The 54,634-nt window shown below is 48.3% G+C and overlaps 6 protein-coding genes across 8 annotated transcripts; 2 read left to right on the forward strand and 4 right to left on the reverse strand.

The window, feature by feature from the left end:
- Positions 1-200: 200 nt before the first annotated feature.
- LOC128407354 (uncharacterized) lies at positions 201-11,421 on the forward strand. The gene is made up of 7 exons (XM_053375601.1): positions 201-1,048; positions 2,294-2,377; positions 4,802-4,890; positions 7,221-7,406; positions 8,499-8,636; positions 9,094-9,286; positions 9,935-11,421. Exons 1-7 carry the CDS (start codon positions 274-276, stop codon positions 10,240-10,242), a joined length of 1,773 nt encoding a protein of 590 aa, XP_053231576.1. The 5' UTR covers positions 201-273; the 3' UTR covers positions 10,243-11,421.
- Positions 11,422-11,439: 18 nt separating this feature from the next.
- Positions 11,440-19,410, reverse strand: TMEM235 (transmembrane protein 235). Its single transcript, XM_053375602.1, has 4 exons — positions 18,923-19,410; positions 15,484-15,564; positions 13,518-13,655; positions 11,440-11,672 (listed from the first exon to the last, which is right to left on the reverse strand). Exons 1-4 carry the CDS (start codon positions 19,140-19,142, stop codon positions 11,440-11,442), a joined length of 672 nt encoding a protein of 223 aa, XP_053231577.1. The 5' UTR covers positions 19,143-19,410.
- Positions 19,411-21,813: 2,403 nt separating this feature from the next.
- On the reverse strand, positions 21,814-26,919 carry BIRC5 (baculoviral IAP repeat containing 5). Its single transcript, XM_053375605.1, has 4 exons — positions 26,760-26,919; positions 25,332-25,441; positions 23,138-23,255; positions 21,814-22,634 (listed from the first exon to the last, which is right to left on the reverse strand). Exons 1-4 carry the CDS (start codon positions 26,886-26,888, stop codon positions 22,551-22,553), a joined length of 441 nt encoding a protein of 146 aa, XP_053231580.1. The 5' UTR covers positions 26,889-26,919; the 3' UTR covers positions 21,814-22,550.
- Positions 26,920-28,942: 2,023 nt separating this feature from the next.
- AFMID (arylformamidase) lies at positions 28,943-36,561 on the reverse strand. 2 transcript variants are annotated; one of them, XM_053375603.1, is made up of 11 exons: positions 36,174-36,561; positions 33,886-33,976; positions 33,223-33,327; positions 33,007-33,055; positions 32,806-32,891; positions 32,648-32,720; positions 32,360-32,457; positions 32,137-32,215; positions 31,342-31,474; positions 30,734-30,838; positions 28,943-29,802 (listed from the first exon to the last, which is right to left on the reverse strand). In XM_053375603.1, the coding sequence occupies exons 1-11, from the start codon at positions 36,201-36,203 to the stop codon at positions 29,773-29,775; spliced, it is 879 nt and encodes a 292-aa protein (XP_053231578.1). In that variant the 5' UTR covers positions 36,204-36,561; the 3' UTR covers positions 28,943-29,772. The 2 variants fall into 2 exon arrangements, with proteins under 2 accessions (XP_053231578.1, XP_053231579.1); XM_053375604.1 differs by having other exon boundaries at positions 33,886-34,052; positions 36,174-36,560.
- Positions 36,562-40,940: 4,379 nt separating this feature from the next.
- TK1 (thymidine kinase 1) lies at positions 40,941-46,772 on the forward strand. Its single transcript, XM_053375608.1, has 7 exons — positions 40,941-41,105; positions 41,650-41,681; positions 42,464-42,577; positions 42,883-42,976; positions 45,130-45,219; positions 45,302-45,421; positions 45,556-46,772. Exons 1-7 carry the CDS (start codon positions 41,040-41,042, stop codon positions 45,742-45,744), a joined length of 705 nt encoding a protein of 234 aa, XP_053231583.1. The 5' UTR covers positions 40,941-41,039; the 3' UTR covers positions 45,745-46,772.
- A 1,269-nt stretch (positions 46,773-48,041) lies between these two features.
- SYNGR2 (synaptogyrin 2) lies at positions 48,042-53,329 on the reverse strand. Of its 2 annotated transcripts, none has more exons than XM_053375607.1 (4): positions 53,156-53,329; positions 50,426-50,663; positions 48,815-48,954; positions 48,042-48,487 (listed from the first exon to the last, which is right to left on the reverse strand). In XM_053375607.1, the coding sequence occupies exons 1-4, from the start codon at positions 53,252-53,254 to the stop codon at positions 48,287-48,289; spliced, it is 678 nt and encodes a 225-aa protein (XP_053231582.1). In that variant the 5' UTR covers positions 53,255-53,329; the 3' UTR covers positions 48,042-48,286. The 2 variants fall into 2 exon arrangements, with proteins under 2 accessions (XP_053231582.1, XP_053231581.1); XM_053375606.1 differs by lacking the exon at positions 53,156-53,329 and adding an exon at positions 52,687-52,881.
- Positions 53,330-54,634: the final 1,305 nt, after the last annotated feature.

Genomic DNA, 54,634 nt, shown 5'->3' on the forward strand with positions numbered 1-54,634 from the left:
CCCATCCCGCACACGCTGTCATGCCATTTCTAAACCGGACTATAACTCCCACCGGGACTATAACTCCCCAAACGCCACGCGAACGGGGCAGAGAAAGATCCCGTCGCACTTGCTGTATTCCGCACCGGGACTACAACTCCCAAAACGCTGTGGGAACAGGGCAGAGCGAAATCCCGGCGCCCGAAGCATGCTGGGAGTTGTAGTCTGGCTCCTTAGGGGAAGAGCGTGCAGCTTTGGACTCTGCCCAGTTGGTGCTGGGCGGAAGAAGCGGCGATGTCGCTGGTGTCGGCGCTGCAGACCGGGGGAGAAATGGTCAGGCGCGGAGGTCGTGCCCTCCTCTGCAATGAGCTCCATGCCCGCATCTGCTCCTGCTGGGCTCCCGCTACTCCGCCTGCCACCAGCCAAGGCGGGGAAGCCTATGCACCGAGCAGCTGCAAGGCTGGATGCCCTGGGTTCAGCAGCGACTCCTGCCAGCCCATTGGCTGGTGCAGGCAGCCAGGGGCTATTCTGTCTCGGTTTTCTCGCAGGCGGTGGGGCGTGGGCACCACCCTGGTGCCCTCGGGGCACGGTTACCGCTGCCGGATATCGAAAGCCTGCATGCATCAACTCAGACCGTGCCAGGGACTTGGTGCTTGCCTGGCCCTCCCACGCTGTTGGTACCAGGGTGTTGACACCTTTCTGAGCCAAAAGGGTCCGTGTCAGACCTTTTGCAGCAGCTTAGCCCACCCAAGCTCTACTCGCCAGTCTCGTAGTGCCAGCCTCAGGTCACCTTGGCTTATGAAGATCCTGTTAAGGACATACAGCCAGTCAGTCACTGGGCAACCTTGTGCCAGTCTACCTTGGTGGCCCAAGCAGCCGGCTTCTTCCCTTGTCCCTGCTCCAAGAGTGGGCAAGCATAGTTACCATGCCAGTCGCCCAGCAGGGACTGAGTGCCACGTGGTGGATCTGCGCAGTGACACTGTGACTCAGCCGAGCCCCGAGATGAGGCAAGCTATGGCCCAGGCAGAGGTGGGGGATGATGACTACGGGGAGGACCCCACGGTCAATGGTGAGTCTGGGTGAAAGGGGGTGTCCCCAGGGCAGTAAGGCTCTGCAAAGGGATCCATGCTGCCACAGGCTGGGGTGCAGCTGTGCCTAATGCTGTGAAGCAAGGCTGCTCATTTTCAAGACTCAGCTGTAAAAGCAATGGCACTGTGAACGTCAGATATTTATTTTTGTTGTTTATTCTTCTTATTAAATTGGTATACTGCCCTTCATGGGACGCAGGTGGCGTTGTGGGTTAAAGGTCGGCAGTTCGAATCAGAAGGTCGGCAGTTCGAATCCCCGCGACAGGGTGAGCTCCCGTTGCTCGGTCCCTGCTCCTGCCAACCTAGCAGTTCAAAAGCACGTCAAAGTGCAAGTAGATAAATAGGTACCGCTCCGGCGGGAAGGTAAACGGCATTTCTGTGCGCTGCTCTGGTTCACCAGAAGCGGCTTAGTCATGCTGGCCACATGACCCGGAAACTCTACACTGGCTCCCTCGGCCAATAAAGCGAGATGAGCGCCGCAACCCCAGAGTCGGCCACGACTGAACCTAATGGTCAGGGGTCCCTTTACCTTTACCTTTATACTGCCCTTCATCCAAAGATCACAGGGCGATTCGCAACATAAAAATACAATACCTTCCAGGGAAAATGTTGCATTTGGAGGGGAGCAGATGGAAAGAGCCGCCCTGAATATTTTATGGAAAGACAGGCTCTACACCTGGATTTTGTTTATTGTCATATAATATATAGTTTCCTGTGGCTTTAAGGGCCAATGTTGGCTGCTGGGTGTCTGTCTCCATGAAGAATTAATCTAAGCTCCATGGGTGATTTTAATGTGCCTAGTCTGCAAATGCTTGTGCCATAATAAAATGGTTAGCCTTTGAAGTGTCACAAGTCATTTTGCTGTTGTTTTTAAGAGACTACCCCTCTGGAAATTGCCCCAAACTTGTCTGAAGGGAGCTTGTTCATGGGAATAATATTCAGTCCACTTACGTTTTGCTTATATTACTGGCTGAAATATTTGGGGGATGTATGTAAAATAAACCCATTGCCAAAATGTGATGCTGATCATTGTTTGTGTGTGTGTGTGTGTGTGTGTGTGTATAAAGCCAAGAGAGGCTTCAGCAACCTGGAGTAGGAGGTGTTAAAACTCAAATATCCTGATTCTGTGAACAGTTGTGAACTTCTGACATCACACCCACCCCATGCAGTATCTGAAACTCGAGGGTGGCTTCTTCTTGTCCTTGTGTTCTTATTTCCCCCTTCAGAACTGCAGAGAGTAGTGGCTAATCTCCTTGGAATGGAAGGGGCCTTGTTTGTTCCCACAGCCACCATGGCGAACCTCATTGCTGGTAAGTCTCATAAGAAGCAATCGGAGCTGATTCCCCTTGCAGCCCCTCGTACCACCTTCCATCCTATTCTGGAAGGTCCCCCAAGGCTTTGAAGTTGATTGGGTGGGGGCAGTACTGTGGTGATCCCCCTCTTCTCCCATTGGCAGATGCCTCCACTGGATCACAGCCCTTATTTACACCAGGCATATAAATACATATGTGATCTGCCTATAACTTTAATGCCCTCTGTTTTATTATTATGTAATTAAACAACAGAGCTTGCCGATCAGAAGGTCGCGGTTCAAATCCCCATGACAGGGTGAGCTCCCGTTGCTCACTCCTGCCCACCTAGCAGTTCGAAAGCATGAAGTGCAAGTAGATAAATAGGTACCGCTCCGGTGGGAAGGTAAACGGTGTTTCCGTGTGCTGCTCTGGTTCGCCAGAAGCGGCTTAGTCATGCTGGCCACATGACCCAGAAGCTGTACGCCGGCTCCCTCAGCCAATAAAGTGAGATGAGCGCCGCAACCCCAGAGTCGGTCACGACTGGACCTAATGGTCAGGGGTCCCTTTACCTTTACCTAAGTCTCCTTGTAAGGGCTATGCCCTAAGACTCAGTCATTAAAAAAAACCACAAATAGCCCCACCTACCCCTGAATGAAGCTATCAGGAGAGAGAGTTTCATTTTGGGAATTATTCTAGTTCTGTTTTTATTATTTCAGTTATTATTTATAAAATCAGTGGCAGGGACTTTGTGGCCCTCTAAATGTCGCAAGACTCCCAGTGTGGCTTAACGGTTAGAGTATTGGACTATGACCTGGGAGACCAGGGTTCAAATCCTCACTCAGTCATGGATCTCACTAGGTGGCCTTGGGCCAGTCACCTTCTCTTAGCCTAACCTACCTCTCACGGTTGTTGTTAGGATGAAATAGGGAGGAGAACCACGTAAACCACCTTGAACCCATGGGTCAGGGATGATGGGAGTTGTAGTTCAACACCTTCTGGAGGGTCAGAGGGTTACCAGCATTGGTAACCAACAATGCCAACAATGTACAAGAAAAATATACACCCTCAACCCCCTGCCTAAGAGGCTTTCTCTAGCCTTAGAATTACTAGGCAAGACATTTTTGACTGTGAGATGAGAGCTCCTAACCGCTGCACTCTTAAAAGGTGCTGGAGAGATTGGAATAAGCATTACTGACTGCTTCAGCTCAGGGATCTCCTAGGAGTGATGAAAGCAGCGGCGAAGCAGGCAGCCTGGTTAGCTCAGTTGGTTAGAGGATGGTGCTGATAGTTGCTAAGGTTGCAGGTTCGAGCCTCATATGGGACAGCTGCATATTCCTGAATTGTAAGGGGTTGAACTAGATGTCCCTGAAGGTCCCTTCCAACTCTGTTGTTGTTGTTTAGTTGTTTAGTCGTATCTGACTCTTCGTGACCCCATGGACCAGAGCACGCCAGGAACTCCTGTCTTCCACTGCCTCCCGCAGTTTAGTCAAACTCATGCTGGTAGCTTCGAGAACACTGTCCAACCATCTCGTCCTCTGTCGTCCCCTTCTTCTTGTGCCCTCCATCTTTCCCAACATCAGGGTCTTTTCCAGGGAGTCTTCTCTTTTCATGAGGCGGCCAAAGTATTGGAGCCTCAGCTTCAGGACCTGTCCTTCCAGTGAGCACTCAGGGCTGATTTCCTTCAGAATGGAGAGGTTTGATCTTCTTGCAGTCCATGTTACTATCAAGAGTCTCCTCCAGCACCATAATTCAAAAGCATCAATTCTTCGGTGATCAGCCTTCTTTATGGTCCAGCTCTCACTTCCATACATCACTACTGGGAAAACCATAGCTTTAACAACACGGACCTTTGTTGGCAAGGTGATGTCTCTGCTTTTTAAGATGCTGTCTAGGTTTGTCATTGCTTTTCTCCCAAGAAGCAGGCATCTTTTAATTTCGTGTCTGCTGTCACCATCTGCAGTGATCATGGAGCCCAAGAAAGTACAACTCTACATTATATACCATATTTTTCGCCCTATTGGACGCACTTTTTCCCCTCCAAAAATGAGGGGGAAATGTGTGTGCGTCCTATGGGGCGAATGCAGGCTTTCGCTGAAGCCTGGAGAGCGAGAGGGGTCGGTGCGCACCGGCCACTCTCGCTCTCCAGGCTTCAGGAAGCTATCCGCAAGCCTTGGGAGCCCTCCCAAGGCTTGCGGATAGCAGCCTGTTCTGGGGGCTGGGGTCGGGGGAAGCTCGGGCTTTCCCCCCTTTATTTCCCCCCCAAAAAAACTAGGTGCGCCCTATGGGCCGGTGCACCCTATAGGGCGAAAAATACGGTAGTTGTGGAAAGGATCACTATGACAGATTCATCCTCATTTTCTCTTGCCATCTGACTTAGTTCTGTGTTTCCCCTATCCCCACTATGGACCCCCCAGTTCTCACCCTTGTCCTCTCTTACCATAGTCATGTGCCACTGTCGCAGGCGAGGGGCGCAGCTCCTGCTTGGGAGGGAGTCCCACATCCATGTGTTTGAGCACGGAGGGTATGCACAGGTAAGTGATGCTGGGAGGGGACCCGGAAGCGCCGGCCATCACCGAAGATCATTGTGTCTCTTTCTACCCATATTCCATCTCAAAAACGAGGAACCAGAGACATGGCAAAGGTCATGTACTTACAGCTGCCAAGGCAAATGTGGCCACAGTCTCGCAAAGGGGCCGTGAGGACGCAGCTGTCCAGGTCTTTACTCAAACCTTGGCCAGAGGAGTGAGAAGCCTGGTGATGTGCTTCCCTCTAGTGGCCATTAGCACAAGATGCCTCCTCTTCTCCTTGGATAGTAACAGTTCCCGACTTCATGCACAAGTGTCTCTGTGCTCAGCTCAAAATAACATTGTGTGAAGATTGTTCCATTACTAAAGGACCAAATAGGAAATTGTCTTCCCCTTTCGTTCTAATGATTTGCCTTGTTACCTCCTATGATGTTTTGGTTTTTTTAGCTGACCCCCCAGAATGCTTGCATGTTATGCCTGCAAATACCTTCTCAGAACAGTCTTTTCCACTAAGCTTTTGAAATGAACTCACTGATCCACTTTTGAGAATTGGAGATTATAAGCACCCGGTGTCTTATTCTTAGAGCCCTGGATTTTCTCTGCTGGTAATTTAGAAGGAGCTGGAACCCTGGGCACAGGAGATTAAGCTAGGTGATGTTGATTCCTTCTAGGTATGGGATATTTATTGACTCCTCATGCCTCGCCCCCCACCGACAGATGCTTTAGTGATTTGTCCCTTTGTTATACTTTGCAACGCTTCCATTGCTGCAATGCCAGTGCATGGGTTTTGAATTCAATTGATCCAACCAAGGGATTTTCCCCTTGTGAGTAGAAAGCTATTTGCGGTCCTTGCATGAATCAGTATTTACAGGAAGCTGCCTTGTGGATTCTAACACTTTCTGCATTATCAGCAGGTTGCCCCATTTTCTGTTCTTCCATATGCTTAGCACGGATTGCTGTGTGTCTCTGGCACTCAGATCCTGAATCAGTGGTCCCAATGACCGCAGCAGGACTAAAATATATTTAATGCATTTTAGAACCTAGACGCAAGACTAACATGCTATGACTTCTGCCTTTAGATATGAGCACAACACAAAATCTGCAAAGCAACATTTTGGGTTGAGGTTGCTTGCACCTCCAAAACTACTACTTCTGTGTATTAATCCATTTAAATAAGCCCAAGCTCCAGTCCTCCTAACTTTCCAAAAGACATATTGGCAGCAATTGCCTCTGCCTCCTATCAGCTCCCCCCATGTCTCCTGCCCACCTAGGCAGCCCAAACACAACCTCTCTGCCTTATAGTGCAAGGCTAGGCTTGATTGCTCTGAATTAAGCCCCACCTTGTTCAATGGGGATATAATTGCAGCTTTCGTTTTTGCTTGATCAGGAAGCATCAGGATTTTTCTTGACCAATCAGTTCGCCTTCTCAAAGGTTCTGAAGTGTCTGTTCCCTACTGTGATAAGAATTTTAAGGTCTTAGATATATAATAAATGTTCATAAATGAACCAGCCAAGCACATACATAGATCAGCACAGGAAGATCAACCTGAAACCATTTCTGATTCCCAAACTGACCAAATGTTTTGTCTGCAAGGTCAAAGGAAAATGGAAAAGCCTCCCCATTTACTTTTCCTTCACAAATCCTGTCTTAAGGGTATGTCTGTGTTTGAATAGGGTGAGCCTGTGACCTGGCTCAGGAACTAAGTATTTATCATTACAAAAGACTGGCAAGGCTCCCCAGGGTATCCAATCAAGTGAACATTAACAGGTAACCTGTCAGATGAGATAAACAACACACTCAGATTTCTGCTGTAGACTGCTTTTTCTGTGATGTATGTATGATGTATGGAGGGGTGGTCGAGCTCCAGGGTAGGGAATTTAAACTGTCTATATAAGGGCAGGCACACTTTTGTTCTGGATTCCTCCTCCCTTCGTGCATGTGAGGGGAGCACCCTGTTGCAACAGATCAATAAAGATCAGGCTTACTAGCTGCTTTGCATCTCAATATTCTCTGGTTGGCCTCTATTATTTTCTCCTACCAATAGGGAACCTACGTAAGGACTCTGTATGGGCTCTTGGATACCCCATAAGGGTTAAGGGCAGATTTTTGTTTACAACACTACAAGACCAGATGGCTTCACTATCACAAACAGCCAGGGAGGTTGCATATGTGCTTGTGCCTTTCCATAAAGAACTTGGTTTTCAACAAAACTGGGTACCACATGTTTATTCACCATAAACAGCATCAGAGTTAATGTAAAAGCTTTTATCAGCATGAGGCATTTACCATGTACAGGCTTTGCCTGAGGCCACCCACCCACTTTGTTCTCACCCAGGTGGCGGGAGTCCATTCAGAGGCATTGCAGGACGTGCCCAACGGGATCATCAATCTGGATGAACTGGAGCAGAAGATCCAGCGGGCCCACCAAAGCCAGTACCACCCCCGCCCTGAGCTCATTTGCCTCGAGAACACGCACAGCTCGGCCGGGGGGAGGGTGCTGCCCCTTAAGTACCTGCAAGAGGTGAGTACCATGAGTCATTCATCCAGTCTTAACCCAACTGACTGGGAGAGCCTGGATAGCTCAGCAGGTTAGAGCGTGGTGCTGATCATGCCAAGGTTGCAGGTTCAGTCCCCATATGGGACAGCTGCGTATTCCTGCATTGCAGGGGGCTGGAGACGAGACGATCCTCAGGGTCCCTTTCAACCTTACGATTCTATGACTCTTTCAGAAAATCCTTTTCGTTGTGGTGGGTATTGTGAGCAATAGCGGCTGTGGTAGCATGAATAACATTTTATTCATTCAAGTACTTTCAGCGTTTGTATTTATTTATCAATATTTTAAATAGTTGTGTTTATTTATACAATAAATAAAACTTTTTTTAAAATGTTGCAGTGTATCTCGACTCCACCCAAAATGCATGCATGTGTAGTGGAGGGTGGAGGGTTTTTTCCCCACCCCCACTTTTCACCTTAATCCACACTTCCAGTATGTTTCCTATTGGCTTCCCCACCCTTATCTCGTTCCCTTCTCCCACCCCTACTGTCACCCTTAAGCTGGCACATCTACATTTGGTAAAGCCCTGGAAATTCATAGGTCCTTGTAAGGCCATTTTGGGAGGTTTTAGTCATACCTCTATACTTAGGGAGGGTATCTCTAGATATGTATCGACCCTATTTTAGCGGGGGGGGGGGGCTCCTTGCTTTAAAAAAACTCTTTGTAACCGCCAGGCACTGCGCCACCCAAGTTTGTTATTACAGGAAGCGATGATGATAAAGGCAGACCCCCAGCTTAGCACCCCTTGGCTGGGCTCAAGGACACTGAGCAATCTCCTCTGATCATAGGAGCCTGCCTGATACCAGCAGTAACCCCAGTAACCTGCAATGCCCCTAAGAAAGGCCACCAGCTCTGGGACGTCTTCCCCTCTGCCTGTCGCAAGCCAGGCTTCCTCAACCTCAGCCCTCCAGATGCTTTGAGACTACAATTCCCATCATCCCTGACAACTGGTCCTGCTAGCTAGGGATCATGGGAGTTGTAGGCCAAAAAAAACATCTGGAGGGCCGAGGTTGAGGAAGCCCACTTTAAGCTGTTGGTTGAGCTCCATTCTCTACACAGGTGCACCAGGTAGCTCAGCGATACGGGCTGCAGATTCACATGGATGGCGCCAGGGTGCTTAACGCCGCTGTGGCCTTGGGAGTGCCGCCGGCTCATATCTCGCAGCACTGCAACTCCATCTCCCTGTGCCTCTCGAAGGTAGGTGGTTTCTGCTGTGACTCTGAACAGGGTGGATTTTGGGGAAGAGTGCAAGTGCAGTACCTGCGAGGCTCACCTAACCGTGGGGACTTAGGAAGCTGAGCCAGACCGCTGCTCCATCCAGCTCAGTATTGCCTACACTGACTGGCAGCGGCTCCCCAGGATTCCAAAAAGGGGTCCCTCCCAGCCCTTACCTGGGGACTGAGCCTGAGACCATCCACATGCAAAGCAGAACTGCAGTCCTTCCCTGGCAACGTGTTTGAAACCTCTGCGATCTGTCCTTGGATTTGCAGCAGAACTTTGCAGCAGGATTCTAACAAAGCTAGATAGAGGCTAGTGGAAGGGGCTGTGCAAGAGCTTCTCCACGCAGAGTCCCTAGATGGGGGGCCAAGAGGTTTGGGATTCTCCGCAGCCTCCACACTGGCTAACCCCATCTTTTCTCTTTTCGATGACACAGGGTGTGGGAGCACCAGCCGGGGCAGTTCTGGCTGGAAGCGGAGAGCTGATCGCCGAAGCCTGGCGTGTGCGGAAGCTCCTCGGAGGCGGGATGCGCCAGGCAGGGGTCCTGGCAGCCGCTGGCCTGGTTGGGTTGAGCCGTGTGGAGGAGACGCTGAAGAGGGATCATCACAATGCCAGACACTTCGCCCAAGGTGCCTGTTCTGTGAGGCCGAGGGAGGGATTGATAGCGCCTAACCTCTGCTGGGGGGATGCGGGATTAAATCACAGAGCCTAGGACTTGCCGATCAGAAGGTCGGTGGTTCGAATCCCCGCTACGGGGTGAGCTCCCGTCGCTCGGTCCCTGCTCCTGCCAACCTAGCACGTCAAAGGGCAAGTAGATAAATAGGTACCGCTCCGGCGGGAAGGTAAATGACGTTTCCGTGCACTGCTCTGGTTCGCCAGAAGCGGCTTAGTCATGCTGGCCACATGACCCGGAAGCTGTCTGCGGACAAACGCTGGCTCCCTCATCCAATAAAGCGAGATGAGCGCCGCAACCCCAGAGTCGTCTGCGACCGGACCTAATGGTCAGGAGTACCTTTACCTTTAACCTCTGCTGGGCCATCGAGGCTCACCACCCCTTCACTGACACAGGGTGCCCCCTTGAGCCAAGGCTCGGAGGGTATATTTCTCCAGCTCCTCCTATGCTAGGGTCAGCTTTCAGTTCAGATTTCAGCTGGCCAGCCCTCCCTGTTAGTGGGTGAGGATCTCTCCCAATTCCCTATCCACCCACCCATTTATCCTGTCGTTCGATAACTTATCCCCACTCGCCATTTTAAACCTCAGGTGTTTTCCCGTTACAGGTGCCTTTGCCCTGGGCTCGCCTCTCTGCTCCGTAAACCCTGCCACCGTGGAGACCAACATCGTCATGGCAACTGTCTCGGCTCCCGGGCTGACCCCTGCCAAGCTGTGTGAGCTGATGGAGGCCGTGAGTGAGGAGGAGGTGGCCGCCACAGGCCAAGCAGTTAGCGTGAGGCTTTTCCCGTGGGGCGAGCGTCGCCTGCGCGCTGTCTGGCACTGCGACGTCTCCCTCCGAGACACGCAGCTGGCTGAGGGCAAGTGGCGCTTTGTCCTGGGCAAATGGGAGCAGCAAAGTGCCGGCGTACCCTGAAGCCAGTCTGGCGGGCCGGAAGCCAAGTTGGCACGCAGGACGTCAGTCTGAAACAAGCCAGGGCGTGCCGAGAAGTTAAGCCTGTGATTGGTCAGCCCTGGCCTAGCTAAAGACGTGGTTCACGTGGCTCCAGCCCTGTCTGGCTCTACAGAGGAGAGAAGCAGGCTTCGGCTTCCCAAGCCACCTGCTATGGGGGAACAGCAGTGGGAGAGCCTGCCCGTTTCCAGGATTCTGTTGCCAGACCAATGGAGCTGCGTCACTTCATGGTCTTGCAGGAAACAGGCCCAACATGGCTTCCACACACACCCCACAGCCTTTGTGCATTCTGAGGGAATGGGGAAGGAGCTTTGTTTCCCAGGGATGCTCTGTTCCTGTTCTGTTCAGGCTAAGGGATACCTGCCAGCTACGACCTGTAGCTTTAAGAAAAGGAGCTTTTTTATTTTTCCTCCTCCCTCCCATTCCCTTTTTCCTTGTGTGCCACGTCTTTTCGATTATAACCCTGAAGGCAAGGGCTGCCTTACAACTGATTTCTGTAAGCTGCTCTGGGAGCATTGTTCCAGCTGTAGGAGAAGGGTAGAAAGCGTTTGACTAAATAAATGGCATCACTTCCTACCAGAGCCCTTTTTAATTCAAGAGGCCCCAGATGCATCAAGGAGGACAAGCAGTTTGGCATGCTTGGAAGGGAAGGAGCATCAGCTACGCATACCAAGAAACAGGGAGAAGGAGCCGTGGATCCTTCAGTTGTTGAGTTAGGACAGGGATGGGGAGCTAGTCCAGATGTTGCTGGACTACAACTCCCATCACCCCAGGCCCACTGGCCATGCTGACTGGGGCTGATGGAAACTGGAGTCCAGAAACATCTGGGTGGGTCACACAGGCCTCCTACCCTTGGGAACAAGGCCCTAGCTGTTTCTCTTCCTCAGCTCTGCTTGCACACCAAGAGTTGAGTAATGAACCCAGCATGTAAGGATGGCAAGCGCTGCACCTTATCGATGGGGGTCCCTCGCCCCTTCCACATGCATCCCTCAGCCTGGCACACCCACAAGCAGATCTTCGTAACACCTTGCGGTCCATGCAGGTTACGTGTTGTGGCTGCACGACAAGAGGGGTATCAGCAGCGGTGGAATTTTCACCCCAAGAAGGCCAATCGAGCAGAGTCGGGTTATGTCACAGCCCTGGCAATGCCAGGCCTCTGCATCAGATGAGCACTGCACAGGCATCCGGCTTCAGGTGGAGCCCCCGAGCGGCCAGGAGAAGCAGGATCCCGGCCAACCCCTCGGTGCCAAAGGAAAGCCAGGCAAGGGCCAGGGACCAGCCAAAGGCGATGCGGACGTGCTCGAAGCGCTGCTGGTCAAACATGCGCACTGTCTCGGCGAAGGCTGCGCTGGAGTAGCAGATGTAGGTGCTGGTTCCCGACAGGGTCAGCAGTGCTGGGGGGAGGGGGAAAGGGGATGGGTCAGTGCCAGTCCTGTAGCAGACACTGCCCCTGACCAGGGCTCATGCCATGCTGCTCCTAACTGTGATAACTCAAAGGAGCATCCCAGTACGTTTCCGAGCACAATTCAAAGTGTTGGTACTGACCTTTAAAGCCCTAAACAGCCTCGGTCCAGTATACCTGAAGGAGCGTCTCCACCTCCATCGTTCTGCTCAGACACTGAGGTCCAGTGCCGAGGGCCTTCTGGCAGTTCCCTTGCTGTGAGAAGCCAAGTTACAGGGAACCAGGCAGAGGGCCTTCTCGGTAGCGGCACCCTCCCACCAGATGTCAAAGAGAAAAATAGCTACCAAACTTTTAGAAGACATCTTAAGGCAGCCCTGTTTAGGGAAGCTTTTAATGTTTAATAGGTTATTGTATTTTAGTGTTTTGTTGGAAGCCGCCCAGAGTGGCTGGGGAAACCCAGCCAGATAGGCTGGGTATAAATTATTATTATTATTATTATTAGTCAGAGGCAGTAGGGTAAATATTATTGTTGTGAATCATCATCACAATTACAATAGCTGGATTTATTCATATGATGGATGCTCCGAATAGTATTGAATGATACAGTATTCTCATGTTTTTTTTAGTGGGGTGGGATTGAATCTATATGCAATTTGGCTCATTAACCTGGGAAGGTAGCCCTAATAATAATAATGTTTATTATTTACACACCATCCACCTGGCTGGGCTTCGCCAGCCACTCTGGGCGGCTCCCAACAGAATATTAAAAACACAATAAAACATCAAACATTAAAAACGTCCCCAAACAGGGTTGCCTTCAGATGTCTTCTAAAAATCAGATAGTTGTTTATTTCCTTGACATCTGGTGGGTGGGTGTTCCACAGGGCGGGCCCCACTACAGAGAAGGCCCCTCTAGGAGAAGGATAACTCTTGATGCTAAACCACTGCTGCTGAAGGAGATGAAGGACCTGTGGCCCTCCAGGTGCGCTTGGACTTCAGTACCCATCTTAGTGGCTGGGGGCTGGCAAGAGTTGGAAACCATCAGGTGTTAGAATTCCTGCTCTGTGATTGCAGTCATGGGATTGTTGTCCATCACATGACGGTATATGTTTTGACTCCACAGAGTAGGAAGTGACGGAGACAGGATGTTTGTGTTACTGTGTTCCGTGAAGTGGGACTATTGTCCTTTGTTCTTTTTCTCTTTGCTGTCTGATGCTAGAGAGAGAGGGAGCCATGTTGCAGTGCTCCGTGTGTAAATAAAGTAATTAGCCAAAACGCTGAGTTGCTGCGGTCTGTTACGCATGATTCGTAAACTCTGCGGATCCCTAATGTGCCGGTGTTGGTTGGCATTGGTTGCTGTGATGTTCGGGCTGAAGAAAGCTTTTGAAGCTCCCAAACAATCAACCAGGAGGGAGAGAACATGCCAGCCGGGCATGTGTCTCTGCCAGGGTCCTACTCAAGTGTAGGCTGAGCTCCTGACATCAGGTCCCCCCATCCCTTCTGCAAAGGATTCTGGGAGGCTCCTCTGCTGTTCTGAGCAGTCAAGAGTCCTACTTTTTCTGCCTTCAAGGAAGGGGAAAGGCGGTGAGGACAGGTCAGGAGTCAATGATGAGACAATATGTGGTTCCCGTGGCACCAAGACCACAGCACACTCGTTTGCACCTTGGTCTCCCCAAGGGGCAGCTGTGACCTGATGGCACTAAGACAGAATCTGCTAAGTATTCCCTGAGAGCAAGTGTTTAATGACATTTTGCCATGTTGTGGGGGGCGGGAAGAGAGAGACTGATAAAGAAAGAAAACCTGGTTTCCCCCCCTCCAAAGACATAGCTGCACTCACCACCCAGCAGAAAATAGCAGCCTGTGAAGAGCAAAAGCCTGGAGCTCTGGACCAAGGAACCGATGACCCCACAGATCCAGCCAAAGACAATCAGGACGAGGCTGAGAGGCAGCAGGACCACAAAGGCTCGATGCATGGCTGGCAGAGAGACAGAAGAGGGGGACATCCAGTGGAGGGGGAAAGCAGGGCGGGGTATTGGAGGATAGGTGACTGCAGCTTTACAGATGACCCCAGAGGTCACTGGGTCCAACCACTGGGCAATCCAGGAACCCTAGTGCTACAGCATCCCTGATAGGTGGTCATCCAGCTTCTGCTTTTTAAAAGCCTCTGATGAAGGAGAGCCCCCCACCTTTCTGTTTCCTCCCCGTGACATTTTATTTCAAGAAACAAATCGCCCTGCTCGCACCTCCAAAACAGTGCTCGTCTTCAACCATAATCTGGTTTACAGAAGGGCCTCCAGCGATAAAGGCTGGGCTCACACTCCCGCTTACTGTGCACCTACTGCTTTTCCAGTGCTGGGTATTTAATCCATATTCACACATTATCTAAAACAGGCATTAATCCTGTTATAAAACAGCACTGTCGGATGCAGCTGTTTCTCAAACCAGCTTCACACAGATTAAAGTCCTTAAAGGTAAAGGTAAAAGGACCCCTGACCATTAGGTCCAGTTGTGGCCGACTCTGGGGTTGCGGTGCTCTTCTCGCTTTATTGGCCGAGGGAGCCAGCGTACAGCTTCCGGGTCATGTGGCCAGCATGACTAAGCCGCTTCTGGCGAACCAGAGCAGCGCACGGAAATGCCGTTTACCTTCCAGCCGGAGTAGTACCTATTTATCTACTTGCACTTTGACGTGCTTTCAAACTGCTAGGTTGGCAGGAGCAGGGACCAACTGTGCCTAATTGGTCTATGGCCAAGGTGTGGACACTTTTGCCTAGGGTAAAGACGAAGGGGAGGGGGGACCAGCTTCACTGACCACTAAAGTGGGAAAGTGAACACACTCTGAAACTCAACACCAGTGGTGCAACTCGAGGTGCCCCCAAATGACCACTCTTAAGAGTGGCAGATGAGGGCAGCAAACAGGCCCAGCACCAGCAGCTGGGGCTCATCCTGCCCACCACACTATCCTTTCTTGCTGCTGCTGCTACTTTTTATCATCATTAAAAACATTTTATAGCCAGGGGTTAGCTGACCAGGCATGTACAGGGTTACAGATACTAATTTTATTATTTGTTTTCTTTAAAAAAACATGTGATCCATTTCTACCACAAAACGGGATTTATTCCCACTTAAATGTGTTCAGCAAATGCAAGCTCTGTATCATCCCTGCAGTCAAGATGGTCCTATGATCCAAGTGAGTTTAAAATGTGAAGCTGTACATGCTCAGAGTGTATTTTCTTAAATTGGAGTTGGAGAATGTTTGCATTCCTTTTTTTATTTGTTTGCTTTGCTCTAACATGGAGCAGTTGTAGAGCATGGAATAGTGATGGGAACAGAGAATATAAAGGTTGATTTTGTGCTTCATGACTGAACCCTGTTGGATCGGGCAAAAAGGCCTTCTAGTCCCAGTATCCTGTTCTCACTGTGGATAAGCAGATGCTTATGAGAAGGCCACGAGTGCAACAGGGCACTTACCACTTGTGATTCCCAGCAGCTAGGTTTTCAGAGGAATATGGCCTTTGGCAGATTGGACGGAACATTGCCATCATAGCTAGTGACCATTAGCAGCCTTTGTCTAATCCTCTTTAAAGCTGTCCGATTTGGTGGCCATCCCTACATCAGTCAATGTGGTAATGCACACACAGCCATCTAAAAGGGTCCCCCCTATAGCCACGAAGCCCAGGGTCCAAAATTACCCAACTTCATCACGCCACCCCCACCCCAAGAACACACTTCCAAACTCCATCTTGCTATACAGAAATTCTCACCACCATCCAAAAGGCTGAGCCCACATTAGGCTGCCTACTCACATATAAGATGCTGGAGCGATGCGGGAACTTGCCAACTCTCTGTGCCGAACGGGTCTATCAGAGGCGTGCAGGCGTTCTGCCCTGGGGAGAAGTGACAAGGAGAGGAACAGCATCAAGGGATGATCAGAGATCCAGCCACAGAGTTTGCCATTCCAAAATGCTGCCTCCCACCTTCAGCAGTGCTAACCTAGACAGGAAATTTTACATCTCCAACACATAATATATCTGGGACCTTGAACAGACAAGAGAGGTGGAGCTAACTGGGTTGAGGTTGATTACCATGGGAATCCTCTTATTAAGCCCGGAGCCTTTATTGTTAATAAGATGGGGTGGTGGGAGAGCACAGTGGTGGCTGGTGCCCATTGACATGGGTGGGGTGGTAGGCCACGAGATTAACAGTAGATGGAGCCCGAGCCAATGACAAAATCAACTACCGTATTTTTCGCTCCATAAGACGCACCTGACCATAAGACACACCTAGTTTTTAGAGGGGGAAAGCAAGAAAAAATATATTCTGCTCAGAGCATGTAAGCGGCTCTCGCTTTTCTTGCTTTAAACCCTTCCGTCCCTCCTCCCGCTTCGCTGAGAAGCCAGCAGAGCAAGCTGTGCAGCTCTCGCTGAAGCCAGCAGAGCAAGAGCGATAGCTGCACAGCACCTCTTGTTCTGCTGGCTTCCCAGCAAAGCGGGATGAGGGATGAAAGGGAGCCCTTACAAGGGAGCGTTGAGCAGAGCCTGGCAGCAGCTCTTGCTGACTTTTCCAGGAGGTGTGGGAAGGGACAGAGGGCAGCCCGTCAGACCCTTCTCCCTTCTCGGGGAAAAGCCCCCAAAAGCTGCACACACGCTCTGTGCGGCTCTTTAAAGGGAGCACTGAGCAGAGCCTCCTGCCTGCATTCACTCCATAAGACGCACACACATTTCCCCTTACTTTTTAGGAGGGAAAAGGTGCGTCTTATGGAGCAAAAAATACGGTAATTCTAGTTTTTGCCCCATCCTCTTTCCTGCTGAGTTCTCCAAGGGCAATGTAGATGGAGGAGGAGGAGGAAGCTGAAAGCCAGTAGCATCCCCTGGACTGCCTGTAAGTAAAAAAGCCAAGGCAGGTGTGGCGCTGTCTGGGGGAAGTTGTTGGGGCAGGGCCCCATTTGCCATAAAGGACCAGTCTCCACTGGGTGAGCAAATCAAAGCAGCTGGCCGACCTGCCTCACACTCATTTCTCTCTATGACATTGCAGCAGCAGCTCCTTCATTCCCCTCTCTGTTTTGTATCCATCCAAGGTACCTGAATTATCACTTTTTGGCAATGGAGGAGTAAGACCTTGGGCTAGGAAGTGCACTCTTCAGGTGTGGGGTGGAACTAGCAACTTGAAAATTTCTGAAGGTCTTCGCACAGCACATAATTATTTTTCTGCCTGTTTAAGTAATTGCAATGTGTTGTGCTGTGTGGTTTTTAATTTTAATTGTTTTTTTTTAAAAAATTGCTTCTTCTATGTCTATGAGTTCAGGTTGCAATACAATAAAATACCTACAGTATAAGAAAAAGAGGCAATAAAGATGCAGTCAAAGACCAGTATGAATGGACCACCTGAATGAATCTCACGGACCATTGTTTGGGAGCCCTCACTCTAAAGGCCTGGAGGACTTTCAACCTTCCCTTTCCTCCCGATAGGGCAAACTGGTGTTCACGCACAGCAGAGGATTCCCAAAAGGTTCCAAAATCCCAGAACCAAACAGCTTGAGAATGACAGCAATTGAACTTGACAGAGAGGAAAATTCCAACCTCAGCTGTATGGTTGCAAATGTACTTCTGGACTGTTGCTATTTGTGGGTCGGATTCAAATCACATGCTAACCCATTCAGCCTGTGCAATTTAAGGGCAAATCAACACCATACATTTAAAGCACATGGCACACACACACCTTCGAAAGAATCCCAGAAACTTTACATTCCCCCTACAAAGCCACAATTCCCAGCCCCATTAACGAACTATAGTTCCCGCAAAACTAACCTTTTGCGACAAGGAAAGTGGGGGGGGGGGGACATTGAAACATGGGAGTAGCCAGGATTTATTGGGGGGGGACGGGCTTTATGTAGGGGAGGGCAAGAACCGAGTTATCAGCGATGCAGTTGGTCAGTTAGTTAAGTATTCTTATTTATTTACTTGATTTGGGGGAGGGCAGCTGCCCCGCCCCCCGGCTACGTCCATGCACTGGAAAATGTGGAATAACAACGGCTTGATTCAAGGACTCCCGCAAAACAAATCAGGATGGCTGTTCGGTAAACAGGTGGCGTGGGAGCGACCTCCGAGAGAGCACAGCTCAGATGACAGCAGCTGGCTCTACTCCGCCCGCCCCCGGCTGTGATTTATTTAGCAGGGGGCATATCCACATGAGCCCAGAGGTGCATCAACACCCAGGGGTGTCAGAACTTCTGATGGGCGCCAGAGCGTGAAAGCGAACATTCGATGCGTCCCTCTGACATTTCATATCTTTGATGGAAGTTCAATCGGGTCTCTCTTCTGAACAGAGAGCTGAAGAAAGCGCTGCCTCTGCTTCCCCCTCCCCTTTCCTCCCCTCTGACACCCCAGCCCTCCTTTCTCTCCAGGAGGGCGGATTCTTGGCTGCAATCCAGTTCATTCCTTCTTTAATCTCTTCCCCCACCCTCACCCCTCGGCCACAGCACAGAAAGTTATAAATGCGTGGAAATCCGTGGAGGTTAAAGCACCACCGGGACGGCTGAAATTCTTCGATTGCCAGCAAAACGGGATGGAACAATTCCAGCTCGCCTTAACCTTATGCCAGGATACTGCGATTATAAGGCACTGGGATCCCTTCTCCCCACCCCCAAATGTATACACAAACCAGGGGAGTACAGCTAGTTGCAGGTGAGCGTCGGGATAGCCCAGGTGGGTAGGAGAGCAGGGGCTTGGGGAAAGGGCAGTCAGAGCACCTGCTTTGCATGCAGATGGTCCCAGGATCAATCCACTGCATCTCCAGGGACGACGGTGAGAGAACTCCGTGAGAAAACCTCGAAAGCTGCTGCCGGCCAGTGTTGGCAATACTGACCTAGGCGGAATAGAAATGCAGCGTCCTATCTTCCTAAACAAACGGGTGAAGCAGAATCAAGACGTCTCCAGGACGCAGAGACTTGAGTAGGGCAGAGGAATGCCGGCTGCCACAACTACTCACCACCAAGCGATTCATTTTGTGACCCGACGGCGATTCCTCTGTTAGCAGAAAGTTTTTCACGACTACTGAAACCGGCAGATCCAAGCCTAAGCTCGTGTATAGGGGTTTTTTTGTGGGGTGGGGGGCGCTCGACCCCCGGCGCGATCCACTTTGGATCCCAGAAAGAGCGCCCTCCTCTCCGAATCCCAGTGCCGAGGGAAGCGCGGGCTGCTCCCGTCGCGAACCCGAGGAAAGAAGGTGCGCGCGGCGCAGCCCTACCTTCGCAGAGGCGCCAGAGTCCGGAGTGGGAACTCAGCTGCTCGGCGTCCCAAGCGCTGCTGTTGGCCGAGTCCACGCTCACCAGGTACCAGTAATCGGTGCCCAGGGCCGCGGCCAAGAAGCCGAAGCTGAAGAGCCCGCTGAGCGCCGCGCCCAGGCAGAGCGCGCCGGGAGGCACCACCGCCAGGGCCCGGCGGCAGCCACAGCACCTCGCCACCATCCCGCCGCCAGACTTGCTCGCACAGGCACGGCCGCCCGCCGCCGACGCTGCTGCCTCTGGCGGCGGACACGTGGAGAGAAACAGCGGCAGCCGAGCGGGAGACTCTCCCTTTCTCACTGCAACGCTCCGGGGAGGGGGCGAGGGAGAGAGTCAGGTGGAAACGCACGCGCGCCCCCCAAGCCGCATCTTCGCGGGGGTTGGGGGGCGAAGCCACTGGGTACTTGCGCCCCAAATTGGGGCGACCGCAAAAAGCCACCCTGCCAGCAGCAAGCTTCAAGGTCAAAGGCTCCCTTCGAGGAAGCTGCGATCCTTTCCAATTAAGTCCCCCCCCCCCGCCGCCCCAGCTCAGTTCAGTGGGAGGTGGATTTCCCGGGTCTCTTGTCCCTTAGAGGGCGCCTCTCATCATCCCGCCATTCTGAGAGCAGGGAGGGCGCCTCTCAGGAGACTTCCCCCCGCGTTTGCTTTCCCGCTCAGGAAAGCGCGCGCGGCCCCGGCTGGATCTGCAACTCTTCTGGTGAGCGAGGTTTAAACCAGAGGCAGGCGCTCCTTGGTCGGATGCCTGGAAGAAAAAGACCCCGCGGTCTCTTCCTTTCCCTCCCCTGCAGAGACCAGCCACGTCCCGCAGCCCAGCCCGCCTTGCTTCTCAAAAGAGCCGGTCTACTACAGTTCGTGGCTGCATGGGAGAGCGCTGCTTTCCTTGCAAAAGGCCCCCAGGTTGATTCGCCGGCACCTCCAGCTATGAGAGGATGGGAGAGCAGCTGCTAGTCGGTGTAGGCAATACTGGTCTAGATGGACTAATGGCCCTACTCCTATGGTTCCCTGCCCCCCCCCCGCCTCAGGAGCCCCCAGCTAGAGTGGATTTCAGAATGAAAGAGGCAAGACGCAGTGCTTAAAGAGGTGCTGCTTGTTACTCCTTTGGTTTTTTGCCTGCCCTTCTGCCAGGGCACCAGAGAAGGCCTTCCCCCTCCATTCCTAGGCACTCACAACAAGCCTGTGAGGTAGGCTGAAGCAGGCTGAGAGTGACTGGCGAGCTTCGTGGCTAACATAAATGAGAACCTGCAACCAACACAGCACTCTCATATAAGAGCCAGGCTTGTAGCTGGGTGTTGAAAACAATGCCTAGACAGAGCTCTGATAGTAAATCAAAATAATAAGAGAGAGACAGCTGGGGAAAGAGCTTTTGATGAGTATGAGGGTTTTTTGTACAGCGGGTGGGGTTAGTAAGCGACAATGCCATCACCTTTGGAGTTAACACAGAACGTGAAGATGTCGGATGATGTTAAGTGACCTAGTGGTAAGCTTTATGTTCGGTAACCACTTTTTATTTTAAATTGTTAATTGTTGAACTGTCAGTTAAGGTGTTGTTGGCATCCATCTCTCTCTAGAGACAATGGAGTCACAAGCCTGGGCAGTGTGTATGGAGGTCCTGGGCTGTCCAGACAACAAAACCTCCCCACCCTCTCTAATGTAGTCCAAAGGAAAACAGAACAATACATTTGGCACCAGCTTGCCTGCCAGTGTTGCTAGAAGGAGACATGCAAGGCACCATACAACCGTCCTAGGGAAGACACTCCAAATTTGTGTAGGGTTTACTCCTTAGCCCACAGGTTTTCAACCTTTTTGGGTCCACAGCTCCCTTGACCAACTGCATTCTTTCTGCGGCACCTGTTATATCACCCCTTGCCTGTTATATCAGGAGCCCAGTTCTATCACCCCTTGCCTGCAGAGCCAGCAGCCCCTCACCCCTTTTTGAACACCCTCCTTATGGTGTTCCCTCAGCCTTCTCTCTTCTCCTTGGGAGTCCTCTGGGCAGCCGCAGCTGCTGCCTCTGGTCTCTGAGCTGCACCCCCTGTCCCAAAGAGAGGTACCCCCTCACACTGCCCCACAGGGGCCTGGGAAGCACCCCATGGCCAGCTCCCGAGGCACCATTCGCTTGGGGAGCTTGTAGCCAGGGCTGCTGCAACAAACAGCTGTGCGAGTCTTTGGGAGGCAGAGATGCAAGGGCATCAGAGGAAGAAGGTAAGATGCGAACCAAAACACCTCAAAACTATTTACTTTTAAAATATATATATATATATATATTTTCGATTTCAGGAGACTTTTGAAGGACTATAGATAGCGACTGCTGGACAAATTCATATGTATGCAATACATGTAATATGCAATGATAGCACTGTAAGTTTTTTAAAAATGAAGATAAAAGAAAATCATTAGTCCTGGTGGCCCCAATGAAAACATCTGCAAATGTATTGGATCCATTAGTATGAAGATTCCAATTTAAGTGCAAATCGTTCTCTTTTTTCAGTTATGTTTGTGCATAAAAATCATGTTACAAGTAAAAACAGAACAAGGTGTGCATGGCAAAGGAGAAGTGCACATCACACTTTGTTTCTTGAAAACACAGACTTTATTTTTCTGTATTAAAATTGTTATGGATTTTGTAATTTTATATATGTAACATAAGATTATAATCACAGCATTTTTTGTGTAGTTCATTCTTGTGCCTATGGGGGAATAAGTGCAAATGAATAAAAAAACACCAGTAGGACTGTACTGCACATCCTTTTTAGGCACCTTCCCTGTCATGACCATTTTGAGTTAAAACTACCAGATTTGCATACCATATATTTGGTACTCCCTGCCCCCGCCTCATCCTAATAATTCACAGTAATGATGTTTTCACTGAGCTTTTTAATATGACATTAACATTACTATGACATTCCAGTTAAATTAGACTACCTTAGTGAATCTATATTTTTGGCATTATTGTCCTAATGTGCAGGATAACCCACAGAAATCAGTGGAGAGCTGCAGATATCTTCATTCAGCCCTTAAGTGCAACTTGACCAGAGCCACAGGTGTGAATGCAGGAACGCAGTCGAGAGGCCTTTGGGTCTTGTCCAAGTTCCAAACAGCCCTGCCTCAGGAGCTACCACAGCATAGTACCGTGATCCTAACCATATTTTTGGGAAGACACACTTGGGACTTGCTTATGAGTAAACACAGAGGTTGGTGGGCTTTTTCTCGTTGTAATGCACCCCCCAACCCCCCCCCCAATTTTGTTCAGTGGCTGTTGGAACAGAACAAGGGTGGGTGTTTGAAGAGAAAAAGATAGTTGGGCTGCTGCTGCTGGGTGTAACAAGTCCGCCGAGGAGCTGAAATCGAGCATTTGGGGTCAGTTTGTTTTGTTCATATACAGCAGTTGCAAAGAGAAGGTATTTTGTAAACATCAGGGAACGCCTCCCCTCCCCTCCACCGGCAGACTGCAAACCAACGTTTCACTTTCTATTCATATTACATGTTTTGCTAGAGGAAGAGAGGCGAATGTTTACTTCGCCAGAAAATTAAAGGGACTGATTGGCATGTTTAAGCCTCATTGTATTCAATGGAGATAGTACACTGGGAACGTTACATACGCAACAATTCAATTGCATTACGTGTCTTCTCAGCACGTTTTTCCAAGTCGTTAATTTTCTGGTTAATTTCCTTTCTCTAGGAGAAAAACAGAAAGGAAGTCCTGTTAGTAACTAATGAAAAGGAAAGTGTTTGAGCTGTAAAGTGGAATACAAGAGGAGGGCTTTGCTGCAGGTAGGGGTGGGCAGTGGCTATTCACTTTGAGGAGCAAGCAGGAAAACCATACAACAGCAGGGAAAGCCAAACTGATCTCACAGTTGCAGCCAAACCAGTGAAGAACACTATCTTCAAATCAAGGCGGTTCTATGGGCAAGAGACTGTGTATGATCTGGTGTAGAGGAGGGTGGGGTTCTAAATGACCATTTTGAAACTGTAGGGCAAGGTTTCCCAAACTTGAGTTCCCAGCTGTTTTTGGACTACAGTCCCCATATTCCCCGACCCCTGGTCCTGATAGCTAGGGATGGTGGAAGTTGTAGTCCAAAAACTGCTAGAGACACAATTTTGGCAAACACTGTTGTAGGGAGAACAGGAGAGCAGGAAAAGCTTGAGTACATTCACAGCTCCCTGCAAACCATACTTACGACCAAGGCCTTCATTCTCTCTTTGCAAAGTCTCATAAACTCTTGCAGTGTCAAGTCCTTAATATCTTTCTGGAGAGCCAGAAATGCACAGTTGGGAGAGTGTTTCCGGTGCTCTTCCCTAGAAAGAAGGACAAACTATATTAGCACAATGGTTCTTAAAGGATAAGGCAGACCTCTCTAGGGTTCAGAGTGAAGAGCTACTAAGAGATTTAAAACTTTTCACAAATCTTACAGGGATAAAGGTAGCATATGTAAGCCCAATATTTACACGCATTTAGAGGCTTTAACTCATGGGTAGGCAAACTAAGGCCCGGGGGCTGGATCCAGCCCAATCGTCTTCTAAATCTGGCCCACGGACGGTCCGGGAATCAGTGTGTTTTTACATGAGTAGAATGTGCTTTTATTTAAAATGCATCTCTGGGTTATTTGTGGGGCATAGGAATTCATTCATTATTATTTTTTTCAAAATATAGTCCGGCCCCCCACAAGGTCTGAGGGACAGTGGACCGGCCCCCTGCTGAAAAAGTTTGCTGACCCCTGCTTTAATTAGTACCTTGAATTGAGCTGGGAAAACAAAAGGGGGCCAATGCAAATACTGAAACACTGAAGTAGGATGCTCATTAATAACCCACTAAGTACAGAAGGCAGGCCAGAACAGAGGGCACCAGCTGAAGCTTCTGAACCACCACCCAAAACAGTTTCATGTTAATAATAGAGGAGGGCCATGGCTCCACCTCTTCTGTGATTTTCCAATGCAGGGGAAATAATGGGGCTGTTTTTGATTACTTTTTTTCTTCATGCCTTCTTTGCTGCTCATGCAACATTGGGACTGCAGCTACTGAAATTGCATTTCTCTTGAAGACGTTAAATGTTTATGCTGCTCAATGCAATCAAGTTTAAGACCACCTGATGTCATGTGCCAGCTTTACATTCAGCAATGGATTGCACAGCACCAGCTGGTCTTGTAATAACTCCTGAAATAACATATCTGGTCTCCTGAATTAAAGTAGAATAGATGACATCCCTCCTTGCTCCCTAGGCTTTCCACCAAATTTTTGAATTGTTAAATTTTTCTGTGCAAATTAGGGCAAATTGTGTAGGAAAATTTCCTCATGCCCTAGAGAGTAATCTAATCTAGCATGCTTCTTTTACTTGTAAACAAAGGCAGAAACATTGAAAGTGTCAAGCATCCCTAATATTTAGTTGCAGACATTTTCTATTTGGAGGTAGGTAATCTTATAAATTTTGGGGGAGGTTGGGAAAGTGATCAAGCAAATTCATTTGTAGATGAAGCTCAGATAGCTATTTTTAGTGCCTTGATATGCACTTCAGAGGAAGGAGCTGGGTTTTAATAGTGGCGTCTAAGTGAGAAACGACTTACATGGCCAGGAAGGTGGGGCTGCACTGGAGAGAACTGCTATGTGAGCCAGCAAAAGAACTGGGAGACGCTGCAAAGCCGATGAGAGACACATTTAGCTTTGTGCTGTACTGGAAGTTGGGGTTTCCTGGTAACAGAATGGGGAAGCAAGATCTGTTGCTTTGAGACCCTCCACCCTATGCGTAGGTTTTTAAATAAATGTGTAAATAAAACCATGACTCCACTGATCTCATTCCAAGGAAACCTGGGTAAGCACTGGAACCCTTGGAGTGTCTCACTGCTCAAAGATTGGAGTGGGGTGCATCACCAGACTCAGCTATGCAGGCAGTTTTCAGGCACCACCTGCCTTTGAGGCTAGTCAATAGAGAGCCCTTATTAGCATTACTGGCTTGCAGAGCAGCCAGGGGAATTTGGTCTGATTAGTGTTGTGCAGTGTGGCATCAGGAACATGGAGCAGAATTAATATTCACTCTTTGCAAATGCAGTCCACACCATACTGCATAATCTAACCACCTGCTTAAATGTAGCCAGATGTTCAAAGATCAAATAAACTAGATAAATGTAACCTGCCTATGACAAGTGGTCTCACTGGGTCTTAAGTAGCCATATTGGGCTTTTGGCAAAGGGAAAGATGGAAGATGTGGACAAACCATCAAAATTACTTGTACCCTATTTTAAGCTTGCAGATTTACTTCCTTCATCCCTGTAGTATCTGTGAAACATCATGTTCTGTCTTAATAAAAAGGCAGATATGTCTATGCCGAGCACTTATTTGGAGGCACTGCAAGTCAGCAGATCCAACAACAAAATACTTACATAGGGTCATCATCCGGCTCCCATCCCTCCAGCTCCTTAAAACATATGAAGCACTGGGCCACGTCAGGTGCATTGTCACTAGGACAGTGAACAAATCCAGCTTCTGCCATCTGGGAAGAGAGAGGGGAGGAAAGTTGTTCAACAAGTGTACATTCAACAATCACACACCCAAAGAGTTAGGGTGAGCAGTGAGGTAGGCAGGTTTGCTGCTGATACTAAATTGCTCAGGGTAGTTAAAACTAAAAGGGATTGTGAAGTCCAGTGGTACCTCTGGTTACATACTTAAATTCGTTCTGGAGGTCCGTTCTTAACCTGAAACCGTTTTTAACCCGAGGTACCACTTTAGCTGGGACGTGGGTGGCGCTGTGGGTAAAACCTCAGCGCCTAGGACTTGCCGATCGTCAGGTCGGCGGTTCGAATCCCCGTGGCGGGGTGTGCTCCCATTGCTCGGTCCCAGCGCCTGCCAACCTAGCAGTTCAAAAGCACCTCCGGATGCAAGTAGATAAATAGGGACTGCTTACTAGCGGGAAGGTAAACGGCGTCACCAGATGCAGCTTGTCACGCTGGCCACGTGACCTGGAAGTGTCTGCGGACAGCGCTGCCTCCCGGCCTGTAGAGTTAGATGAGCGCACAACCCTAGAGTCTGTCAAGACTGGCCCGTACAGGCAGGGGTACCTTTACCTTTACCACTTTAGCTAATGGGGCTTCCTGCTGCCGCTGTGTGATTTCTGTTCTCACCCTGGGGTAGAGTTCTTAACCCAAGGTACTACTTACGGGTTAGCGGAGTCTGTAACCCAAAGTGTTTATAACCCGAGGTGTTTGAAACCCGAGGTACCACTGTACTTCAAAAGGGTCTCCCCAAACTGGATGAATAAGCAGCAAAGTGGGAAACGCAAATTCAGTTTAAGCAAGTGTAAAGAGCTGCACATTAGGGGCAAAAATTATATGTATTTCACGGGGTCCAGAGTGGTAGTGGCTGACCAGGAACAAGACCTTGGGCTATAGAGGATAATCTGATGGTGTTGACCCAGTGTGTGATAGCTGTGGAAAGACAAATGCCAAGCTAGGGATCATTAGGAAAATAAATCAAATTGAATTAAAAATAAAGCTGTCAATATCAAAATACTGTTTTCCAAATTGAAGGTGCAACCACACTTGGAATACTGTTTACAGTTCTGATGGTCTTGCCTCAAAAAGGATATTGAACAGCTGGAAACGGTCCAGAAAAGGGAAACCAAAATGATCACGAGGGTGGAGCAACCTCCTTGATAGGGAAGGTCACTTTGGGGGATTTTTAGTTTAGTAGAGAAAAGGCAACCAAAAGGAGACATGATAAAGGTGTGTAAAATTATGCACGGAGTGCAGGAAGTAGATGAGGAGGCAAAGTACTTAGGAGGCAAGCTGGCTGGGAGAAATGGGTTCCCTCACCCGGTCTGGAGTGCATGAGCAGTCGGAGGCAAAGGGCCACTGGTCGAAAGTGGCGACTCGGTGCTCCTTCAGAAACTCCTCGAATCCCGGCCGAACTTGCGGACCCGCAGAAGCAGCTTCCACCTCCATTCCTGCCACGTTCAAAACACCGCGGTCAGAACAACGGCCGAGCAAAGGATGACGGGAAATCGGCTGCTATTCGCTGAGCATGCCGGGAGTTGTAGTCCTCCCTCTTTATAAAATGCAGTTAGAGGAGATAAGAGGCAAAACTGCACACGTTTTAAAGACCAGAAACACAGGACAGGACGAACTCTTTAAAATGCCTCTATGAGGTCTCCGTTGTTCTTGCTGGAACAGGCAAATAAGGCTGTATTTCCGAAAGTTAGAGGCTGAAGAAACAAAACAAAATAATAATAATAATATGGATTTAGAAACCTCGCTTCCCACGTGATGGAGAAAGAAGCTAAAGACACGTGTAAAATCGTTTCACTAAAATAGGCCGCGATCCTAACTTCCTATTAAGGAGGACACACTTGGGACTTGCTCCTGAGTAAACAGACAGGTTGGTGGGCTTTTTCTCGTCGTAATGCACCCCCCCCAAAAAAAAAATCCCCAAAATTTTGTTCAGTGGCTGTTGGAACAGAACGAGGCTGGGTGTTTGAAAGAGAAAAAGATAGTTGGGCTGCTGTTGCTGGGTGTAAGAAGTCCGCCGAGGAGCTGAAATTGAGCATTTAGGGTTAGTTTGTTTTTTTGATATACAGCAGTTGCAAAGAGAAGGTATTTTGTTAACATCAGGGATTGCCCCACCACCACTAGAATGCAAACCAACGTTTCACTTTCTATTCATATTACATGTTTTGCTAGAGGAAGAGAGGCGAACTTCGCCAGAAAATTAAAGGGACTGATCTGCATGTTTAAGCCCCATTATATTCCACGAAGATTGATCTCTGGTGAGCATGTAGTTTATGGCTGCAGTGCTTTTTTTATTACAGGCACTTGGCTTAGTTGCTCTCTTTCTTGGTTTTATTATCTCTTGGCTTGCTGCTCCACTTGGATTACAGTAGCTTTTGATAGTATACTGTAGTTTGTTATGAACCACCTTCCACTACTATAAGGAAAAGCAAGATATAAATATATTAAACAAACACATGCTTAATCGTGTTTCAATGTCTCGGAATAAAGGTCAGCCATTTAAAAGAAATGAACAAACGAAGGTGATGTGCAGCACAAGCCTGATTTCAACAGAGCTCCCCCTCAAATATGTATAGAACGGTGTGCAGTTTAACAGTGTAGTTGTATGCCACATTAAATTAAATGGGGTTTATTCCTAGGTAAGTGTATACAGGACTGGAATTTCAGATTCTCCCCGTACCCTGCTCCGGCTATCGGAATTGTGAAAATCAGCTTTAACTTGCATCTACCCTCCCACGCAGAACTTCCGGTTTTCAGATGTGCTTTGAAGTGAGGCGTACTGACATATGCAAACCAGAGACAAACCAGAGTTTAATTCCGCCAAATTAAACATTATGTTCTGCTACTCTGTATTGCTAAATGGGGCTGATCTGGGGGAGATTTTTTGCAGAGTATAAGAACACTCTCTAAAAATAAAAAGCTAAGTGTTGTATCCAATGGTGGCTTTGCACCAGCTGGTAGCAACTAGTGGAAGTGCTTTCACAAGCAGGGTAGCATCTGATCCTCCTTGCACCCAGTACCTATACTGCTGGTGGACTCTCTGGAACAATACAGCATATATGGCACAGAGGGGTGCAGTTGATGGGGGGGGGGGGAATTGATGAAAATGCCTTGCAGAAGTGCTTCTGTTAGCATAAAGCCATTATAAGAAGCTGGGCTAAATACTTCATTAGGTCAGACTTGGTTCAGTGCCTGGAATCCAGAAGTCTTGGAGCATGCCCAGGCTGAAAGGAAAGCATTTTGAACTGCAAGGAGGAAGAGTGCTCATGTTTGGGTCTCACTTGCTCCTACAGGCACCTGGCTAGTGAGTGTGTGAACCAGCATGCTGGGCTAGACTGGCCCTTGGCCTCTTCTTAGGATTTAGTTATCATAACTCTGTGCAGCACTCAACACCTGAATGCAAAAGGGGCAGAGAAAGTAATTAAACACTCCTCTGATCTCCAACTGTTGACATCCCCCAATTCGTGGCACAATAATCATTACAACTGACGTTACTTGCACAAGGTCTTGAGATGTATTTCTTAACTTTGGCCCATTCCAAGGCAAGAGCATAACTAACCGGCTGTCGCAGCACAGTTGTTATAGCCGTTGTTGCCATGATTTCCACAATTTTCTTTTAGAACTGTTCCAGTCTGGCTATGCTCTAAATCTGCAGCTTCCTGCTTGCATGATCCCTGATTCAAAGACTGCATTGAGCCCATGGGAGTAGAGACATGGGCCTCCATAGCACAAGCACAGAGTGCCACTGTTCTGACTGTATAAGGCAGTTTCATATGGATTTAGAAGGTTGAATAAAAGTTTAGTTACTGCTGTTAGTGAAAGATGCCCATCTTCAGCTCAGGCCCTGAGAGACATGGTGATTTATGCAGCAATTATGCCTTGCCTGTGCTCACTGATTCAGACTATCTCCTAGGGGAAGGTGATAAACTGCCACAATGTAGATGTAATTTATGCGTTGATGTTATTTTAATGTTCTCAGCATGCTGGGAGGAACAGAGTTTATCGCAGGAGTGGACAGGAACTGTCTCTGTGTCAGGCAGTCCATGCGAAAGGAACTGTGTGCTCTCTTGAAGAGTCAATTGCCTCCAAAGCAACAAGGAATAATATGTTTCAAAGTTCCGTTTCAATAGATTTGTGTCTTCTGAAGTTCTTTCTTAACTGGATAAAATTGCAATTGCAGGAAGTCCATTCCCAGGGTGAAATAAAACAGCACAGCATAGAGAGTGGAGGATTGGGGTGGGTGGGTTTGCAAGGTCAGCGATGGCCACTCATGGCTGTATATGGGGACTCCAGGCGGAGAGTTCCATCTTGTGTCAACCTATCAGCCTCTTGAAATCATTTTCAAAATCACCTGGAACATCAAGAAAGAATATGTTTCCCTTGCATAACAAATTGGTTCAACACTGAAGCTTCTCACTCATCATCGGGAGTGTGTTGTGATTATAAAGTTGGCCTGAGCAGGAACTACCTCCCACACACTTTCCAAATTCCATAGTATTTACATAGCTCCTTTGTGTTTCAGAGACACATGTATATTCCACATTGCTGGGGTAAGTGTGTGAATATTCCAGACTCATGGGTGTGTCTAAATTCATGGATTTCCCCCACCTGATCAGCGCAACAACTAATGTTGAAGACCCATGTGATCAGCCTCAGCCACATTGTTGGAATATTTTCACACTAAGCTCCATAGTAATGTGAGATCACACTACAAGGAAGGGACTCCCATGCTGTTGGATATTTGCGTGAAGGAGGCCTTATCGCCCATTCCATTTTTGACTTCATGCTAGATTTGGACATTACACGACAATGGCAAAGCTTATACATTCAATTATAAGGATATATGCAGAAGTCCTGTTTGCTTTTAGCTACAATTAGGAGTCCTCCTTGATGCGGTATTCTGGAGATGCAGCGCATGTCATGCTCTCCCTGAAGCATTACTGCTAACACATGGCAAGTGACAAATATACTGACAGCCACCATCATTTTATTGCAGCTCATTTGCACCCGTGTACCAGCGCCCGTTGCTCGGTCCCTGCTCCTGCCAACCTAGCAGTTCGAAAGCACGTCAAAGTGCAAGTAGATAAATAGGTACCACTCCGGCGGGAAGGTAAATGGCATTTCCGTGCGCTGCTCTGGTTTGCCAGAAGTAGCCTAGTCATGCTGGCCACATGACCCGGAAGCTATACGCCAGCTCCCTCAGCCAGTAAAGCGAGATGAGTGCCGCAACCCCAGAGTTGTCTGCGACTGGACCTAATAGTCAGGGATCCCTTTACCTTTACCTGTGTGAGAAAATAGTCTTCCTGGGAGAGCTTCTCAATAACATCAAAATGATCTGTGTCTCCAATGTCCAGGAAAGAGGCACTCCAGCCAGCTGCACGCAAAGCCTATGGGCAAGCAATAGGGATTTTAACAAAACTATCCTTACCACAGTACTTGCAAGTGCCTTTACCCTAATGCATTACTCTGATAGATGGCAGAGACTTGGGAGGAATGGAGTTGGTGATCTCATTGATTCATAATGAAGAGCAATGGGAGATGGGAGACCAGAAGTATGAAGCAAATATTAAGTAAATGTTTTAGGCCAGGTATTGGGAACCCCTGGCCTTCCAGATGTTGCTGAACTACAGCTTCCACCAGCCATGACGAAAGACCAGGGATGAATGGGAGTTGCAGCAACATCTGGAGGACCAAAGATTCCCCTCACCTGTCTTAGGTAGTGTTCACCTTTTACACATGCATTTGTGGCTCTTTAAATACATGGGTAGGAGTGTGGATGCACATCATTTGATTCCATGGATGCATCTTTATTATTTGTTTATTTTAAAAACACTTATATACCACCAAATATTAAAGAGAAACTTAACATGGCGAACATCAGCCAACACACCTCAAAGTACTCCTGGGACTGTCTGTGGAACTCGGGAGAATCATGTTGTGCCACAGTGATGAGTACCTGGCAGCTTCTCCTGCCCTCAAACTTAGGCACACACCTCAAAGGGCTATTCTGTAAGGCCACCTCCCTGAGGAAAGACACACAGACCATACAGAGATGAAAGAGAGGCAGAGTGGGCTGGCTTGCTGATAAGCCAAGAAGGCAGCCATTTCTAGGCAGACCACAATTTTGAAAGCACGCGGGTGGCACTGTGGGTTAAACCACTGACCCTAGGGCTTGCCGATCAGAAGGTCGGCGGTTCGAATCCCTGCGACGGGGTGAGCTCCCGTTGCTCTGTCCCTGCTCCTGCCAACCTAGCAGTTCGAAAGCATGAAGTGCAAGTAGATAAATAGGTACCACTCCGGTGGGCAGGTAAACGGCGTTTCCATGCACTGCTCTGGTTCACCAGAAGCGGCTTGGTCATGCTGGCCACATGACCCAGAAAAACTGTCTGCGGACAAACACCGGCTCCCTCAGCCTATAGAGCGAGATGAGCGCGCAACCCCAGAGTCGTCCGCGACTGGACCTAACGGTCAGGGGTACCTTTACCTTACTAAACTGTTTCACATGATCCTTCATGAACTGCATTGTGCTGAGCAACACAGATGCTGCTAACCTGCCCACTGGTCTGCCGTGGGCTGTTAACAATAATAGGCCACATGTTGGTGAGTAGGGGGCTCCCAAGGGACTCACTGCAGTTTTTCTGCCCTACATGGGTTGAGAATTCCTTTTCAAAGATGCATCTCTCACCGGCTCATGTGCAAAACATCATTGACATAGGTGTGTGTGATGGGTTCCAAGTCATAGAGGCCACTCACCAAAAAGGCTCCTGGGAAGGAAAAAGAGTCCATGTCTTACTGAGGCTCCAGCTTGGTGCAAGTTGGGTCATGAAGTTCAGGCAAGGGAAAGAGGGAATGCTAAGATGTAAAAAGAGCTGGGGGCGGGAATGGGATCAGTGTCTCCCAGACAGTACCTTTGATATTTGGCACAACACCAAATTCTGCCCAATCTGTAGAGAGCACCATGGCTGCCAGGTGGGCCCCTGCTGAGTGTCCAAGCAGATAAACACCGCTAAAGGCAAATGAGACGCGGTTGAAATGAGCAGGTGAGAGGATCTGAAGGTTTCGGACAGAGTAGAATTGCCAGAGGAAAGCTATCCAGGGCCTCCATCAACCCTGTAGGGCTTCAGCAGGGTATGACAGGCCCCTTGGTCTCTTTTTCCCAAGGTGCTCTGTAATTTCACCCTGTCTGCGCCTCCTACCTGATCCCTGTGTACTGCTGAACTGCGAAGGCCACGCTGCGTCGGACCTGCCTGACCATCACCTCCAGCTGGCCTGAGAACAAACCACAATATCCAAGTTAGACATGAGGTGCCAAGGAGAGCAGAACAGGAAAACGGTTTCCACCACAGTTGCGTACCTTTGGGAGCCACATCGTAGCCAACTGCAGCCAAGGCGACGCCGTGGGTCGCTAGGGGCCCCGCAGCAAAGCCTGAAGCATCTTTGCTAGAGGAGGAGAAAGAGAACAGCAGTCCCAGATGGTTCCGCTAGGTGGGACATCATCCCATTGGGGTCCTGCAGTCAAAGGACCAGGGCCTAGGCAACCTCCAGCACAACTCACCTGAGGAATTGCCAGTAGCCGCCATGGATATAGAGGACCAGAGGGAAGGCTGAAAAGGGAAACGGGAGAAAGAATCAGGCAGCAAAGACCGTCACTTAGCACAAACTCCCACTAAGGTACCACCCCTCGCTTTCTGACGTTGGCTCTTTGCCACAACCAGCACTTCACCAACACCCCCGTTTCCCGATCATTCCCATGCTGCTCCTGTACTCTTACTTTCAGTGTGTTCCTTAGGAAGATATACATCAAGCTTCTCTCCGTCGCCCAACCCGTAGGGCACATTCAGCAGAGTCTGGGTGCCAATCTGGGCATGGCGGGTACCTGCAGAGCAGAGAGATGGGAGTTCGCAGCTTACCTGGCCACATCTGGGCTGCGCTCCCACACTCCAGAGGAGTTTTCAGATTGTCAGTGCCTGTCCTCGTTCAAAACTGCATGCTATCTTACTAACCTTCTGGGAAACTGAGGTAGGCTTTGCCACTGCTATACAGTCCCAAGGGGAAGAAACGTTCCTTGCAAGTTCCAAAGGAGAGCCTTCTTTCCAATCCCTCTTCAGAACCTCCTGTGAGATTTTGCCCTCTCTTGCACTGGAGGTGAGCTGGCCCACTAGAACTTCTGCGGCCAGAGTGCATCCTCAGGGTTGCTTAACTGCTAAAGTGTAACTGATCCATGTTCAGTGACCCTGGGTATGCAGTCTTGCTTAAGGATAAATATGCCCTTCTTGCTGGATCAGAACCAGGTCCACCAACTCTAGGGCTCTTTGTAAGAATGCCAACAACCAGCAAGCACTGGAAGATCTGTCAGAAGTTAGTGGCCCCTTGGTGATCTGCCCACTCCCATCCCACTTATTGCTGGGTAGTGGACTGCCCAGGGACCCTTTACCTTCGCTCATTGCCTGTACGTGAGCCTCAATCACAGCATCCGCATCCAGCCGTGGAGACCACCTGCTAGGGGAGTACTGCTTCTCCAGCTCCTGCAAAGAGAGGAAGCAAGGCACCTTGCACAGCCACAGTGGCCCTCTTTTCACTCAGAGTAAGGTGACTAGGGCGCTGAGTAGAAACACAGGCAGAGACGGTGCCAAACGAAGCATGGCTAAGTAAGTAGCATGCAGCTATGCATTTCTTACTTAATAACAGGCACGGCATGGAAGAAGGTTTCTCAACGAACCTTCATTATTAGAAAAAGTGTTATTACAAAACAAAACTAAGGTAATATCAAAAATGTATGATACATTATTGGAGTGGGAGGTCAAAGACGAACAGGTCAAGGAGGTAATGATCAAGTGGGCTTTAGATATTGGGAAAACCATAAACTTAACAGCATGGGAAGAATTATGGAGAAAGAACTGGAAATTTACAGCCTGTGAAGTAATGAGGGAAAATCTAATCAAGATGTTTTATAGATGGTACTTAACACCTACCAAAATAGCTAAAATGTATAAGATAAAAATGAATCTGTGTTGGAGGTGTGGTAAAACAGAGAGGACACTTATACATGTTTGGTGGACCTGTGAAAAAATCAAAAGTTTCTGGAACATAGTATATGACAAGCTTAAAAAAATGTTTAAGTATAACTTTATAAAAAATACAGAAGCTTTTCTACTAGGGATAACGGACGCAGGTATAGCAAGAGAAGGTCGGAAAATATTCCTCTATGCCACAGGAGCAGCAAGGATCCTAATTGCTAAAAACTGGGGGAGGGGGATTGGGCCAACAAAAATGGAATGGCAAGACAAACTGTTAGAGTATATTGAACTGGCTAGATTAACAGAGGCAATTAGAGATCAAACTAGACAAGAATTTCAAAAAGTATGGGGGAAATGCAGAGAATACTTCACAAAACAGTGCCCTAAAATTCATACCTGGACTTGTTTTCATCAATGTCTGCAGGAGACTTTGTGGATATTCAAGTTATAATTAGGAAAATCTTAATGATTATTCATAAAGGAAACAGCTTATAAGAAGTAAATAAGGATGCCAGAAACAGGATAAAGGAAGTCTTTTATTTGGTTGTTTGTATTGTTGTAAATTATGCTTGTTGTTTGTTATGTTTGTGTCTGAAGGGGGTGGATTTCTGTGTTGGGGGGGTTGTGTTATGTTGTAAATAAAATTTCCAATAAAAAAATATATTTTTTAAAAAAAGGAAGAAGAGTTTGGATTTGATATCCTGCTTTATCACTACACAAAGAAGTCTCAAAGCAGCTAACAGTCTCCTTTCTCTTCCTCCCCCACAACAAACACTCTGTGAGGTGAGTGGGACTGAGAGACTTCAGAGAAGTGTGACTGGCCCAAGGTCACCCAGCAGCTGCATGTGGAGGAGCGGAGAACCGAACCCAGTTCACCAGATTACGATACTACCGCTCTTAACCACTACACCACACTGGCTCTCATGGAGCAGGGATCCCTGTCAGGAAGGCAGTGCATGGGGACAGGGGAGAACTTACCAAATGAACCAACCCCACCCTGCACAGCTAGGAAGAAACCTTAGGGGTAAAAGTTCCCATTGATGTTGTGCATATGGAACACAACCCTGCAAAGATTTGGGTATTGCTGAGACCACCCTGAGAAATGCAGCTGCTCGATTTAGACATATCTCTGCTTTCAGGATAATGTATGTTTATCTTTCGAACGTTGCCCAACAGTTCTTCCTCCCACATTTTCCCTTGTGTATATCATTTCCATTTCCACATATCTGATGTACAAAAGCAATATATCTGCTAGTCCTCTATGCAAGGGTGACTAATGATTAGTATTCTGGGTGTTGTTTGACTCTCATCAGCTCCGGCCAGCATAGCCAACAGTCAGAGATGATGAGTGTCCATCCACATCTGGGGGGCCAGGGGTTTGCCACCTTCATCTTAAAGGAGACTTTGTCAGCATCAGTGTAACACAGTTTCTAGAACAGGCGTAGGCAAACTCGGCCCTCCAGATGTTTTGGGACTACAACTCCCATCATCCCTAGCTAATAGGACCAGTGGTCAGGGATGATGGGAGTTGTAGTCCCAAAATATCTGGAGGGCCGAGTTTGCCTATGCCTGTTCTAGAAGTTCTTTTTCTCTAGAGGACATCTCAAATCCTTTCCAGGCTGTAACCACCAAACTCACACAAAACAAGATATTTCAAAATCTCTCTCACACAGAGGTAATACCATTCCCTCCCCCCCTCCTTTACCTCCTTGGTCATTTCCTGCCACTTTCCCATGTCACCGGCTCAGATGTGGCCTATGCTGTATCTTCTTACATCCAAGTTTTCTGTGCTGCAGAGCAACTAGTTAGAAGAGCCAGCCATGTGACCAATTTCAGCCTCTGGGTACAAAGTGTAGAACAGATCAGGTGTTCCTCCTTGGCCACTGGTTGCTCCATGAGCTGGGGCGGGGTGGGGGGTCAGAAAACCCTGACATAGGGAACTATGCTCTCTGCAAATAAACAAATCCGTGCTGGGATTTAGGTGGAGGGCAGTCATATTCGCTCTCAGCACTGACTCCAGAACAGCTATCCCAAGGCAACTGATATCGTCCAGTTACAAGACACAAGCTCAAATCTGTGCACAAATTCAGGGGAAGCTATTTTTGTAGCCAGGTAATTCCCCCCATCCCGGCCAAAAACAAACAAACAAACAAACAAACTCTTTTTGAGAAGTGATCTTTAAATCTTGCTCACACTGGGGAAACCCAGCCAGGTGGGTGGGATATAATAATTTATTATTATTATTATACTCAGAAAAAGATTTACCCAATGTAGCAATTCTTGTATTTTCCAATGCACTTAAAAAACAACAACCATTGATGCAGACTCTCAGCTCAGTTTGAGGATACTATTTTTGGATCTGTGTCCTGGCTGCCAAAGTATGTAAGATCAAAGCGACCTCAGATATGCCTTAAGCAGCATAACCCACTTAGAAAGGAACATAACTCCTGAATAGCTCCGGTTTCCATAGTTTCTCATTGCCTCTTTTTAGTTATGACGACGGTGTGCTGCGAAACAACTTTGCAATCCCTCCCTTCTCCTCGGATTCAAATGCACTTTTCTCCCGCTGTTGTAAAAATGCAGTGAGTCTGAGAAAGTACTTCCTCACACATATTTGCATAATGTGGCTCCTTTGAAAATGGAGTGAATTTTGCTCCTGCAAATGGGGGTTGTGGTGGTGATCAGGTTTGTGCAGACATACCAGCGGAAGTGCCTGGTGGGTCCAGGTAGCCCCAACTTCACTGCCACCCTACCCAGCCTGTGTCAAGAGGGCTGATCTACAGTGCTGCTGCATCACTCTGACCACTCCTAGACATTAAGTATACAAGGTGGGGCCTGCAACAAAACGGTCTCGGAGTCGAGAGTGGATTTCATGCTCTTTATTCAGCTCATAGTGGTGAGGAGGAATGGAAGTTCCTCCAGAATGTCTGCTTTATATACATTATTTACACAATGGGCCCCACGTGATTGGCTAATTCCGGGATTCACCTGTAGGCCAATCTGGTTGCGAATTCACTTCCACCTGGAGCTGGATTGGGTGGTTCCTATGGACCAATCAAACTGCTGCATTCTGGACCCTATTGTTCTAGGACCAATCAGACTGCTGCCTTTTGGATCCTATTCAACTCAGTACATAACACTGCATGGTGTTCCACTCAGCCACCCCTTCTCCCAGGGTACTCCATTCCATCCCCCCAAGCTTTCCTACATTTCTCCTCCCATCAGTTAGCATTCCATACCCACCAAGCATTTTCAATCCTCACTGGGTTGGTTTTGGTGTCCGTCCACCCTTTTCGGTACTTCTGCAAACCTTGTGTCTTCCTCCAAGCCTTCCTCTTGTGTTGTGGTTGGTGCAGTTTTGGCTGCATCAAGACAGGCACTCAGGAATGAATGGACTATTAGTATTGGATGTCTACTTACCTGCTACAGGGATGAGAAATCTGCCCCCCCCCTTCTAATGTTGCTGGTCTGCAACTTTCAGCCCCAGGTACCGTGGCACTGGTGAGGGTTATGTGATTGTCGTCTAGTTACATCCAGAGGGCCGCAAATCCCCTGTCCCTAACCTACTAAATCCAGGTATTTAAAAGAACAAAGTGTCTGATTAAATTTCCCCACAAATAGCTAAGGCAGTTTGATGGGGCTTTGGTTCTGTGAAACTATGGCATAAAACCTCTCCTATCCTGCCCCCCCCAATTCTCTGCTGTTTTGCTGCCACTATTCATCGCTCTGTTCTTATTCCTTTCTTCTTCAGATCTCAGCTAAAATCCCTCATCTGACCCTTCCCACCTTTGCTGATGTGTTCCAGTCACAATATAATCAACTCATTATAACATTTTTCACTCGGCAAAGCTTTCAAGATTTTTATGCTGTGAAATGAGCTAGTTCACTGTGAGCGGGGGTGGGGGGATCTCATCTGAGAATAAATCTATGAAGGCGACAGGTAAGACACCCCTTAAACAAACCTTATGAGAGGAGCAATTATCCTTGCTACCAAGAAGATTCCCAAAAGGCCAGAAGGTTATATTTGATAACATTAACAACAATGTTGTGCTAGTGAGCTTAATATGCAAATATACCAAGAAATATGCCAAGCCTCACTGTGAAACACTCCAATTTTTTCCCTTATAAATGAACACATCAGTAATTATAATAGCTTTCACATTGCAAATCCCTGTTAGGTGCTGTTTTCCCATTTTATGATTCAAATGGGACAGCTGTTTAATCACATCTGGGGAAAAAGGAAAAAAAATGTGAAAAAGAAAATTAGTTAGCATGCAGTACTATCGTACTATGGCAGCTGCTGGATAATCAGCAACCGGTAGATAGTGTGTGGGTTGAATTTTTTTTGGAGGGGGGAATCTAGTCTTAACACGTTTAACACTCTACTGCGGCCTATACAAGAAATAATAAAGAACTAGAACATGGTGATCAATTTTGCTACTTTCCTGCAGTATTCAGTGTCAGTTGTAAATTGATAGATTATTTTTAAAAAAGAAACACATCCCCCAGTATCTAAAAAAATATATCATTGGAAGTCAATTTTCTATTTGTATAAGGGAGGTTGTGTGAAGGAAATTTTAGAGAAAGACCAATGAAAAGTAGGTGTATCATACAGGTATGATGTGGCCAAATGAGATGTCCTAGGGTGAAATTATCCATGAAGATCAAGTATGTACAGTGGTACCTCGGGTTACGTGGGACGCGAGCGGTGCTGTGGGTTAAACCACAGAGCCTAGGACTTACCGATCAGAAGATCAGCGGTTCGAATCCCCGCGCGCTGCTCTGGTTTGCCAGAAGTGGCTTAGTCATGCTGGCCACATGACCTGGAAGCTGTACGCCGGCTCCCTCGGCCAGTAAAGCGAGATGAGCACCACAACCCCAGAGTCGGTCATGACTAGACCTAATGGTCAGGGGTCCCTTTACCTTTTACCTCGGGTTACAGACGCTTCAGGTTACAGACTCCGCTAACCCAGAAACAGTACCTTGGGTTAAGAACTTTGCTTCAGGATGAAAACAGAAATCGCGCAGCAGTGGCATAGCAGCAGCGGGAGGCCCATTAGCTAAAGTGGTGCTTCAGGTTAAGAACAGTTTCAGGTTAAGAACAGACCTCTGGAACGAATTAAGTTCTTAACCCGAGGTACCACTGTATGTCCCTGATGGGTAAGTGGAGATGTCTGAGTAACAAGAAGAAAGAAATTGAGTTATTGAGGAAGAATGACTCTCTAGACCAGGGTGGTCCAACTTTTTATACCAGAACCCACAGGCTGCACTCTGCCTTGTTGCATGGGGTGGAGGTGGGGTGGGGAGTGAGGCCAAAGTGTAATGCCCCTGCCCAGTCCTCGCACTGCCTTGGCAAAACTGGTTAAGAGAGGCACCAAGCTTTGGGAAGAAGGCATAAGGCTCTGGCAGGGTCCCCACCTCCCCAAAGCTGGGAAAGCACTTATTGGCTTTGGGAAGTAGGGAGGTCTCTGGGACCCTGTCAGAGCCATCAAGCCTCATGGGCTTTGGGAAGGCAGCAAGAGAGGTGTGTGTGTGTGTGTGTGTGTGTGTGTGTGTATGTCAATTGTTACCAAGGGCTACCAAAAAAGGCATTAAGGGCCGCATGTGGCCCTCAAGCCAGATGTTGGGCTACCCCCCTCTAGACTAATACACACTTTTATTTTAACAGGAAAGGAATGTGCTGATTGAGATATTTCACATTCAGCAGTTTGCATCACCTGGAATATTTGCCTACAGGACACACCTGTATATTACTTTCTGAGCACCTGAACGCAAATAAATGTCCTATGAGGAAAGGTTGAAGGGATTGGACATGTTGCTGTACTGTAATATATTTATCTAGACTTCCTCTCAAGATGGAGATGGCAGACTGAACAGGGTTAAACAAAACAAAAGAGCCTTGAGTCATGTTAAAGCTTAATAGCGATAGCACAATAAATGGTGCCAATCTTCGCTTTTGCTTGCAACCCAGACTATTGCAACTCTGGCAATGGACTGGATGAGTCCCTGCTCGGTGCTGCTGCAGGCCACAAGTTCTGGGACAAAGAAGCTGTGGCTGAAACCCACTCACACCCATTTTTAAACACAATTACACAACCTTGAGCGAATACGCGCGGGTTCCTCGGTTAATGAGAGGTCAGAAATGATGAAAGGAAAGCATGGCAACCTTTGCACAAGCAAAGCTGGAGAACTGATTTTAGGCGCTGCTCTCCTACTGCCAAGCAGGAAAAAAAGTCAGGAAAGAGGAACTATGACTGGAGCCCGGACGCGAGTGCCTCCCCAGCCCCTTAAAAAAAACTTAAAATCCTCACTTTCGCAGAGCATGCCGGGAGGTAGCTTAAGCGCCTACGCCGCCCTTGCCAAACACTTTCAAGAAAGTTTTTTCCCGCCTTGACTCTGATTGGCCAAGGGGCGGAGGGGGTTTCCTTTTGATGGTCTGTGGAACGGCGCGATCTGTTCTGATTGGACAGTGCTTGCCCCGGGTATAAAAACTGCCGGAGCCGGGCGCGCGAAGGGAAAGAAAGGCCGGCGTTAGGTGGATCTGCCTGGGCAAGGACTTGGAATCGGAGCCATGAACTGCCTGATGATGCCGGGAGTGCAGCCGGGGTCGCCCCTCAAGGCCCGCGGCCAGATCCAGGCACGTAGAAGTTGGTGTCATTGTATGTGACAGGGCTTTGAGCTGGAGGGGTTTATTAATGGGAGCGGCTGATAGTTCTGAGGCTGGAGGTTCGCCTTTATTTTCGGGGCCCTTGGCTTTGCGGGGTACTGGAGAGGAGAGCGAGGGAGAGGTTTGGGGTAGCAACCTCGATTGCGGAACTGGGGGTGCGAAAGCGATATTCGCCTCTCCGGCTCCGAATGGGAGTAAAGGCTGCGTGAGGGCGCTGGACGGGCACAGCCGGATCTGACCAAAGGCCCCCTCTAGCCCACCATCCTGTTCTCACGATGCAGATGGGAAGGGCAACCGCCATCTCCCCTCTTGGGATTCCTGGGATGTGGCATTTAGAGAACTGCTGCCTCTGATAACGGACGGGCTCTTGTAGGGATTGCTGGCTTAAAAGGAGCTCAATCTAGTTCAACAACCAGTTTCTGACTGCAGCCATTCATCTTGCAACCTGTATATTTGGTACTTAGCTTTAAGAAGAAAACATTCCTAAATCCATTTTCCCTTCCAATCTCTATAGGTAATCTTCGGACCCATGTTCTCTGGGAAAAGGTATGTACACTGCAGATTTGAAATAAGTGCTGCTATTATTTGAACTGGTAGTCTGGATGTTGGGCCTAGCACACCAGTTTTGTTAACTGGCGTGGCTGATCTGTATGTGACATGGATACTACAAGAGACACAAATGGCTGGAGTTCTACCTGCTTTATCACCACTAGGCTGCTGCTTCCTCCCTCAGTCAGTAAACTAGAGGTGAAAATATATCAAGGCATGGGCTGATGGGCTGCAGATCCTTCAATGAGTGCAAAAGCGGCACTGTCTCCTATGCTGGATTTGCACCTTGCTTGCCCAAAAAAGTTTGCTTTCTATAAAATAGGCTCTGGCCATCATTTGCTCTTACCAGAGCAAATAATGGGTCATGCCACTTGGCAGACAAATCGAATGAAACCTAGCCAATCAAGACTGTAGGGCAAGGAGTAGATCCCATGGACTGAATAGAGGCAATTGCCATTTCTTTACTCTTCACCTCTAAACTTAACAAGTGCTGCCTTCTGTAGAACAAAAGCCAATGTCTTAAAATGCATTGTCTCTGCCAGAGCTGGGAGAGAAATGTGTTTTGCACGATTGTAGGTGTTATCTTTAGTAATGAAGCGACTAAAGCAGTCAGTCTTGTGCTTTTGTAATTTCCCTCATGTAGCAGCTGCAGCTTTTTTGGCTCACAATAGAACCACATGTGCCCTTCTAGTAAAAGAGCTTGTTTCTCTCTGACCAGAAACACTTTAGGCTTTCCTGGGTTATGCTTGCCACTGGACATCTCCATTCTTGTTTTGCAGCACTGAACTCATGCGCCGGGTCCGTCGGTTCCAAATTGCACAGTACAAATGTCTGCTGATCAAGTATTCCAAGGACACACGCTACTGCGTCAATGGTGTCTCCACACATGACAGGTAAATTGCTAAAATGTCAGGGCCAATCTATACAGTGTATATGCTTGGGAAATTTCAAGCAGGCACACCATTTTTCACAAACTGTTATCTTAAACTGTTGGCACTGTAATGCTTTTATAATATATGACCTCAGGGGATTCAGTCTGGGCATTCAAGCATCTTCCCTGTCTAAGTCTTCTCTCACGTAGCTGCTATTTAGATTCGAGAGCATTCTGCAAGTGCCACTGGAAAATGAACTCTTTGCCATGGAGTAGGCTTATAACCAAAGCAATCCAATTATCACAAATATTCCTGTTTCTATGTAGGAATACCATGGAAGCCTATTCAGCTTGTTGTCTCAAAGATGTGCATCAAGAGGCCCTTAATGCTGCTGTGATTGGCATTGATGAAGGCCAGTTTGTAAGTTCTTTTATCTTCTCTGAATAATGAAACATATGTTGTAGATATTTTTTCCACATTATGCTATTTTTGTGATACATGACATGAGAAATCTTGGCATACTTGTTTATAAAATAAACAATATATAAATAAAATAAATCTGGCTTGGGTCAACAGTCAAGCACTACCGCACAAGTCTGTTTCACAGCTCTATGGGGACTTAGGCTGCCATTTTATTCTCCTAGAATAAGCCCCATTGAGCTCCTTGGGACTTCTGAGTAGATGTAGGATTGCAGTCCTCTTTTACACAGAACAGTACAGTGGTACCTCAGGTTACATACGCTTCAGGTTACAGACTCCGCTAACCCAGAAATAGCACCTCGGGTTAAGAACTTTGCTTCAGGATGAGAACAGTAATTGTGCTCCGGCGGCGCGGCAGCAGCAGAAGGCCCCATTAGCTAAAGTGGTGCTTCAGGTTAAGAACAGTTTCAAGTTAAGAACGGACCTCCGGAACGAATTAAGTACTTAACCTGAGGTACCACTGTATAAAAGAACATGAAAGGGGTTGCTATGAATACCAAATACTGGGAATCACAGGTGTCTAGAGTGCTGTTGTGCTGATGTCCTCTTTGTAGGTTTCCAGCAAGCATCTGGTTGGCCGCTGTGAAAATAGGATGTTGGACTAGATCCAACAGGCTCTTATGTATCATTGCTAAATAGAATGTAGTTCAATTCTAACAACATTCCTACAGTAAATGGAGTACATCTTTATCTAGAACACACCCAGGTTGCTGCTAGTAGGTTCTCTGGAAGTTATTTTCTTGACTGTGTTGGCAGTGTTAGCTGAACTTGGACAATGTATTGCTGAAAGGTTAGGAGAGACATTAATTTAAAGGGGTGTAGAGCAGGGGTGAAAACGTAAATGAACAATCCACTGGTCAGTTCTTGGTGTGGACTGCACTGTGGCTGCTGGTATTCTTGTCAAGAATGCAGGAGTAGGTGGAGATTGATCTGATATAGTGTTACTTGTCTCCCTAAGAACAAGTACATGTTTCAGATTGTTACACAAATTAGCTGTCTAATAGCTGTTAAGAGACCCTGAGGATGTACTCTTGCTTTGTACATGTAAAATGCATTAGTAGACCTTGGGAGTTTTAACAAAAACAAAGAAACTCATATATACAAGACTGATCTCGGCTCACCCATGTTGAGTATGTGGAGATGGATGAGCAAGGAACAATTTTCATTTAAAAGCTTATTGGGCGATAATTGCATGTCTTGGACCATGAGAAGCCCACACTACAGCTGGCCCACCCCTTTAAAGACTTTTTGGAAATTCAGGTGATGTGATGGTGGTAGCAGCAGGCTTGCCAGGTATAGTGGTACCTCGGGTTACATACGCTTCAGGTTACAGACTCCGCTAACCTAGAAATATTACCTTCGGTTATGAACTTTGCTTCAGGATAAGAACAGAAATCGTGCTCCGGCGGTGCGGCAGCAGCAGGAGGCCCCATTAGCTAAAGTGGTGTTTCAGGTTAAGAACAGTTTCAGATTAAGTACGGACCTCCGGAACGTATTAAGTACTTAACCCAAGGTACCACTGTATTGATCTTGGGGCCTTCTGCAAAAAAGAGAGAGAGAGAGCATGTGATCTATCACCAAGCCATCATCCTTTCCTCCCATAATTGAGACCTTTCTAGCAGTAGCAGATAGGGTTCCCATCAGGGAATACCTTAAAGTATTCAGTTAGAGAACGTGAGACCTGTTGGCTCCCTTAACTTCGCTTTAAACATAGGTGGGTTAAGGTACAGTCCTATACCTTTACTATTAACTTGGGAGCAAATCCTAATGAATGCTTATTTCTGAATGGGTATGTGTGGGCCGTAGTTAGCCAATGAGGGTGGGCTACAGCTTCTGTCATCCTGACCATTGGCTATGTTGGCTGAAGCTGATGGCAACTGTAGTTCAGCAACCGCAAGAGACCACACCACATTGGCTATTCTCCCCACCCCATCGGCTTTCACTGTAAGAGTACCATGCAAATACTCTTAAGAATGCCACCATCTCCTCACAACCAAAGAACTGGTTGTGTCACATGTAGTCCTATGAATTTCTAAGAGATACGACTTGTCCACTGTGGAGAAACATAGCTTTTCCCCTCTGTTCCTGTCTAGTTTCCAGACATTGTAGAGTTCTGTGAGGCAATGGCCAATGCAGGGAAGACTGTCATTGTGGCCGCTCTTGATGCAACCTTCCAGAGAAAGGTAAACCTCTCTAAATTCTTAATTTTCTCTTCCTGCTGGTATGTGTCCCAACCCAACGATGCATCTGGTTGTTTCACTGCAGGCCTTTGGCAACATCTTGCAGCTGGTTCCTTTAGCAGAGAGTGTGGTGAAACTAAACGCCGTCTGCATGGAGTGTTACCGTGAAGCCTCTTACACAAAGAGGCTGGGAACAGAGAAGGAGGTAAGAGTCCACTGCACTTTCCTTCTCAGAAAGGTTCCTTTCCATCTGTGAGGCAGAAATGTGCCTGCTATCAGTCTGGCAGCAGCAAAGTGCTTTTTACCTGTTGAGTAATTAACACTTCTCTCCTTCTTTAGGTGGAAGTGATAGGAGGAGCAGACAAGTACCATTCAGTCTGCCGTGTCTGCTACTTCAAGAAGCGGCCGCAGCAGCAGGCAACCGACGACAAAGAGAATCTGCCGGGAGGAAATAAGCAGCTAGATGTCGCTGGTTCCCGAAAGGCTTTGGCTGCTCGTCAGATCATGCAGTGGAGCCCATCACACTGAACTAGGAAAGTGACAGCCCTTTTCTTCTGTGGGGTTAATTGATGTGCTGTTCTTCATTCCAACCCTATACCGTTAAAAAGGTGTGCGGATCAAAGGACAATACTAGTGAAAGCACTAGAAAGAGTGAACTGCTTTTGAAGGAGGAAATGAGGCTGGGGCGTGTTGCAAAAGGCTAATAATTTAGGTGTGCTAAAAACCAAAAGCTCACCTCTTAATGGCTTCACATTTATGGGGAAAGACTTCCTACTGTCTCATAGAACTGGGACTTTCCTCTATGTTCACTAGCAGAACCTGTTTCCTAGTCAAACTAGAATATTATTTATACCTTAAAGCCATTGTCTCTTATTTCAGCAAACACCAGTGTCCTTGTTAAACAGTTTACCTTGGAAGGGCTAGTCTCTTTCCCAGTCTTTAACCCTTCTTGAACATGGAATATGGAACATAATGTTCAACTCTAGACTAACTGCCTGAGCAAAACATCATTTCCTCAATTCTATGTGTATCTCTCTGATCTGACATCTAGCTACGTGTTGGGTATATAGCATAGTTCTGTGAGGCTTCCAAACTAACAAAATTATTACTAATCCTGCATAAGTTATGAGGCCTCTGCTTTTCTGTAGAAGGGTTTGATAGATATAATATGCCTCCAGAAGTGGGCAATAAGCAATTCTTATGTTCTTTGTAGTCTTGGCTTTAAGATTTTGTGTCCTGTGTCAGGCCTTTACTTTCCTAATTTATTCAGGATGGCCGAGAGCGTCAATCATGTTCATTATATATGAAACTTGGGGCATGTACCTGTCGTATAACTTCTGCCAGTTCGATCTTACTGTCTTCTGCATGATGAATGGTAGTAGCTATTTCTGCATTTGATTCAGCAAACCATCAGTTTTGCACTTAAAACATGCCCTAAGACTGCTCTGCTGCCACTTCTGTTCCCCATGAAAATTTGCCGTCTTCTCCCATAGTGATCAATTAAGAGAAAAATGTTTTATTCATCAGGCTATTTTAATAAATAACTTAGTACTGAATGTCTTCTTTGACCTTTTTTATTGATTTCCACCATCATTTCACCAGGCTTCAGAGCAAGGTGTCTATTTTGTTTTTAAAGGCTACCACTTAGATTGTAGGAGACATCCAGCTCTCAGTCCCCTCCCCCTCAGAAGTGTTTAAGATGACCGGCCTCTTGCTTGGAAACTTTTCTTGTAGGACCACCACTGAAATTGCCCATACTCCTTCTCCCGATAGTACAGACACCCTTTCATGTTAAGAGCTGCACTGGGAGAAACAGTATCAGCTGCTTAGAGTGCTTGGTTGGCCAAAACCCAGAACAGCAGGAGGTGAAAAGTGCAGCCTAAAAAAAGGAGCTGAGATAAGGCTTATGGTACTTGTTTCTGTAGGTGCCAAGACCTTACACCACTGCTTTGCTACAGCCAGTATAATTATTTTCCCACAGCTAGCCCTCGGTCACACAGCTGGGTTCACACATAAACATCTCCCCTAAAGCCATGGGGAGGGTGTATAATAAAATCTCGCATTCCAAGTGATGGGAGTGACGAGGTTTATTTCTGCCATGATACAGATTTAGAACACTTCCCAAATCCTCAAATAGCTTCCCATGTGGGTGGGCTGTCGCCTGTTACATCCCCCAACACACAACAGGTACAGTTGGGAAACCAACCTAAGAAGTTAGAGCTTTCCCAGAAAGCCTTGTTGGGTACCCAGGAAAGTGTGGCAGTTTATAAGTTTTGTGCAAGTGGGCTTCCTACCCCAAGAAGCAAACAGTAGTACCTGCACCCCACCCCAGCTATGTTTCTTCACTATTAGTATATCTGTGCAGAAAGGGAGCTGGTCACCTCCCATCTTGAACTAGGACTGAATTGAGGGAGGGAAACAAGACAAGGCACACAGGAAAAATTCAACATTGCTCAGTCCAGCACTTTATATACAAATTGTTATTTTAAAAAAAGAAATGAGGGGGCCTTTAGGCCTAAGCTTTGGCATCACGTCCATCCAGCAGCAAGTGAAAAGCTGTAAGGAAAGCACTGCATCCGCACTATCCTATCTAGAAAGGCAGCACCATAGGAGCCATGGGAACTAACCCCCCCACCCCACTCAGTGGCTGGTATGAGTCAAATGTAACAGCATCTGCACAAAAGGCACAAAGTACTTTGGCCAGCAGCAAGGGTCCCGCTACGATAACTGCAGTAGGAAGCAACGTAACGGGACGCTTGCCTTAACTGCTGGATGAAATCTCTAGCTCCTGTTATAGAGTTAGCTGAATATCCTCTGCGTATTATGCCTTGCACGTCACACACAGGCCAGAAAGAAAGCCTCTCACACCCCTGAGGGCGGAGCGAAGTATTTTCTGCAGGGGTAGAAAACAGCAAGGATACCCCAGAACCCAATGCACACGCACACACAAAAGTTAAGCTGTGGCATTCTTACTCTTCACAGTAGATGCCTTTCCCCAACCCAAGCAAGTGAATCAATTGCACTTAGGTGGCTATTCCCCATGAGCTGCTTTAAACAGTGCTAGTAGCAATCAGTACACAGGGGGAGGCTGGTAGCCCTCAGAGTCCTCTCCGGTGCGAGGAGTGAAGGGTGGCTGCTGGTAGCTCTCATGACCAACATTGGGGTAGCTTGAGTAGGGGGGCACAGGACCTGGAGCTGGGTCAACGTAGCTGTGGTCAAAATCTTGCACCCCCATGCGGTAGCGCTGAAGTGCAAACGTGATCAGGAGCCCCTGTGGACAGAAACAAGCTATTAGCTCTGGCTGGCAAGGACCAGGATGGGTCTGTGAAGAGCTGGTCACATGCAACAGCCATTCCTCTGTAAGGTAGTTTAGTAGCATTGCTTTGTTTCAGATGGAAAGGCCAGGGAAATTCTATGGCCACCTTGTGAGGCAACGCCAGAGAGATCTGAGCTGGTTACTTGTTTTGAGCTCAGTTTAACAGGTGTTGGCAAACCAATTATCAGTTTCATAGCCAATCCCCAGTTCAGGGCTGGCAGCTGGCAGCCTGTCTGACTTCAGCCTTGGACTTCCTTGGGCCAGAGAGAAACCCTCACTCACCCATGAGAAGATGGAGAAAAAGCTGAAGGCAATTGAAGCACGGGCAGAGTCGGCTCCAATCGATACATCTTTGGGAGCTGTTGATGCCCACTGGTTTGTTAGCACGCAGAACCCAATAAACCACAGAAAGGCCCAGAGAGCTGCACAAAGAGAAAAAAATATATTTAGCAAGAGTGGAAGGGACTGGGTGACTTATTAACAGAATACGAAGGCCTATGATAAGCCCTGTTCTAAGGGCTGTATCTGATGCCGCAGCTTCAGTGCTAAAACAGACTTTTAGGCAGGCAATACTCCCAGCTCCTGAGGCTTGGGGACCCTCGAGCTGATTTTGGGGCATGCTGCAGATGGAGGGGAACATCCCGTCTGTTTGCACAGCATTGAATACAACTGTAGGTCTCTTCCTTTTTGCTTACCTGCTGGTTATTCTGCCAGTCTCTTCAAATTTAACAGAAGCACAGGCACCCTTCAGCTGAAGTTACAGGAGAACAACTTACCCCGACCTGGTGTCCTCCAGGTGTGCTGGGACACCTCCCACTAACCGCAGCCAGAATGGCCCATGGTCACAGATAGTTGGCAATATCTGGAGGGCACCAGGCTGGGGAAGCCTGCAGTACAGAGCACTACCATTCTGCTCCTGCTATCAACTGGGGCTACAACTATATGATAAAATACCTGCCACTTGTGCTCTGGTTATCAGGAAATTCTACGGCTCCTCCAGACAACTTGTTTAATGAGCATTCTTTCCAGCTTGCTTGCACAAAAGCTACCCGGCTTTTTGTCTTATCGTTACTGAGCATTCATTTATAATTTTGGGGGGCAGTTATGTAACTATGAGCATTCATCCTGATTTGCCTGTGGGATGTTCCACGTCTTCCTGTTAGTCATTTGTTTATCTCACCCTTTTCAATGCATCACACTTTTTCCCCATCGCTTTCCAAACTACATAATTTGTTTAATGGATTTATTGTTCTAGGGCAGCGAAGCACTTTAGATTTGCAGATTTAAAGTGCTTTGAATTTCTGGTATGCACTTGAATCCCTCCCACAAAGTATTGACAGTCTGGAGGAGACCTTACACTGAACAAAATGGGCATATTCTGCAACCGTCTCAGAAGGATGTGTGGGCCAAGTTTTGATTACAGTATTAGTTAATCTAGGCCAAGGCCTGGAATGGGAGTCCAGAATCTCCTGTTTCTCAAAGTAGAACAAACGCTATCTAGAAGCCCCCTTAAAGAAACGTGTGACATTTTTTAAAGGTATTAAGGCATGTGGCGTTTACGTCAGGGAACAAAGGGGCACCCATTCAATGGTGTCTCCTCCTTGCCCAGCACTAATCTTTACCAATAATATAGCATCCCAGTGTTTTTAGGAACACAGGCAGTCTCTCCTGGAAGACACTTTCATTCAGACAAAACAAGCCCTCGCAGGCAGCATGCCAGGGGAGCTGAGCTGTTCCAGACTCACATCATACTGAGAGCAAAACAAGGGAAGGCATTGTCCAGCTCTGCAAAGGGGGTGGGGAAAAGAGAGAGAAGGAAGAGAACATGTACAGAGCCTTGCCCTCCCTCCCCACAAGGTCGTGTTTCATGTCACACCTCCCAAAAAGAAATACCTGAGAAGCCCAGGTCGGCCATAACGAGGTACTTGCGATCAGTGGCATTGCTAATCTGTGGGAAGTAGATATCCACCATCAAGAAGAATACACAAGCCAGGAAGGCAATCACTCCGATGCCAATGCCGTAACGACAAGCATCCTCACTGTGGTTGAAGACGCAGTACAGCTTGTCGGATGAAGAATGGTTGGTGTAGCCTTCACCAATGATGCAGGAGAAAACAATGAGTGCAAAAATCTGCAACAACAACAAAAAGTACAATGCTACCCACCATCTTCCAGAGTAGTGAGGTGCTTCCGTTAAGGCACAAATCAGCCATGATTTCATTTATATCCCGTCTCTCTGCGATCATGGAACCCACAAGTGTACATGTTCTGAGGTGGTCACCCATCCAGTTACTGACCAGACCTGCTTAGCTACAGCAAGATGGTGGCCTCATGTGCTTTTAACATCATAACTTGGGACCACTAAATCCCGAAATCCCACCTCTATGCAAAACATTACCCTTGCAAGGTCCCAACCTGCATCTTTGTGCACAGCTGAGAAATGCATTGCATTCATTCTGAACAAAGTACGGAGCAGCAGAGGCCTCAATAGTTCAAACCTCACCCTAAGGAAAAGAGGAGCAATAATTATAGCTGGGTGCTGGACATCATGCCAGCTAAGATAAGGAGTTTTGTTTGAGACCACCTGGCACTGGAGATTGGTGCATCCTAGAAAGAGAACCATACAAATGGCTGAGGAGCCTTCCCTCTTGACTTTTCAGACAAAGCCGCTTCAGGGTTCAGACAGATCTCTCCACCTCCCCAACTAATTTTAAAGCTGTCATTTTCTCCTCACCAGTAACAAGCTGCTCTCAGCCACAGGTCAAAAATCAAGCACGCTTTAAGTGCACTTGCTCACCTCTCAAGAAAATGTCTTTCACATGAGGCAAGCAGGACTCAGGCATGTTAACCTCTGCTAACATGACATGATTTCCTACATAACTCCTACCCTCCGTGTCTGCCCCCTCCCATTATAAGTACCTGATAATACTTAAGGAGTGCCATTATTGACAGCACTTAAGGAGTGCCATTATTGACCGAATTTCACATCACCTCTGGAAGATGCTCCTAGAACCCTCACTGAAAACCAGAAGACTAGAAGCATAACTCTCCCTTAGAATGTTTGGAGCAGAGATTCCCAAACTTGGGTCTCCAGCTGGTTTTGGACTACAACTCCCATCACCTGTAGTTATCAGGACTAGTGGTCAGGAATGATGGGAACTGTAGTCCAAAACAGCTGAAGACCCAAGCTTGGGAAAGGCTCTTTTGGAGGAACCAGCCATGAAAGGATCTGTCTTACTGGATCTTGCAAAACTCGGGAGCCAGCTGCTTCCTAAGCAGGTTCGCTCTTCCTTACTGCCAAGCAAATACTCCATATATCTGAAGAGTTTCTCTCCATCTACAAACGCTGCCCATAGGGAAGGGCGTTCCTCTTTGTGTTACAGACCCAGAAGCCTTGAGAACCCAGCTCGTCAAAAGGCTAGGAAGGCAGCAGCCTAGCTCCGCTCAAGGCCTATCAGCTGACAGCCATATGACCAGGCTGCTTCTCCTCAAACAACCCGCAATACAAAGCGATGGACTTTATTCGGCGGAGTTGCCCAATCCTAAGCAAGTGAATCGGAGCGAGGCAGCGGCCGAAGGCGGGCCAACAACCAGAAGCGGCCCCTGCCTGGTTCCCACGCGCGGGGCTCCCCACCGGCCGAGAGAGACGGGGCGCAGCGCGGGAGACGCGCTGCCAGGGCGCACCTGCCATCTATATGCGGCCTCGGGGGCCGAGAGCGGAGGGACCCGCCACTGGCCCGAAGTGGATGATTTCCAGAGGACTTGGCCACGTGTCTTCTTCAGAAGCGGAACAACAAGGAGAGACTCCTCCTAGCCGACGCCCGGGGCCTCCAGCAGGTGTCTCCATTCCCGACGGCGCTGCATGACACTGCATTGCTCCGCCTCAACTACTTCCCCTCCTAGGGTGCTACTGTTGGTGGCAGGAGGCACGGCCCAGGTGCCTAACGGCCCCGCCTCAGCTACGCCAGCCTCACCTGGGCCACTAGCTAGTGGCACCCTGGCCACTAGCTCGCCCTCCTTCTTGGCCAAGCGCAGCGTGGGGGCGCGCGCGCGCCGACTTGCCCGGGGTTAGGAAGGAGCCGGGCGGCCTCTGCACAAGTTCAGAGCCCAACTTCCGCGCTGCGTTCCGGGAGCCCCGGCCCGACGCCACTCACCGCACTCAGAATGCGCGCGATGACCTGCGGCTGCTGCAAGAAGCGCCACGGGTCGAAGGTGCCGCCCGCCTTGGCAGCTCCGTAGGCACCGCCGCCGCCGTCGCCGCTCTCCATGACTTAGTCGCCGCGCTCTGCTGCCCCGCTCCCGGCCCGGAACTCGCGGTGGCCGCCTCGCCCCGACTTGTGTTTGCGCGTCCGCAAGCCCCGCCTTTCCACTCCGCCCCCAGGGGAGGAGAGCCGAACCGGGACCAGGGAAGCCACGAGGGTCGCGCCCGCCGGGTTTCCTTCCTGGAGAGCTGCGACGGCTTCTCATGCTTCCGCGCCGGCTGCAGCGCACTTCGCAGGCTGGGTTTCAGATTTATGGCCGCTTGGAACTAAGGTGCAAGACGTACTTCAGGGATAGAGAGTCTCGGGCGGGCCCGGAGCTTTTCCCAACCTACAACCCAGCCCAGGGTACACCCCTCCTCACCAGCGCCGTTTCATATCCTCTTAGATATTTGTTTTTTGCTCGCTCTTTCAACTTTGACAATGCCTCTTTGCTTCTCTGGATGGAGGACAGAGACCCCATCAGCGCTATACGTTTAAAGCTGTATGCCACTAAAGAACCCCCCCCACCAAAAAAAATCCTGGGAACTGTAGATTAAGAGTGATGAGGGAGTTTAGGAGACCCCCTTTCCCCACCAGAGAGCTATAATTCCTAGCATCCCCTAGAATAGAGTTTGAATGGGGATTGTAACTTTGTGATAGGAAGAGGTCTCCTAACAGTGCGCGGCATCTTTAACGGACTACAGTTCCCAGGATTCTTTGGGTGAAAGCCACGACTGCTTAAAGTGCTATGGCGCTACTTTACACGAATAACGCAGATGGGATCAGAGTGCTGTGTGCGCAAGTAGAAACTAGTCTACCGTACAAAGGAAAAATAGAAAACCGTATTTCAGCTTGTCTCTGCCTTAGATCTTATTTTGGTGTACAAAGGCATGAAAATGTCAGTTCCTCATTTATACTGTTCCATGCTAAATAAAAGACTGAGAACTAGAAATAAGGATCTGGACATCAGCTTAAATCTCATACTGCATGCAGTTAGTCTTGTTGCAGGCACATTCATTTAAGAAACGAGGCAGACTTTACCCCTCTCCCCCCCCCCCGTCTTGTACCCTCCCCAAATCTGCTCTGGAAGGTTGGGGAAACACCTAGGACAGATTTAGGTAGTGCACAGGGGAGGAGAGGGAAGGGAGTGAAGTCCCTTTGCACTGGCAGTAATCCTGCTGCTAACACAATGCAACCCCATACATTTTAAGCATATGGCTTCCCCTAGAGCAGGGGTGTCAAACGCAAATTCATCGGGGGCCGCATCAGCAGTTTGGTCACCCTCAAAGGGCCAGTTGTATCTATAGGACTCAATATGCGCTCAATATAAAAAAAAGTGGAGGTTTCCTGAATGCATGTAAAGTGGAGGTTTCCTGTGTAGAACGGCCGGCGCCGCTAGAGGGCAGACGTTCTCTGGCTTGTAGGCTGCTGCGCATGTGCTGAAGAGGCGGCTTTCTTGTGTCAAAAAAAAAAGGGGGGAGAATAAAAGGTGAAGGCTGGCAGCCGCTGGTGGCTACACGGGCCACATAACGAGGTCTGGCGGGCCGGATTCGGCCCGCGGGCCTTGTGTTTGACACCCGTGCCCTAGAGAATTATGTAGGGCTGCCATACGTCCAGATTTTCCCTGACATTACGGGATTTCAAAGGCAGAAGTGACATGGGGGGATTTCTGCAGTAGTTCAACAACATCTGGAGACCCAAGGTTGAGAAAGGCTGGAAGAGATCATAGAAGCAGGAAGAGAAACCAGAACCAGACAGTGGGATTCCCCCAAAAAAACATGTCAGTGGAAGCGTTGCACAAAGGTGCTCTTCCTAATCTCTTCCCATTGATTGGCCCTCTCAAATTGTCTCGAGGGTGGGG

This window comes from Podarcis raffonei, chromosome 2 (genome assembly GCF_027172205.1).
Source record: "Podarcis raffonei isolate rPodRaf1 chromosome 2, rPodRaf1.pri, whole genome shotgun sequence".
In the NCBI taxonomy this organism is placed as follows: Eukaryota; Metazoa; Chordata; class Lepidosauria; order Squamata; family Lacertidae; genus Podarcis; species Podarcis raffonei.

What these genes read in the sequence shown, in the direction of transcription:
- AFMID (XM_053375603.1), bottom strand. Translation starts at nt 36,203, where the DNA reads ATGGGAAAGTGGCAGGAAATGACCAAGGAG. An exon ending in GGCTACTGGCAATTCCTCAG is followed by an intron (nt 32,892 to 33,006) that starts GTGAGTTGTGCT and finishes CTCCTCCTCTAG; the next exon opens with CAAAGATGCTTCAGGCTTTG. An exon ending in TGTTGTGCCAAATATCAAAG is followed by an intron (nt 32,216 to 32,359) that starts GTACTGTCTGGG and finishes TTTCCTTCCCAG; the next exon opens with GAGCCTTTTTGGTGAGTGGC.
- TMEM235 (XM_053375602.1), bottom strand. Translation starts at nt 19,142, where the DNA reads ATGGTGGCGAGGTGCTGTGGCTGCCGCCGGGCCCTGGCGGTGGTGCCT. An exon ending in ATCGCTCCAGCATCTTATAT is followed by an intron (nt 13,656 to 15,483) that starts GTGAGTAGGCAG and finishes TCTCTCTGCCAG; the next exon opens with CCATGCATCGAGCCTTTGTG. An exon ending in CTGCTATTTTCTGCTGGGTG is followed by an intron (nt 11,673 to 13,517) that starts GTGAGTGCAGCT and finishes CCCTCCCCCCAG; the next exon opens with CACTGCTGACCCTGTCGGGA.
- TK1 (XM_053375608.1), top strand. Translation starts at nt 41,040, where the DNA reads ATGAACTGCCTGATGATGCCGGGAGTGCAGCCGGGGTCGCCCCTCAAG. An exon ending in AGGCCCGCGGCCAGATCCAG is followed by an intron (nt 41,106 to 41,649) that starts GCACGTAGAAGT and finishes CAATCTCTATAG; the next exon opens with GTAATCTTCGGACCCATGTT. An exon ending in GGTGTCTCCACACATGACAG is followed by an intron (nt 42,578 to 42,882) that starts GTAAATTGCTAA and finishes GTTTCTATGTAG; the next exon opens with GAATACCATGGAAGCCTATT.
- BIRC5 (XM_053375605.1), bottom strand. Translation starts at nt 26,888, where the DNA reads ATGGAGGTGGAAGCTGCTTCTGCGGGTCCGCAAGTTCGGCCGGGATTC. An exon ending in GAGCCGGATGATGACCCTAT is followed by an intron (nt 23,256 to 25,331) that starts GTAAGTATTTTG and finishes CCTTCTTTCTAG; the next exon opens with GGAAGAGCACCGGAAACACT. An exon ending in AGAGAATGAAGGCCTTGGTC is followed by an intron (nt 22,635 to 23,137) that starts GTAAGTATGGTT and finishes TTTTTCTCCTAG; the next exon opens with AGAAAGGAAATTAACCAGAA.
- SYNGR2 (XM_053375606.1), bottom strand. Translation starts at nt 52,800, where the DNA reads ATGGAGAGCGGCGACGGCGGCGGCGGTGCCTACGGAGCTGCCAAGGCG. An exon ending in GGCCGACCTGGGCTTCTCAG is followed by an intron (nt 48,955 to 50,425) that starts GTATTTCTTTTT and finishes CTCTTTGTGCAG; the next exon opens with CTCTCTGGGCCTTTCTGTGG. An exon ending in TTTTCTCCATCTTCTCATGG is followed by an intron (nt 48,488 to 48,814) that starts GTGAGTGAGGGT and finishes TTCTGTCCACAG; the next exon opens with GGGCTCCTGATCACGTTTGC.
- LOC128407354 (XM_053375601.1), top strand. Translation starts at nt 274, where the DNA reads ATGTCGCTGGTGTCGGCGCTGCAGACCGGGGGAGAAATGGTCAGGCGC. An exon ending in CCCTTAAGTACCTGCAAGAG is followed by an intron (nt 7,407 to 8,498) that starts GTGAGTACCATG and finishes TTCTCTACACAG; the next exon opens with GTGCACCAGGTAGCTCAGCG. An exon ending in TGCCAGACACTTCGCCCAAG is followed by an intron (nt 9,287 to 9,934) that starts GTGCCTGTTCTG and finishes TTCCCGTTACAG; the next exon opens with GTGCCTTTGCCCTGGGCTCG.